The sequence below is a fragment of the Heloderma suspectum genome, chromosome 4 (assembly GCF_057233095.1).
Source record: "Heloderma suspectum isolate Gila_16-S chromosome 4, 16-S_ref, whole genome shotgun sequence".
Classification (NCBI taxonomy): domain Eukaryota; kingdom Metazoa; phylum Chordata; class Lepidosauria; order Squamata; family Helodermatidae; genus Heloderma; species Heloderma suspectum.
The window spans coordinates 95,724,698-95,796,786 of NC_139461.1; the positions used below are offsets into that span (position 1 = coordinate 95,724,698).

Consider the following 72,089-nt stretch of genomic DNA (forward strand, 5'->3'; position numbering starts at 1 on the left):
GAGTAACATAAAACACTATGATTTTAAAATAATGATAACAACAAAACAGCCCTGAAATTACAGAGCAAAATGGGAGTTAAGATCTCCCTTGTTGCCATCATTTCAAAGCGTTCATTCACACATACCATATAGCTTACCATTAGGACTGCATCACTGAGTTGGTTAACTGTTTAAAATGTTTTGATCAGTTAATAAAGTATTCCTGATAAATCAATCATTTTAAAAGGTTTATTACGTTTTATACCGGTACTCACAAAATCTATGTGCAACAGCCACCATCTTAGAAGAGGCATGCCAAAGAAAGAAGGCATCATACTCTAAACAGGCAAAGAACCCATATGCACGACTGCACAGAGACCATGAGCTTTTCCACATGAGGCATTTATTGTGCACTTGTGATTCTTTATTCACAGCTGTTTACAGGTGTCTTTAGACAATGACCTGATCCTTCAGTTTTGCGTCTGTTTTTTAAGAGCACTTTCCGAGGGGCGGGGGGGTGGGGTTAGAATGGGGAAAATGGGGTATTATTTCTTAAAGTGAAAGAAAAGGTATTTTCCCGCTTGTGTATTTGTGCTCTTTCGCTATAGTACACAGCCACCTAGAGGTTATGTAGCAGAAAAGCAGGAAAGGAAAGGTTTGTTGTGTATAGAGTTCAGATTTCAATTATGCAACAAAATCAAACATAGATATAATGATTACAGCCTCGTGTAGAAAAGCTCCACAAAAAAGAACATCGGGGAGAGCAATCCTATGGCTGCTACACACTGTCTAGAGGGCCATAGGATTTTTCAGTTTACTGGCTCCGAGCTTGTAGACAGCACTCAGAGCCAGGAAACCACGTTCCCTGCCCCCGCCCCCTCATAGCCTGCGTGGAGAGAACCATGGAGGCTGCCTCTCCATGCTCATAAAATGGAGCATGAAGAGGGCAAAAAGGTGGTGTTCCCGGGGCAGAGAGGGGAGGAGACCCAGAAGCCCTTTGCGCTGCTTTCTCTGGGTTCTCTAGGCCCATTCCAACCCCTCCCCGAAGCCCCGGCTAGACGCACAAAAGTGCAGGTCTCACCAAGAATGCAGGGCGGGCAGAGCATGGAGGAGAGGATCCCGTCCATGCTCTGCCCAAGCTGCATAGGATAGTCGGCAGCCTCCAACTTCGGAGGCTGGCAACTCTCTTGATAGGACTGTGCCCTTAGATGCAATGTATGCTTAAAAAATATAACACGGCAGACGCTACCATGTGCCATCCTACACATTTGAATCTACTCCACTTGTTGATGACAGTGAGGGAATAACATCTCCTTTCTGCAGCTATTTCTTCCCTTCCCAATCTCCAGCTCCTGGTGCTGAGTGAAAGCAGAACACCGAACACAGGGAAATCTTGATAAAAAGTTATTTAATCCTACTCTTGGAGCCTTCACACTGGCTGCCTTCCAAAAGCAGTATGTCAGACCAGCACTGTATAAGAGTGAAAAGTAATCTGAATAATGATGAATGAATGGGTGTCAGCAATAAGCTAGGCAAATTCATTTATAGCCTCATAAGTGGCAATAATTTGATTTTTTCCCTGGAAAATTAACATGTGGCAAATTGAATTTCTCCTCCTCAGCTGGGGAGCCACAACTCATAGTTAGAGCCACAAGCATTTTGGGTAAATTAGTATATAATTCAGTGGAAGTATCCATTTGCTTTACTGCTCAGAGTAGGCATTAAATTTCATCTTAGATATGAAGCTTTGATAGCGGAAAAGTCTTCACTCTAGTTAAAGATGTCATTACATGCACTGTAAAGTGAGAACAAAAGCCCATTTATTCCACCAGAAGAAATAGTTTCATTTACTAACCTTGAGAAAAATCTTTAGTAGGAATCAGCTTGCTAACTTGATACTATTGCCTGTACTCAATTTTGATTCCATTTTTCCCTTGGTTAAGTACATAGATTCTTCATAGTCATAAGGTTGTGTTTTTAATGTTATCTAAACTGCTATGGGTGGTTCAGTATTGAATCAGAAAGATAGCATATAATACTCTTAGACTGCAGTCCTATACCTTATTACCTGGGAGTAACTCCCATTAAACCCAATAAGACTTACTTCTGAGTAGACATATATAGGATTGCACTGTTAATAAGTAAATAAATAGGCATCAATATCACTATTACAGGGATAGGCAACCTTTTTGGTCCTGTGGGCACATGTGGCAATTTGAGAAAGAACAAAATGGCTGCCATGAGAGGCGTGGCTAGTCCCCGCCTAAAAGACTGAGTACAAGGCAGAGGTGGGGTCTAAGCCCCAACACACTAAACAATTCCTTTGAACCCACAGTTTTCAGCACCAACATAAATCAGTTTTGCAAAAGGCAAACTCTTTTTCTCTCCCAGCCCCCTCTCCACTAGCCAACTCATTCCACCCATCTCTTTCTCTCTCACACCCTGCCTCAGCACCCATAGGCAGTCTCCCTCTCTCTCCTTCCCAGACACAACAGAACTGCATGTATCCATTACACACATCACACATACATTCATGCGTACATCACGCATACATCCATGCATGCACCCTTCTCCACACTGCAAGCATATGAAAAACCTCAATCACTTTTTTTCAGGATCCTTCCAAAATTGTCATCACACACACACACACACACACACACTCCTTTCTTTTTCTTCTCTTTCTCACACACATGCAGGCCCATCCATTCCGACAGTCAAGCACACAACTCTCCCTAACCGCCCAGGTGGCTCCCAGAGCCCTGCTCGCTTTCTGCTACTCTCCCTACCCCACTCCCTGCTGGCTTCCCTGACCCCTGAGCAGGGTTAGAGCTGCTCTTCCTAGACCCTTGCTTCTCTCTTTCCCCCCACACCCCATCCCCCACTTACCAGACAGAAGTGTCAAGAGTCGTTTGCTTTCCCCGCTTTTCTTGGTGACTGAGCACACGGCAAAGGAAGGCATCAGCCTGTAGCCCCCGCCACCTTCATTTCCTAAGGATGACTCTGAGCCCCAGATGTGGCCTAGAGGCATTCATGGGAAATGAAAACAGCAGTGACTGGAGGCCCTCCCTTTCTTTGCTTTGAAGCAATCTCAGTTGCAGTTTAGAAATACCTGCACACATGCTCACAACTGGTGGGTTCAAGGGAGTGAATAGAGTCAGGGTAGGAGGAAGAGGGAATAGTGCTTAGCGCCCCTGCATACATCAAAGCACTGCAAACCTATGGGAGCGAAGCACTAGGGAAAAGTCACACCTTCAGTGCACTGAGTTTTGGTCTTTCCGACTAAATGGGTTTTCCCTGTTAAGAGAAAGAAACGGATGAAAAGGGAGAAAAAAACCTGGGCAGACGACTACAGGATGACAATGACAATGTCTGGCTGCCCTGTGAAATTGCCGTAATGAACTGAGCACAACACATATCAAGAGGTCAATCTGGAAGTAACCGATGAATGGAAAACCACCACGTAGTTGAATCCCATGGGTTGGTTTTGCACTGGTGCACATGCATTCTAAAACCCACCACTGAATTCCATCTTTTATCCCTTCAGTGATGCAGCTAGGGTTGGACATCCGGGCTGAATCCAAGGATCCCTCCCCCCCCCCTGCCCATAACCACCCAAAGTGGCAGTTGATGAGAACAGTGGCATCAGTATTTGGGCTGGTATAGGTTCACCTCAACATCCTCTCTTTCTTTTTATTTTAAAAATATTTTATAATCCAGGAGCAGCCATCTGGGCACATACATAGCTACAGGTGCTCATGTTATGGGGTTGTTGTTTTTTACTTTAATAGAGTGTCTCCATTTCTACAATGAAATGGTGCTTATTCTCAAGTAAATGTGTTTAGCATCAGAGTAGCTGAAGTAAACTTCCATTGTATTCCTGTGGTGGTCATGTGTCTTGGCCCCAACGACTGAAGACACTTTCAGGTACAACACACCTTTATCATGAAAGAGAAAATGCTGCAGCGGAAGGAGTTCACTCTCTGCGAAGTGAAATAAACTCTTTCCCACATGCTAGACACAGCTAGCTTTTTATTAGGAAATCAGTTACACAGCCTCTTGATCATACATAGAATGTTTGTTGGCTCAAAAGGAAATCCAGCTTAACCACAAGTTCCTAAACTGTTGGCTCGTCTGTCTGGAGAATGGTGACATACAGGCAGTTCCTTAACTGATTTGCTCATATATATAAACTTTTGCTGGTTAGGCAAACTGCTTCTCAAAACCTTGCAAATCTTACATTTTTCAGAGAGAGAGGGTAGGGGTGGTCATGTACCCATTCGAAAATTCCACATTGGAGACACTCAGGCCCAGATCTTCACTCGGCCCTAATATGCCCCACTCTGGTCTATTACAGTTGGCCAAAACACGTGATGGTGCTATAATTTTAGTACATTTAAAATATAAAACTGCACACGCGCAGGTTATTTCTTTGCCATCAGGACTGGCAAATTGTTTGTTTTGCTCTAATATAGCAGGAATGTGGAAGCAGTTGCAACTGATAGAACAGCAGCGGGCAGCAGCAGGGGGCGGGGAGGAGAAAATGGTTAGGGTTTCACAACTGAAGTAATAAACATGGGTGTCTTAACCCCCGCTGCCTCCTATAAGACCTTTAAGTCCGGGTCTAAGATGACATAGCTGTACCACTGAATCCCCTATCCAAGCTTCAAACAAAATACCAGGTTGCATAATATGTGGATGTCCTCCATCATAATTTCAGACTAATTCTAAGCAAAATGACAAGGGGTGGGGGATCAGATTGTTCTGATCACAGATTTGTGGAAAGTTATAGACACAGAAAGCTGTATGTTTGTGATATAGATATAGATATAGATATATAGATATATAGATAGAGAGAGAGAGATGATAGATATTCTACATTACTGATGCTATTCCTAAACCATAAGATGTTCCAGGGACCTTAATGGAATTGCTTATTTGCTTATGCATGCATTTGCTTGATCAGTATATTAGTCACAGTTGCTTTAGGGTTCATGCTCACAAGAGGATGCCAGAAAATCAATGTACCCTATTAAAATAAGCTAAAGGTACTTTTCCTCACAGAGCAATCATGTCAAATTTCACTCAATTAATGCTCCCTAAAACTGAATGTAACGAATTGCCAACCCCCTTGGTTAACTACCTCTCTAATGAAAGTCTCCATGGAAAAATGGCTTAAGTGCTCAAAAGTAATGAGAGAAGAGAATGGCCAATGTACAAGATATGCAATATTTCCTTTCCTGGCAAATCTCTGTTGAATAATTCAGCATGAGATTCATGCTCCCCCCACTATCTCACGCGTTCATAATTTACAGAATACAACCTGCATATATTTCAGCCTTGCAATACTTACTTATACATATGCATACATTTATCAGCTATATCAGGAATGTGGAGATGAGTATGACCCAGTAAAAGTACTCTATCACACCTGCACAATTATTCACTGGCATATAGTTAATTGATTGGTAAACATGTTTTACAAGCTTCCCTTCCCTGTTATCAGACTGGTCACTGCAGTGCCACTGTAGGATTTTATATATCTTCCAATGACAGAAGAAATCTTTCATGGACGCTTTCTTCAAAAACATTCTTATGCTTTCCCCATTTCTCAAGGTACTACACAGAATAAGAGGGTGGGAGGAGGGAAAACATGTAATTTATTTATTTATTTACAATATTTATATACCACTCCATATCTAGAACAGATTTCGGAGCGGTGAACACAAAAGATAAAAACAGTAAAAGCATCAAAAGATTAAAGCACCACATTAAAATTACATTTGTTTAAAAACACAATGCCAGTAAAAAAAGTAAGTGGTCAATTAAGGAATGCCTCCTGGAAGAGTGCTGTTTTCAGGAGGCACCGGAAACAACACAGTGTTGGTGCCTGCCTGACCTCCAGGGGCAGAGAATTCCAAAGAAAGGGGGCTGTCACACTGAAGGCTGTTATCCTGGTGGACTCCAATCAGGCCATAGGTCCATGTGGAACACCAGGAGCAAGCCCTCCAATGATCTCAGTGACCAGGCTGGTTAGCAAGGAGAAGGCGCTCTCTCAGGTATCCTGGTCCCGAGTTGTTTAGGGCTTTATACATGAGTCATTGTACATTCTAGATCTTTGAGCAGATCTCTCACTTTCTACTGTATTTCAACAAGATAAATTTTACATTCTGATTTTGAGTGATTCAAAAGAAAGAGGACACGTTTGCTGGGATTTTAGATATCCATATCTTGTTGTTCAGTCGTTCAGTCGTGTCCGACTCTTCGTGACCCCATGGACCATAGCACGCCAGGCCTTCCTGTCCTGCGCTCTCTCCCGGAGCGTGCTCAAGTCCATATTCATTGCAGAAAAGAAGTCATGAAAACAATCACCAAAAACAATCATCCCTGTAAAATACATACTTCAGAATCTAGACGTAAATGTTATCCAAAAGGAAGAAAATTATGTATTCCCTGCACAGATATTTCAGTGGGCTCTGCTTTAAACAAACACTGTCACTGAATTATTTTACCACTATGTCATATGAAGTATTAGAATAATACAGGCCAGGAATTTCCTGCCCTTCTGAACTTATCACAAATTTTACTAAGTAGCCTTAGGCAAGCTCCTATTTTCTCAGCTACATTTCCAACATTGGGATAATATTATTGGGAGAGCTGTTGCAGGATTATGTATGGAAATAGCTTTGAAGATTTGAAGAGTGCTATATTGATTATTCTTATCTGAGATAATCTCATATAGAAAAATTATTTACATACTATGGGCCGTCCTGCTTACCCTCAGGAAACAGTTGCAAGCAGGGTGCCAACATCAGGATAAAGTACTCCTGGGCAGCTGCCAGGGGCCCTGTATTCTTGGAGAGCCCACTGCCAATGCCTGCCCTGGGCCTCCTTTAGTTCTCCCCATCCCATACCCGTGCTACGGCTGTGGCTGCCACCCAGTGTTCCCATTCCCATCACAATGTGGCTGGGTCTAAAAAAATCACCATTTAAATTTCCCACACTGCACCAGAATGATCAGGGGCATTGTGGGAAAATTAAATGGCGGCTCCCAACTGCCCAGCACTGATCAGAGTGCTGTTGTCAATACTCATCGGTGGCACCAGGCAAGCCCACCAGAACTGACCTACATAGGAGGGGCCCCAGCTGAGGGGACTTTGAAAAGACCCCTCTCAAACCTGGAAATGCCCCTGAGTGTGTGTGTGTTGGGGGGGGGGGAGTTCATTTATACTGTATTAAGTGCTCCATGTATATCTCTGCCCAGTTATTAATATAACCATATGTCACAAGTGAGACTGCAGTTAGAATGCATTTCCTACAGATACTGAAAACTGCGGTTCTTCTGACTATTCAAAACTAGAAGAACTTTAGACTTGCATCTACTTATACCAACACACATCATTGAACTACAAGGGTATGCCATGTTGTAATTTGTATTTATAAAAGTGAAGCTACTCCGAACTCTTAAGACACGTCAAGCCTTATCCCTATGAGATCAAGCTTTTCCCAGGCTGGCGTTCTCTGTGGATTCGGGCGCCTTCACATTTTAAACACTGTGGGTTATTGGCAAGGCTCAGAGGTGTATTCTGAGTAGCACAAGTGAGGTATAGCCCTGTGTTTGGATGAGCGACTGCCTTCCTGCTATGAACTGAAGAATCACCATGATCATCATTACTCAAGATGCGAGGTGCCATTTCTCAAATGCACTTCATGTTGCACAGTAGGTATCATTAAAAGAGCGGAGTTTGCCACTGGCAGCAGGAAGCACGAGTATTTAATTCTTCTCAGGCTCCTACCAGGATGATCACTGAGAGCCTGCTGAGAATCTAAAAAGGAGGTCAAGATAGGTGATCTTTCTTCCTCCTGTCACCCTCAGAGCTCTTGCCTCTTCCCTGCCAGCGAAAGCCTCACGGTTTGCTGTTCATCAGCCTTATCGAAGAAGTCCTGGGGGAGCAACTGTAAACTTATAACATCCCAACTGCGACTGGACAGCACTGCTTGCAGCATTTAATTCTCTGGACAAGCTGTGACTTTGCCATGACACTGCAGTTACTCGGTTTCAGCACAGCCTGCTAAAACCCTGCTCGAGCGTTATTGCTTTATCATGAAATATTGCACTCGTTCTGGTGGGAGCTGCAGAGCTATCCCACCAACGAGATAAAATAAGCTGTACTGACAGTCAACGATACTTGGGGAATGAAAAATAGAGGGTCGACTCTGGGCCCCGACAGCGAGATAGCATCCTAAGCTTGTTTTAAGATGTAAGATTCCAAAGGTCACCTGGCATGTTCCAAAGAAACCACAAGAGGGGAAGCTCAAGTCACTTGGGCCCAAGCTACAGGTTAGGATGATCTGTGATCTCCTACCATTGACTTTTTACATGAAATGTGTGTGGATGTGGGTTGAAAAGAGGAGGCAGCAGTCTAATCATGACAAGCTAGAGACAAACTTCACACTTAGCTTAATTCAAGAAAGATGGGGTTATTGCGAGTGGAGAGGTCAGATGAACTAGATGGAGCTTTGCAGCCAGTTCTGGATGGGGTTGCACTCCTTCTGAAAGACCAAGTCTGTAGTTTGATGGTGCTCCTGGACAAGGTGCTATTTGTGGAAGCACAGGTGGCTGGAAGTGCCTTTTACCTACCTAGGCTGGGTTGTCAACTGCGACCCTATCTAGAGAAAGGAGACTTTGCCTCAGTTACACATGATCTGGTTACATCCAAAGTAAACTGCTGTAATGCTCTCTAGGTGGGGATGCTTGTCATAGCAGGTAGCTGAAGGTTCACTTTTTCTGTACTCTAGTCTAAGCACACACAACTCCAATTCAGATCAGGCCCACTGCACACTAGGAGGGGAGGATTAAACCTCCATCCCTCCATTTCTTCATTACCCTCCCCCATGGGGGGGGGGTTTAAAAAGAAAACAAGACTCCACTGGCGTCAATAGATGTCCCCCCCCCTTTTTAAGCCCAACCCACAGGGGTGGGATTTCAGAGGGAAAACAGAGGGGAAGGTTAAATCCTCCCCTTCTGGTGCATGGTAGACCTGATCCAAATCAGGACCATGCATCCATGCACAGAGTAAATAAAAAGCTAACCCTCAGGTACACACTGGTCATTTAGCATAACATGTAATCCGACTTGCCGAGCTTTTCTATATAAGGCTGTTAATCTGCTGTATCGACTTTCAGTGTCGTGGCAAAATTAAGCTCTGAGCACTACATGAAGAGCGTTTCCTTTCCTGCTTTTCCACTACATAACCTGTGGGTGGCACTGTGATATAGCGGAATAGCACTATTACACAAGTGGAAAAGTGTTTTCTTTAGCTTTCAGGAATAACACCATAGTTTTCCCTTCTCTAGAAAAACTCACCAAAAGTGCTGGTGAAACTGGAGGGTCACAATATCATCTAAAGAACCCGTAACCAACTGTGAGTAGGGTATGATGAGTGCACAAGGAAAGCCTCATGTAGAAAAGCTCTCAGCTGGTACAGAATGCACCTGCCTAAATTCTTGTGGTGGCCACGTTTTCAGACCATATTACACTTATATTGTACTGGCTGAAAACGTAAGTGCTGGTATTGACTTTAAAGCCCTAAATGGGTTGAGAACAGGTTCTTTGAATGACTCCCTACATCTGCATGAACTTGACCATGCCTTAAGATTGGCTCCCATTGCCCTGCTCACATCAAGCTCAATTAGACTGCCAGGCAACAAGAGACAGGTTCTGTTTCGGTGGCTCTCTCCCAAAGGATTTACAGGGGGCACCTTCTTTGCTGATTTTTAGAGAGACTGAAAACCGTTCTACTTCTAGTTAAAGATGCTGGACTGGATTTTTAAATTGTTTATACTTTTCCTGCCCATTTTAAATTTCTTTGTTTTGGTAGATATGCTGTGCTGGACCGGAAAGTGTTTTAGATTTCTGTTTTAGTTGTGTAATCATAAATTGGTTGTTTTGTAACTGCATTTTATGTTTTAATTTTGTGTGTCAGCCTCCATGGGAGTGCTTTTTGCTGTAAAAGGCATTGTAGAAATACTGGTAATAAATGAATAAATACGGTAGACATTTCTGCTAAGGCAGAAACAGCTGACAGAGGGGGCCAAGGAGTTCATTCAGTCACTGAACTCCAAGACAGGAATATGTAATATGTGGATGGCTTTAAGCAAAAGAAGAAGCCGCACACAAATGTAATGAGGCACTCTGCAAAGTCAGAGTCAATCCTTTGAACTGCAGGGAATCATAATCCATCAATCTGGCTTCCAAAAGATGGATCATCGTTTGTTTGGCGAACATCGAGGCGTCAGTTCCATGAGTGTTCTGGGAATTGCAGTTCAAATGACCTTTCAAGTTAGTCATAACAATACCTCAAAGTGACTTTCCCACTTCCAAATGGACTGTACTTTTCCCTCTTTTCTGTTGCAGAGAATACTGAAAATTACACAAAACCTGAACAGAGCACGAGACTGTAAATGTGTATGACATGTTGGAGGACTACAATGAATTGCAAGAGCAAGACAGCTGAGAACTACTGCCACTCTACACACCACAATAGCATGATACTGAGTCAGGGCCAGATGAGTAGCTTCCTGCTCACCAACACCTGCCGATCAGTAGTCTGGTGCTGTACTGCAATGGCTCTATAGCACTGACTGCCTAGGTTACAGGCAGGGGCAGCCCATCCGTAGAGACGAACTAGGCAGTTGCCTTGGGTGCCAAGCTAAGTGGGATGCCAAATTCAAGAGAAAAAGGCATGTTAAAAAAGATATGAAGATGTCATTATTTCAGTTCCGCTGAGCATACAGGGGGAAGATGACTGAGGCTGTGGAGGTGAGCAAGGGACCGAGCGGGGATGGTGGGGCTGAGTCAGGCCTCCCGCCCACCTATGGGACCCGGTCCTCCCTCAGGGGATGTGGGATATCCTCCTGCTCCACTGCTGGTCCCAGTTGGAGGCAGGAGTGGGAGCCCCCCCCCCCCCGAGCAGCTGCTTCCTTTGCCCTCGGAGGGCTGAGCCTAGGGGCTGGTGGCACCTTGCTAGCCATGTTGCCCCGAGCATGGAACCAGGACCCTTCTTCCAGGGACCCTCCTTCCAGGGCTGTGCTCGTCTCCTTTGTTGTTTTTATCAGAACCTCTGTGCTGATAAGAGCCTTGTGTGGCACAGAGTGATAGGTGGCAGTATTGCAGCCGAAACTCTCCCCACGACCTGAGTTCAATCGCAGCGGCAGCCAGGTCTCGGGTAGCCGGCTCAGGTTGACTCAACCTTCCACCCTTCTGAGGTCAGTAAAATGAGTACCCAGCTTGCTGGGGGAAAGGGAGTCACGACTGGGGAAGGCAATGGCAAACCACCCCGCTATAGTCTTTTATGAAAACACCAGCGAAAACAGCATCCCTCTAGGAGTCAGCAGTGACTCGGTGCTTGCACAGGAGGAACCTTTCCTTTCCTGTGCTGATACAGTTCTTAGTTTTAAAAAACCATTTGGGGCACATTTTCTTATAAATGACAATATTTTTGCTTCCAAAGATGTAGGGAGGGGGGAGGGTTGCCTCTTCTCTAAATAGAGAATAGGGGCAAATTCCCAGTTTACCAGAAACCTCAGCCTAGATCTGCCCTTGGAGTTTGAGGGTGGGGGCGCTAATTGCACGGTTCACCTAGGGCACCAGTTGCTGGCAGCTAGTCTAGGGCCACCCCTGGTTAGAGGCAAGCAGGAAGCAGATCATCTAGCCCCAAATTTGAGCAGTACAGTGTAAGGACAGGCTTATTTTTACTTCCTGTTTCCTGTGTCCTTTGCTATATGGAATAATGTGTTTGAGCAGGGTTTGCATTAGGGTCTGGGGATGCATACCTCATACACTATGGTGGGATGTGGGAGAGGGCCTTCTCTGCTGTGGCACCCCGGTTGTGAACTGCTCCCCCCAGAGGCCCAATTGGTGCAGACTTTGGTTTCATTTCAATGCCAAGTTAAAACATGGCTTTTCACCAAAGCCTTTGAGGGCTAACTGAATTCCCCAAAGTTGCACAGTTTTAACTGTTTTTTCATTTTAGATTTTCTAACTGGTATTAGCTTGTTTAATGATTTAATATGCTTTTAGCTGTTTAAATTATTTGTTGCTTTATACTGTTTACATTGATTTTATCTGTTTGCCGCTCTAAGATCTTAATTATATAGGGCGGGATACAAATGTTTTAAGTAAACAAATGCTACACTCCCAACTATATTTCCTTTTGAACTCTGCTTGTTGATAGTCTAGGGCAAAACTTGTATGACATGGCAATTATGAAGAATGCATGTGAGATCAGCGGTCCATCTTGTCCAACACTGTGTCTCCCACAGCTGCCAAATGCTCCCTAAGAAGCCCCAACCTAGGCTGGCTCTCTCACGAGGCAAGGTGGAACGCTTGCCTCAGGCAGCAGATTGGGGCCACGGGCTCTGCTGGGCTGCAGTAGCCACCTTTGGCTTGCAGTTGCATTGCTGGTGCCAGGCCCCCTGCTGCCTTCCCGTCCAGTTTACGTTGCTGCCCACTGTTGCCAAGAAGACTGTCTTTCCCACCTGCCGTGCAGCAGGGTAGCGTAGCAGGAAAGTGGCAGCCAGCAAGGCTCTCTGGAGTGCTCACCTCACGTCATGCCTCGCTGTAAGGAAATGGTCCCTCTCTGGAGTGAGGCATCATGTGTGAGGCAGCCTCTGAGACCACCTGCACCAGTACCACTTTTCTGCAATGGCAGCAAATACTGTTTGTAACTAATGCTGTTAAAGATTAAATACTTCAAACCTTTAAAATTTCGGGTTACAGTTCCTTGAAACTGGTTGCTGCCTTCATAGCAAAGCAGCAGGGGTAGAGGAAATCTCTTTGGCCACATCACCCACAATACCTTTCTCCGAAGGACATTTTCGCAGAGCAGGGTACTAAAGGGCAACGTCCTCTGCCAACCCTGCCCATAAGCAAGACATGAAAGCAGCAGTCTTTTGCTGCCACCTCCCAGCAACCAGTACTCAGTGGCATGTTGCCTATGAACCTGGAGGTTCAGTAAAGAAGTTGCAACTAGTAGTAGCCACTGATAGCTTTATCCACAATTGATTTGTTTAATCCCCTTTAAATCATCTAAGCTAGTGGTCTTCACTACATCTTGGGGCAACAAATTCCAGAAATCAATTATGTGCTGTATGAAGAACCACTTTCATCTGTCCTGTTGTCATATGGGTTAAAATGACAGCACTTCTCACCAAAATGAAAGCACAGACCCCTCCTTACCTTGGCACTGTTTCCATGCATTTTGTATAGAAAACTGGCAATTTAAATGCATGTGCACCATAACAACTACTGCAAGATATATGTAGTATAAACCAAGGCTGGTCCATAAAAAAAAAAAATAAACTTTTATGGGAGCAACAAAAAAGCGAATTCATTCACCTCCGTTTCTGACTCTCAAATCTGGATCAGTGTTCAGTGGCCATGAAAAATGAATGCACCTACATGCTTTTATTTGCATGTGTGAGAAATTTTATTTCTACTTTGAGTACAAACTTGTAATTTGGAGGATACAGGACTTTAAGGATGGCACTGCACAAAATATGGTCAAGCAGTATGGAAGGATGAGAACAACAAAGGCATCTATTATTTAGGGATCCATCATAGGCCCTTAAATGCTCATTCTCACCAGTCTGCTAGACAAGAACTGCGTCTTCCTGATAGTGTGTGTAAAGCCAGACAAGAGTAGTAAGGCATGGATTCTAAGTGGCTCCATCTTCTAAGTTTTCCCCTCTGACAGAGGAGAAAGCATAGCCAAAGTACTGTGCTCTTTCTGCAGCCAACAAAACTACACAGCACTATGGTGGCTGATGGAACTAGAAAGCAAGTATGCAGCACTGTGCAGACATATGCATTTGGCTGCTTAAAGAGCTATGCGCCCTAAGGGGAAGGCAGAAGAGAAGCCCAGACCAGGAAGCTCATAACATCTACACCTGAAGAGACTACAAATGGCCTGAAACATCTCTACCATGTTATTGTTTTGTCTTGCGCCATCTCTTTTTTAGTATTTGAAATTGCACACCACCTTGAATGTCTTAGCAACAAAACAAGCATTATTAAAGGCAAACAATAATAATTATTTGCCCTTCAGTTGTTCTCATGGAGGAAATGGCTACTTGCACCAAGTGACAACATATAAAGCTGATTCATGCAGCAGGTAGTATAAGGGCTTCGAGCTATCTGTGGGTCATTTTGCACCTGGCACCTCAGTATTTGTACCAAATTACAAGCTGTCAAGTACAAAAGGTATACCTCATGCCAATTCTGAATGGTCCATTGCCATGTTTCTTGGCAAAACACACAGAAATACACTTCTATGTATTTTGCTAAGGAAAGGGGCTAGTTGTAGCTGTTCAGAAGTGAGGAAAAGAAGAGTACAAACCTGCAAGAGCTGAGCTCTGGCAACACAGGCTTTGGGACTAAATAAATTCAAGTTAAGATCAAGTTAAGCCCCGACTGCTTTGCTATTCTGCAAAATTACAGCTGGAACATTTCCTCCTGTTGGGCTATCCAAGTTTGCAAAGGATATTGTTTAAAGTTTTTTGTCATTTTATGAAATATTCAGTTCCAGGCTTGAGAAAAAGATCAAACAGGATCAGAGGCATTCTGTGGGGTCTGTCCATTTCCCTCCTGCCAATAAATTGAAGGAAGAAAATGCATCAAGACACAGGAACAAATTCTGGCTGGTCCATCAAGTATTCTGCAAAGAAAAAGCTATTGATACTTAATTTCAATGCCTTCTTGAATTCAAATGTCCTCATCCCCTACTGAAACTAACCGAAGTACACATAACTGTGCATATTTTCCCACTTGCTCCATCGTCCTTACATCACCATTTTGTTTCTTCCTCTATCAAAATGTATATTGTAAGCTTATGGGGGCAAGGGACTGTCTTTTACTTATAGTGCTCTGTAAAATTCCAAACTAACTGATGGTACTAGATTATAAATGAAAAAGCAGGTAGCAAGACCAAAACAAATAGCACACACAGATAGCAAAGGCTAAACTTGAGGAGATGCATCGTTTTCCTGCCCTCATCCATAAACCTTCTGCAATTCCCTGTCACGTTGCCCCTGTCGTTGTGGCCGATGCTTCTATGGAAAGTAATGTAGAGGTGTGCTGAATAAGCAGACCTGCCCTTCTCTAAAAGTCCATCTGAAAGCAGCTATAATGTATAATCCGATCATTTGAAGTAGCATTTTTAGTTTCTGACTGAACACTGAAATCACAGGAATCACACTCCAGAAACAAAGATTATAACTTCACATAAAAAACAGAGTCTTTATTAAATATATATCATTCATTGGTATTCAATCACAGATTCTTACTTATACTGCAAGTATTCCTATCTAAACACATCTTTCAAAGCTTGAGTTTCCCAGTATACATTTGTTATTTCATTCGTCTCCATCACCGGCTAAGCATATGCACACACACTCTATTTAGCTCAGTTTGTTTACAAGAGTCTCGTGTTCTAATCAAACTAATCAAACCATGGTTTGCACTAACCAGTTTGTTAGTGCAAACTAACTATGGTGAACTATGTTTTGCCCAGGGGTAGGCAGCTTGTGGCCCCACCCTCCAGATGTTGTTGGACTACAACTCCCATCAGACCTAGCCAGAATAGCCACAGGTGACAGAATGATGGGAGCTACAGTCCAACAACATCTGGAAGGTCATATGTTTCCTATCCCTGGTTTAGGCAAACCATGTTTTAGAACATCATATCTACTCATCATTTCCTTCACAAGGTGCAGTGGCCTCAGGAGCTGGTTTGTCTACTTCATCACATGAAGCTCTGCTTTGTTAAACCACTTCCAACCATGGTTTCCTAATCTGGTTTGCCAGCTGATCACAATCCATGGTTTGACAGTTTAGACATCACACCTATCTATACTTGGGTTTTGTTAAGCAAGTTTTGGAGTGATGAGACACTGAGACACTAGCTCTGTTGACTAGGTGCGCCCTGTGCAGAAAGCATCCTGTCCCCATTCTGCTCCTCCTTCTAGGTATTTGAGTACAGAGAAATTCCCAGAGTGGTTCAGTGAAAGAGAAAATGCGATACATTTTACCTATCACAATACAGCTAATGGAAATACCCTTCTCACACCATTAGTTGAATTTTAACAAATGAGAAGTACCAACGTGTTAGACTCTAAATTACTGATTTGCTGACAAAACTATTCCACCTATTCAACTGTAAGGCAGTTTTATTGGAGATTAATATGTATGGAACAATGTTTGGCATTTAAAATGTTTTTTTCATATTTTTTGCCTCTAAATCATTCTACAAAAGCAGCATTTAACGACCTGCAACACATTATAATTTAAACTTTTCCTATTAGAAAAACATTTCATGACTTGTGAATAGACTAGAGTAGAATGGATTGATTTAAACCAAGGTGATTTAAATCAATGATTCAAATCAGCAAGGAAAAAAGGCCAATTTAAATCATTGATTTAAATCCTGTTTTGATTTAGTATCAAGTAGTATTGATACTACTTCATATATTTCTTAAACAGTGGCACAAATCATTTCTCTAAAGCATGTTAATTACAACTAGTTATTATTTATACCATTTCATTCTTACAACCATGCCTTGTATTTCTGTCACACTATGTATGATATGCATGATTTCTTTATACCTCTAGAGGAAACGTCTTCAAAATGCTCCCATACAGAGCAGCACCCATGACAGTTTGTAAAGTCAGTTATGGGAATAGGAACCTGTACCCTCAACAATTTTGTCTTTCTAGTATTGCTGCTTCCTACTTCACTCTGTCTTGGCCCACCCTACCCTCATAAAAGCAAAGCAGCAAACAAAAATGAAACGTTCATGACTACATCAGTAGAAGTTCAGTTACTGGGCAGGCTAGACCCAGTAAATATTCATATTTGAGATATGATCAAATGGGTTCAACATTTACATAGTAAACCCTCCTTTAACTCAATGGCCATGTTTGCATGGATCCTGGAGAATCCTGGCTTATTGTGAATGAGCTGTATGCTGGGGCACACAGCCCTTTTGCTCCCACCTTGCTCCTCCCCACAGCATAACTGCTAAACAAACCAGGAACTAGGGATCTTCACTTGTTGCTTTCAAACAAACCAAGATTACCAGTTCACGTTTATTTGGTGGTTGTGCTAGCGAGGAGGATGAAATCAAGAACAAGCCGTGTCCTGTCCTAGCTCCGCATACAGCTCCCAGGGAAGAACAAGTTGCAGCAGTGGTACTACCTGGAAAAATTGGATCATGTCTGGCACAAGATCTCGTCCAGTAAGGCAAGGTCAAGTTAGGCAACGCAGGTGCCCAATAGATAAGGTAATGTAGGTCAAGAATGTTAGGACCCCAGACAGATCACTGTCTGAAACACACCTATGAAGAGCCGTTTTCTCAGCAACATGCAGATGCCTTCCAAAACCTTATGAAGGCTGGCGAGTCTGTTCCTGCTGTTAATCCCGCCCCCTCTGAAAAGCTGTCTACTTCTTAAAAGACCACTGCCCAGTTCTGCAGCCACTGGCAGCAAGGACTGCATCGGGGGGGGGGGGGGCTCCAAGTCCATGGTGTCTGATAAAGCCATATCCTCTGGCCTGGAAGATCTCAGAGTAGCAGATGAGTTTACTGGATGAAGCCTCCTCCCCCTCCAAGTCTTCCTCTGAGCCAGAGGGTGGGGATCAAGGCCAGAGAATATGGCAAACTCAGGCAGTGTAAAGCTTGGGACAGCCCTGGTGAGGCTAAGGGCAGGGACTGTCAGATTGTTGATTGTTTTATGCCACTCTAGGAGTCTTTTGACTGAAGAGTGATATAAATACTTTAAATAATAAAATATAATTTCCTTCAAAGCCCCCTCTGGCCCCTTTCCTCAGAGGAGGGAGACCATCCCTTCCCTCCCCAACCTCAAATTTCTCCATCTCCCCATCACCTTAATTCCGTCCCACCTTCTTCCCCCTCCCCACAGGCAGGTGTACACACACACACTGTCCAGTTACTGGTGCCAATGCCAGACAGTTCTTCTGAGGCAGAAGAAATGGCAGTCACTATGGCCAGAAGGTGTTGTAGCAGCAGCAGCCTCCAGTGTTTCTCCTTTATCTCTGTCTCAGTCCGTCTGTCCTTTTCAGCTCCCTTCTTCCCATTCTTTGTTTTCCTTCCCTCAGTCTTGTCTGGCTGTGTGTTTCCTCTCTTTCCCTTCCTTCCCTCCAATTTGCATGATACAGCCTTGCTCTTTACCCAGCTCCTGTTCCCTTGTTTGCCTATGCACTGTGCATGCAGGGAGCTGCTACTGGGAGTGGACCTATCCAAAAGGCTGCGAGGAAAGCAGGGTGGGCAGGGCAGGCATGCCAGGCAGTGCTGTGCAGGCTGCAGTGCTGAGGCCCACAGAAAGTGAGCTGAAGACCACTGGTGATCCCTAGCCTACTGTTCAAGAAACACCGGCGAACACCTGAATATGGCAAATTTATTGTTTTTAGAATGGACATTTTGTGTTAATCCTTACACAGTGGGTGGGATCTAGATTCAGTCATACTTTGATTTCAGTAGGTCTACTCAAAGTATGACTACATCAGGATTCAGCCCATTGTATACAAAAGAGCTCTAACTGCATGGAAAGTTTGATTATTCATGAACAGTGCCTCAAATAACTGCCAGAGGTTGATGAGCAAAATATTTCAACACCAAATAACTATGATGATGATTATATTTTGGTGAAGCAATGAGAGAATCCTACTCAAAGACAAATCCTGTATTTCTAAAATAATTTCATAGCAAAACTTCATTTTAATATACACTTATTTTTTGAAGCAAACAAAGCTCATTACACTCACAATATTAAGCATGTAACAAACACAAGCATGTAACAAACACAAAATATAACTACTGTTTCATGCCCCTGTTCCTGGTAAATTTCACTTTAGAAAAACAGTATGCTTCTTCAACACAGAACTATAGCTTTTCTGGTATTCTCTTTATGTAGTTAGGTTATCTTTAAACTGTTTAAATTACCTGCACAATGCCTAAATACCACTAAGACCTAGCTGCTAGTTGGTTCTAAAAAAAACCTAGACTTCCAGTCCTCTTTCCTCTACTCCCCTCTTCTATACCCTGCCACATCTACTCCGAAGGGTTCGCCAACTCACTGGAGCAGATATGGGGACTGAACCAGGGACCTGCAGGGAGGAGAGGTTATCCGTTTTCCCCAGAAATATTCACTCCGCTGGTAGACACAGTTGGATACAACCCAATGGGCAATATCCAATAGGGCACAGCACCCCCACTGATTCTGTTGCACCCTTGCCGATTCTGTTCTGCAAGCAAGACCCACCATTTGTGCAATGGAGATTTAGTGCTTCTGGGAGCAACTAGAAACAAGTGGAAATGCTAGTTTCTGGAGGGGAAAGTCAGCAGAGCTTGCATAAGGGAGCTCCACTGACCTGTCCCAATCCAGAAACAAATGTTTCTGTTCATTTGGGGTCTTCCTATAGGAAGCGTTTAATCTCCACCACTGTGCAATGGAATCAGTGGGAAGGGACCACTTACGCAAGCCCTGTTGGATACTGCCCTATATTAGCTTGCCCTCAAAATTTCATCAAAATTTATTAAACAGTATGGCTCTAGTATTGCCATTAAGGAGTTGGCATCAGCCATTTTTGGTTTTAGGATCAATGCTAAAGTGACTTGCATAGATACTGACAGGTTTGGATTCAAATTTGGTTGTCAAAGAATAACAAACATTCAAGCAATAGTGTTAGACTATTCCCCTCCAATAATCTCAAAATTTGGAAAACCTTCCTGGCTAATAAGGATATTGCTCCTGTTTTACTACTGAATTTCTGTAGTAACATACACAGACCAAAGACAGAAAATAATTTATTTTACATTTTTACAGTACCAAAATAAAAAGCTTTCCCCAGCCCCACAAATAAACTCTTTTCCTTTTAGTTCACAGAAGAATTTTTGTACAAGTTTTTGTACATATTTTTAGTGACAGATAAAAATACAAAAGAATTGTCTTTAAAACAAACCAATATTATTCAAGAAACTAAATTCAGTAATTTGTGCCAAACCAACTATTAACTTTTTGGGTGCTTAAATAAAGGACCAGATTGACTATATAGTATTCATTTGTTTCTTCCATCCACACCAGTTCCATATATACTTTCCCAGTTGAATCCACATGATTCAGATAATAGCTGGGTCCCAAATACTGATATAGGCTGGATGGTTTTGCAGACAGTATCATGTTAACCAGAGCACTAACACACCAAAATGGCTTTTGTGAATCATCCAGAAGGGTTACATCCAGAAAGAAGCAGTTCTACAACACACAACAGAAGGGGAGAAGAAAAAAGGGAAAGAGAAAGAAAAATCAGTTTCTATAGTGTGTTCTTTGGACAATTACCACAATGGTTATAATCTACAAAAGCCTTTCAAGTTGCCTTTAGGAGCTCATATAGAATAATCAAAGATTTTCATGCCTTATCAATAGTTCCAATATAAAGTGGGGCCTCCCTTGATTATACAACAGAGAAGGTAAAAATTTGAGTCTTATATTTTTACAAGAACAAAAGACGACATTCTGACAAAGCAATATTTTAAAAAACCACCACAACAACAAGGTGTAGCTATGGTGGTCATGTCATTTTCCCCTTGTGTTTGTCTATATAGCTATTACCAAAACAGCACAGAAGATATTTACATCTTCCATCTAAATGGTATTTAGGGATGTTGGAGAATTTCGCCACGGATTCCAGGGAGGCTGAATGCCAGCGCATTCGGCCCCCCCAGAATCCATGGCGGAACAAAGCCACCCGCCCCACCACTCCACAAAATGGGCCTGCAACGGACCCTACCTTTGTCGGCCATTCCGGTGCTCCTCGAATGGCGGCCACGTCTGTGACCGCCATTCACCTCCTTTCGAATGGCCGTGATAGGCTACGTAACCATTTACGTAGCCTATCACGGCTAACAGAGGGACGCCATTTGCGTCCCTGCGGAGGCCGTGATCGACTACGTAAATATATACGTAGCCTATCATGGCAACAGGCAGGAACGCAAATGGTGGCAGCCATAGCCGCCGCCATTTGCGTTCCTGCCTATTGCTGTGATAGGCGACATATAAATTTACGTAGCCTATCACGGCAAAAGACAGGGATGCAAATGGCAGCGGCTACGTTGGCCACCATTTGTGTCCCTGCGCAGCCCAGCGGCCGGATGTCCAGCTGCAGGCAGCCCCAGCCAGCAGCTCAGCGGAGTCGCCACAGAGCAGAGCTGGCCGGGGAGAATTTCGGGGGGGAGGAATGGAGCGCCTCCCCCCCACCGCAAATTACCCCGGACGAAACGTTGAGTCAATTTCATACATCCCTAATGGTATTCTAAATCAAGGGCAGTAAACTCAACAGGGTCAAATTCCCCATCTAGCAGATGTTCAGAGGACACAAAAAGTTTTCACCAAAACCAGAAACAAACTCTACCAGTGTTATTGAAGACAGTGGCAGGACTTCTGATTGGTTTCTGAAAATATCCCTCATTATTCAGTCCTGATGCCATCCATCTATCTATATCCAAGTTCAAGATGCTAGCAAATTCCTTGACCCACTTTCCCCTCTCAGGCCTCAGCACCCACTATTGCTGCAAACTCCACATCACCCAAGCCTGGGACATTGGACTGATTATCCCCAACAAAGTTCTCCATGCAGAACAGCTCTATGCCACTGCCCATCCTGGCACCCTAAACATACTATCCAAGCCTCCTTTTCTAATGGCCACCACCACACATGCCACATCTTCCCTCTTTGGTGTGAGCTGCAACTTCCACACCCCACTGTGCTCTACAGTGTATAGTGCTCTACTGCCCTTTTCTCTCCACTTTCCTTGATATACATCTGACAACACTGAACACCTGTTGCAGGGAACTTCCTCTGCCTCTCAAGACAGGCTAACCAGAGCTTAAACAGCAAAATATATGTTCAGCTGGGTGGCAGGGGTGCACACACAAAATTCTCATGTGCAGAAACTCTATCAAAACCTAAGAACATACATTTCCAGGAAAATCATAAAAATATTAAATATTTCCATATATATGAAGAAAACTACATGTGTTACTCTGCAAGCATCTTACATTTGTCAGATAAAACAAAGTTCCATTAGAATTAAAAGGCATGGAACTTTGATGACTCATATAACAAATTCAAAATGCTAGTAAATATTAGGACTATTTTAAATGAGAATGCACTCATTTAAAGGCTTTTATTTTTAATATTGTTAATGTACTGAATGGTACATTTTACATGGTTAGAATAATTTACTTTTAAAATATTTTATAAGAAACATCAACTTTTTTCAACCAAACAGATTTATTGCAATTTACCTGAACACTGCCTTCAAATGCATCTACTCTCCATGACAACCCAACGTTCCCAACAAGAGGTAGATGTTGGGCATTATTTTTGTAACTTATCACTGAAAGCCTCAAGTATCCATTTCTAATGTAATCTGTAACAATCAATAAGACATAAAATCACATCACATCAGAGACAATAAAGTCAACAATCTTTTGAACATTCCTCTTTCTCTTCTTTAAATAAGATGCCATCAATGAATCTAACTGGATACAGGAATGATCCATCGGTCTGTATTCTCAATGCGACATGGAATAAACAATTCTTAGGGCATTGTGGCTGCTAAACTGATTCATATCAAAGGATAATACGCCATCTTGGTCATTTGCTATCCCTTTCCTAACAATCTTTACGCTACTGGCCTTTTTGACAGCCACAGCTCATTGAGATAGAGCTCCTAGGTAGTACATTCCACAAGAAACTCCACTAATCACTCCTCTTCACTCCAAAAACTGACCATTATATCTACTTCTGTTTCTGTTAATTAACCTTACTAGTTAATTAACTGATGGTCAAAAAGGCATTCTTTTTATGCTATGGCTACTTAAAAATTTAGGAGCTTTTGATGATGGATCTTGTCAAAAGCCTTCAAAAGTCAAGCCACATGATAATGGGTCAATGCATCTTTATTAAAAAATATTTTAATATAAATATCAGTATTAATTCTGCAATTTTAAAAATACATTAACCTATAATCTTACCTTTTAAACTGTTACCCACTTTGAAATTATGTGAACAAGTGGGACCTACAACAAATTGTTGCAGAGGGGACTGCTCCTGTTCAGTGTTACAACCAGCCATGCCTTTTTTCAGGATGCTCCATTCCCCTTCTCACCCTGTTTCCCAACCCCAACAGTCAGCCAGCATGCCATGGCCACTGAGCATGCTCAGTCCTCATTGGGATGTTTTGGGGTTTCCACTCCTTACGGTTTTGCTTAAGACTTTTCTGTACTTCTGCAAACCCTGGGATTTCCCAGGCCTGCCAATATCTCCCTCTTATGTGTGCATGGTGCCATTTTGGCTACGTAAGGATCCACACTGAGAAATGAATTTCCTATTAGCATATGATAATGCTGTTGTTCACTGTGTCCCCTGACTACTCCCATTTCATTCAATCTAGCCCCATTTCACTGGTCACCATTTTCTCATACCTGTGCAACTTCAAGTTGAACAGAGCAATATTTTGCCTGAAGAGGGATGATGTGAAGAGAGAACCCAATCTCTAAAATAATGCTGTCATGTCAGACATGTGCAGCTGATTTACTGTGCAGCTGATCTCTACACCCTGATTACTTATTGGGAGTTTTGCCTGGTCTTGAAGAAGGTGCTCTTGACCATTATAGATAAACACTTTAAAAATTTGTTTAATTTATGCATAGATCAAATAGGTTTGAAGAGAAGGTCAAATATTCTTTGGAGAAATTATTTTCTAGAACTACTGAAATGCAGAATCTACCCATGAAAATGACATCTTTTATTTACTACTTTTGTACAGTATTAAGATTTGTATTAATTATGATTCATGTTTAGTCATCTAGAAATGAAAGATTAAAAATAGACCTGGAACAATCATTGTAAGTAGATATGCAATCCAAGTACTACCTTTTTTACAAAACAAACTACGAAATGTGCTGCACATGTAAGTATTTCCTCTGCTGTGTATGTCAATGTGCAGCTGATATCCATGCATGCCATATTCTGGGTCAATATCATCCAACATAGCCTTATGTGGGGCCGCTGCATGCCTCCTGAAATAAGAATTGGAAAAAGACCCGGATATACAAAAGTTTGTTGCGCAAATAAAATGCTATTAAGAACTTCAGGGGATTTGGGGAGAGACAGGATTTTCAGTTCTATTTTTCCAAGCTGCTTTCAATGCTCCAAACTTTCAGCTCAAACTGTGTTGTCATCCAAGTGGCTTTTAGAAATGAGTATGTTTCAACCACCTTGGTTTAATTATTAGATATGAAAGAAATTCACAGGCGATTTTCAGTCACATTTGAATGAGATAGTGAAATCACAGTTAGATTTGTAAACCTTTATCCCTTGAGAAAGCTACCATCAAAACACATCAGATATAAAGATGCAATCTTTTCCTACAGGGTGTTGTCTTGTTTTTTCTTTGATAAGTGTTACAGTTGTTTGATAATTCTTTCTAGTAAATTCTAAATTGTAGTAACTATCTCAGGCAACAGGGCGAGAAAATTCTCCATCCAAGGGGGAAAATGCTTCTAGAAAATGGGAGAGCTGTGTATTAAAAAAACTCAACTCTAATTTTGCAGTTACATTTAAAGGTTTCAGACAAAGGTTTACTAATGCTTCATTAATGATTAACAGAGTAATCCTGAGTGGGTCTGGTGGGGAATTATGACAAGGATCTATCACTTCATTCCCAACCCTGCTAGCTTGCGCTGACCATGCCAACCCGGGATAGGAGTGCTTGTGCTCTTCAGCCTGGACAAACTGTGTATTTACAATGGGTTGTGTCCCTTAGCTTCCACTAGTGCAAGCTTCTATTACTCACAGAAACACTTTTCATCCTGACATGTGTCAAATTCAATACCTTGATTACAATCCACAAGCCATTCCACAAGCCATTATGACTTCATTGGGTGATGTGTTGCACTAGTTGTGCTAGTTGTTCCGCTAACAGTGGTGTAAGCTCTAGGGGAATACCACCACATCTTATATGATTTCCATTACTGCAGAGGTAGACAACCTTCTGTGGGGTGAAGTGCCACATTGGAAGCTGCAGAACCCTCTGGGGGCATTGGTGGGCAGAGCTAACAGCGGGTGGAACAAGGACACCCACACCCACCCCACACCCACACTTGCCTGCAGGGACTGCTCGAGGGTGCAAGGTTAAAGCCTTCCCTCCCCCCTCCCCCCAGTGATCCCTGCAGGCAAGATCACTAGCGAGGGGGGAGGGGGGGCGCAGAACCTTTATCCATGCCCACCCACAGCAGTTCCAATACAGGAAAGATCATTGCTTCAATTGGGAAACAGCTATCTGGGTAGCTGGGCAGCATGAAATGTACACAAGTCCACGGGCCACATGGAGAGAGACCAAGCGCTACAGGTTGCCCACCTGTGTGCTAGCATACAAACCAATTCCCCACTCACACATCCCACTGACAGCAATGGGAGAGGAAATTAGCTATGCCAACTCCAGGGCTGGTGTAGCTGACAGGCCCAGACTGTGCCCATGTAGCAGAACAGAGTGACTTTGGATATAGTAGATCCAAAGCCAGCACCTTCCCATTCACAGAAAGCCCTGTTTTGGAGCTTTCTGCCTGCTACCACGAACAGTAGCTTTCCACCTGCCCAGACACAGAATGGCCTCCACCATGTTGAACGTCCCCACCACCCCACATTACCAGCAGTGCTCCTCTCTAACAGCAAACGCTGATGGAGAGGCACCAACAGGCCAGCCCGAGACCCTCCAGCCATCAACGTGAGGGAATCAGGATGGTGCCCAAAGTAATATAAGCAAAGGCATTGTAACATGGTGCCCAACATCATTCACACTCGTTTAAAAGGAACCACAATTCTTAGTTCTCCTGAAACATAGCTTCCCTTTTTTTTAAGTTCCAAGGTAGGAGCTACATTGAGAATTCAAGACTAAAATCAGGACTTACATTGTCGCAGAACCAAGGGTGCTTCTTTCAATGAGCTGATGGTAATGAAGACTTGCCATGACAAAAGCAATGTCACTTTTCTAAAAAATTCATTATAAAGAACATATTTTTAAGCACAAAGTATTTAATCCAAGTACTGAGTAACCAAATCCATTTGAGCCCACAGAAAGGCTCAAATAGATTTCTGCTCCAGGCTTACAACAATGCATCACTGACATTTTGATATACTATTTTTATAAGTTAAAAGCAAGCAGACTACAATTCATGAACAATAGTGCCCCCAAAACAAACAAACGTTGGCATTTTCACAGTAGTAGTGCCACAGATTGATAAAAGAAATCTATGAAGGAGAAACGAGTATCAATTTTATGTCATTAACTAGTGTCCTTAGAAAGGAAAATTAGAATTAAAAACAAAATACTATTTATTTGTGTTAAATAAGTTGGAAACCCACTGTCCAAAACCCACTGTCTTAAAATTATACAAAATAAATGAAATCCTAGTTAACCAAGCCCCTTCATGGATTACTGCTGTGTTGTGGCGAAGGGGCTTGCATAACTCAGTGAAGCCATAAGCTATGCCGTGCACGGTCACCCAAGACGGACAGGTCATGGCGGAGAGTTCTGACAAAATGTGGTCCACTGGAGAAGGAAATGGCAACCTACTCCAGTATTCTTGCCAAGAAAACCCCATGGAACGTATCACAAGGCTAAAAGATATGACGCCGGAAGATGAGCCCCTCAGGTCGGAAGGTGTCCAATATACTACTGGGGAAGAGCAGAGGGTATTTCCAAGTAGCGCCAGAAAGAGTGATGCGGCTGGGCCAAAGCCGAAAGGACACTCAGCTGTGGATGTGTCTGGTGGTGAAAAGAAAATCCAATGCTGTAAAGAACAATATTGTTTAGGAACCTGGAATGTAAGATCAATGAATCAAGGTAAGCTGGAGGTGGTCAAACATGAGATGGCAAGACTGAACATCGACATCTTGGGAATCAGCGAACTAAAATGGACAAGCATGGGCGAATTTTATTCAGGTGACCATCATATCTACTACTGTGGGCAAGAATCCCTTAGAAGAAATGGGGTAGCACTCATAGTCAACAAAAGGGTGGGAAAAGCAGTACTGGGGTACAATCTTAAAAACGATAGAATGATCTCAGTACGAATCCAAGGCAAACAATTCAACATCACAGTAATTCAAGTCTATGCCCCAACCACTGATGCCGAAGAAGCTGAGGTTGATCGGTTCTATGAAGACCTACAACACCTTCTAGAACTAACACCAAAAAAAGATGTCCTCTTCATCATAGGGGATTGGAATGCTAAAGTAGGAAGTCAAGAAATCACCGGGATAACAGGCAGGCATGGCCTTGGTGTACAAAATGAAGCAGGACAAAGGCTAATAGAGTTTTGCCAAGAGAACACGCTGATCATAGCAAACACTCTTTTCCAACAGCACAAGAGGCGACTCTACACATGGACATCACCAGATGGTCAATATCGAAATCAGATTGATTATGTCCTTTGCAGCCAAAGATGAAGAAGCTACATACAGTCAGTAAAAACAAGACCTGAAGCTGACTGTGGCTCAGATCATGAGCTTCTTGTTGCAAAATTTTGGCTTAAATTGAAGAACGTAGGGAAAACCACTAAACCGTTCAAGTATGACCTAAATCATATCCCTTATGAATATACAGTGGAGGTGAGGAATAGATTTCAGGGATTAGACCTGATAGACAGAGTGCCTGAGGAACTATGGACGGAGGTCCGTAACATTGTTCAGGAGGCAGCAACTCAATCCATCCCCAAGAAAAAGAAATGCAAGAAAGCCAAGTGGCTGTCTGATGAGGCTTTACAAGTAGCTGAGGAAAGAAGGGAAGCGAAAAGCAAGGGAGAAAGGGGAAGATATATCCAACTGAATGCAGAGTTCCAGAGAATAGCAAGGAGAGACAAGAAGGCCTTCTTAAATGAACAATGCAAAGAAATTGAGGAAAACAACAGAATGGGAAAGACTAGAGATCTCTTCAAGAAAATCGGAGATCTCAAGGGAACGTTTTGTGCAGAGACGGGCATGATAAAGGACAAAAAAGGCAGGGACCTAACAGAAGCAGATGAGATTAAGAAGAGGTGGAAAGAATACACAGAAGAACTATAAACGAAAGATCTTTATGTCCCTGACAGCCATGATAGTGCGGTCACTGAACTTGAGCCAGACATCCTAGAGGGTGAAGTCAAGTGGGCCTTAGGAAGCATGACTAACAACAAAGCTAGCGGAGATGACAGTATTCCAGCTGAGCTATTTAAGATCCTAAAAGACGATGCTGTTAAAGTGCTGCACTCAATATGCCAACGAATTTGGAACACTCAACAGTGGCCACAAGACTGGAAAAGGTCAGTTTACATTCCAATTCCAAAGAAGGGCAATGCCAAAGAGTGTACAAACTACCGTACAATTGCACTCATTTCACATGCCAGCAAGGTGATGCTCAAAATCCTACAAGCTAGGCTTCAGCAGTATGCGAACCGAGAACTAGCGGAAGTACAAGCTGGGTTTCGAAGACGCAAAGGAACTAGAGATCAAATCGCCAACATTCGCTGGATCATGGAGAAAGCGAGAGAAGTCCAGAAAAACGTCTATTTCTGCTTCATTGACTACACTAAAGCCTTTGATTGTGTGGATCACAACAAACTCTGGCAAATTCTGAAAGAGATGGGGGTACCAGACCACCTTACCTGTCTCCTGAGAAACCTGTACGAGGGTCAAGAAGCAACAGTAAGAACCAGACATGGAACAACAGATTGGTTCAATATTGGGAAAGGAGTACGACAAGGCTGCATATTGTCGCCCTGCTTATTTAACTTATATGCAGAGTACATCATGAGAAACGCCGGGTTGGATGAATCACAGGTCGGAATTAAGATTGCCGGGAGAATTATCAACAACCTCAGACATGCAGATGATACCACCCTAATGGCAGAAAGCGAAGAGGATCTAAAGAGTCTCTTGTTGAGGGTGAAAGAGGAGAGTGCAAAAGCTGGTTTGAAACTCATTAAAAAAATGAATATCATGGCATCTGGCCCCATCACTTCCTGGCATATGGAAGGGGAAGAAATGGAAGCAGTGACAGATTTTATTTTCTTGGGCTCCAAGATCACCGCAGACGGTGACTGTAGCCATGAAATTAAAAGACGCTTGCTCCTGGGGAGGAAAGCTATGGCAAACCTAGACAGCATAGTCAGAAGCAGAGACATCACCTTGCCGACAAAGGTCCGTCTAATCAAAGCTATGGTTTTCCCAGTAGTAACATATGGCTGTGAGAGCTGGACTATAAGGAAGGTTGAGCGCCGAAGAATCGATGCTTTCCAACTGTGGTGCTGGAGAAGACTGTTACGAGTCCCCTGGACTGCAAGGAGGTCAAATCAGTCCATCCTAAAGGAAATCAACCCTGACTGCTCATTGGAAGGACAGATACTGAAACTGAAGCTCAAATATTTTGGCCACCTAATGCGAAGAGAAAACTCTCTGGAAAAGACCCTGATGCTGGGAAAGACTGAGGGCAAAAGGAGAAGGGGACGGCAGAGGATGAGATGGCTAGATAGCATCACTGATGCAATGAATATGGACTTGAGCACGCTCCGGGAGAGAGTGCAGGACAGGAAGGCCTGGCGTGCTATGGTCCATGAGGTCACGAAGAGTTGGACACGACTGAACAACAACAAGTTAACCAAGTGAAAATATACCTATTCAGCATTATCCCACAGTGGCAAAGCAACAACAGGAAGGGTAAATAGTTTTGTTCATCCCACACATAGAAACACAGTTAAGATTGCCCCTGAATTCCAAGTGCTCATCCCCAAGCAATCCCAGGTACAAAAAGCTTTATACAAGTGCACGATGGTACAACGCCACATATCAATATATCAACAGGTATACATCTATGTATTAACAAATTAGCCAAGTCGATATTCCTTTGTTAACTCAGAATAGCTAATCTTTAGAGAATTACAGAACTGCCTCAAGATCAGAATATCTGCGTGCATTAGTACTTATTTGTACAAGGATTTCATCCCCCTCGCTATGAGAAAGATTAAAGATTCAAAAAAGGAGACAGAAGTATTAGATCAAGATGTAATACTTTCCAGAGCTGAAGTTAACTTGAGAGACTAATAAGAGTTTAAGCACATCTCTATGAAATCATGTGAATCCCTGTGTTTTTGTACATCCACCAGAGATGTTAATCCCAACATCTCTCTTTCATTCAAGTTTTGAGTCCTATGGGAAAAATACTTTCCACCTTGTTTGCCAGTTTTTAAGGTACAAAACACTACATTAGCTAGCTGTTAATCTGCCATATGAAGGAAAACATTAATGTAACTATTTTAATTGTTATGAATATCCAAGATGCTTCTTTTTGTAAGAGAAAGATGGCATTTAAGTTTAGCTCAAAAAGTTATTTTACCTTCCAAAGTCCCACCAGAAGTCCTTGGCCAAAACGGTAGAGTTCAACAAGTGCATCACAACCAATCATCTTTGCATTTGCAGTCAAGTTAGCCAGCTCATATTCAGAAATTAAGGAACGTCGCCTAGGCCTTTCAAGAGACATCAAGTTACTTAAGCAAATAATGGATATTGTTAACATGGATGTTCAATAACTTTTAAGTTTCTGTTATATATTCCCCAGAGGACTTGCTGCTGTATGTCTTCATTCACACAGACACACAACTTGCATGTATACATATGTAATGACCAACATGGGTCTAAGGGGGCCTTTAACTAGAAGTGTGGTATGCACACAACAGATATATGCACTATACTCTTACTAAAATGGGGGGATGGCTACTTCTAAAATGAAGGCAATCGGCTCAAATACACAAAGTACAAATACATGAACTTTTATTTTTACATATTTTTGTTCTAAAACACACACATTCATGACAGAGGAGAAAAATGGCTTGATTAGTATACCCATCCGTAGCACATGAGCCAGGATAGTAGTTCTAATAGGCCTAACTAGAAAAGATATTGAAAAGACAAAGATTGGGGAAATTGTTGTTGTTCAGTCGTTCAGTCGTGTCCGACTCTTCGTGACCCCATGAACCATAGCACGCCAGGCCTTCCTGTCCTGCGCTCTCTCCCGGAGCGTGCTCAAGTTCATATTCATTGCATCCGTGATGCTATCTAGCCATCTCATCCTCTGCCGTCCCCTTCTCCTTTTGCCTTCAGTCTTTCCCAGCATCAGGGTCTTTTCCAGAGAGTTTTCTCTTCGCATTAGGTGGCCAAAATATTGGAGCTTCAGCTTCAGTATCTGTCCTTCCAATGAGCACTCAGGGTTGATTTCCTTTAGGATGGACTGATTTGACCTCCTTGCAGTCCAGGGGACTCGTAAGAGTCTTCTCCAGCACCACAGTTCGAAAGCATCAATTCTTCGGCGCTCAGCCTTCCTTATAGTCCAGCTCTCACAGCCATACATTACTACTGGGAAAACCATAGCTTTGATTAGACGGACCTTTGTCGGCAAGGTGATGTCTCTGCTTCTTACTATGCTGTCTAGGTTGGCCATAGTTTTCCTCCCCAGGAGCAAGCGTCTTTTAATTTCATGGCTACAGTCACCGTCTGCGGTGATCTTGGAGCCCAAGAAAGTAAAATCTGTCACTGCTTCCATTTCTTCCCCTTCTATATGCCAGGAAGTGATGGGGCCAGATGCCATGATCTTAGTTTTTTTAATGTTGAGTTTCAAACCAGCTTTTGCACTCTCCTCTTTCACCCTCAACAAGAGGCTCTTGAGATCCTCTTCGCTTTCTGCCATTAGGGTGGTATCGTCTGCATATCGGAGGTTGTTGATAATTCTCCCAGCAATCTTAATTCCGACCTCTGATTCATCCAACCCGGCATTTCTCATGATGTACTCTGCATTTAAGTTAAATAAGCAGGGTGACAATATGCAGCCTTGTCGTACTCCTTTCCCAATTTTGAACCAATCGGTTCTTCCATGTCTGGTTCTTACTGTTGCTTCTTGACCCTCGTACAGGTTTCTCAGGAGACAGGTAAGGTGGTCTGGTACTCCCATCACTTTAAGAATTTGCCACAGTTTGTTGTGATCCACACAATCAAAGGCTTTAGCGTAGTCAATGAAGCAGAAATAGACGTTTTTCTGGAATTCTCTTGCTTTCTCCATGATCCAGCGAATGTTGGCAATTTGATCTCTAGTTCCTCTGCCTCTTCTAAACCCAGCTTGTACTTCCGGTAGTTCTCGGTTCGCATACTGCTGAAGCCTAGCTTGTAGGATTTTGAGCATCACCTTGCTGGCATGTGAAATGAGCGCAATTGTGCGGTAGTTTGAACACTCTTTGGCGTTGCCCTTCTTTGGAATTGGAATGTAAACTGACCTTTTCCAGTCTTGTGGCCACTGTTGAGTGTTCCAGATTTGTTGACATATTGAATGCAGCACTTTAACAGCATCATCTTTTAGGATTTTAAATAGTTCGGCTGGAATACTGTCATCTCCGCTAGCTTTGTTGTTAGTCATGCTTCCTAAGGCCCACTTGACTTCACTCTCTAGGATGTCCGGCTCAAGTTCAGTGACCGCACTATCATGGCTATCAGGGACGGGGAATTGAAAATTATACGACCAAAGAAGTTTGGGTACTGGTGAAAAGGATGGTCCGCAGGGGCAGAAATGGACAGATTTAGGAGAAAAGGAAAAGGAATAGAGCAGGAGCTCCTACAATTATCTTTGTAAACTGCCCAGAGAGTTTTAGCTATTGGGCAGTACGGAAATGTAATAAATGAATGAGGATACGGAACCCAAGGAATGTCTGGAAACTCCTGGTTTGTTGCCAAAACCAGGAGAAAAAAACTGTGTGCACAGACTACCCCCGGATTTCAAAGCTTTAGTTCCAAATTCAAAAAGATGGAGCAATAGCCTCCCCTGTTCTTGTTAAGAGCCTGCACCACAATGCCCACAGACATCCAAAAGAAAGGTGCCTGAGTGGGCAATGATGGGGAGACCAAATGGAGGCCAAGCCATTATTAGGGACCCCAGAGCCAATACTATTTTGGTTAGAAACAGATTTACATGGAGGATGTCGCCAATGGGGCTTCTCCTTTAGTGATTCCAATTAGATTCAGAAATTGTGCATTCAGCTTGAGACCTTTTAGTAACCGCTTCCCAGTGCTCCATGCTCCCTACAGGACCAGTTCCAGACAACTCACTTGGAGGTCACAGTCCCCTGGCAGGAAAGTGGAGGTACGTGGTGCTAGGAAAGAGTAATGAGGAACAATATTATAATTTAATCAGACTTATTCTGAAAGATGAGAGATACCAGCATGAGGGATACCCAAGCAGAAAGAATGAACATAAACTGCCCAAATGCCAAAGCAGTTAGAGAGTTCGAAACAAAAAAAACAAAGAACTCGATAGCTCAGAGGCTGGACTCAGGATGGATCAAAACAAAGGGAATAATATTTTAGTTCTGCGAAATTAATAGAAGGCTCAAGGAGGTTCCCTGCCCCCTGGAATAATTTTTTTATCTAGCTGACTATACAGAGTGGTATAGCAAAATATTTAAAACAAAACGTGTCATCAGTGGTACTCAGGTAGCGCTTGACTTGTCTGAAAGGTGGGGACATTTAGTGATTGGACCATTTTCTCCACCAGGACTGTTGCTCAGCAAATTCAAATGTGCCTTTGTAGGTTAGTCAGCTGGGTGGTAGTATGGCAATCAGGCAGGCATTTGCATGTTTTTCCTGGGCAAGGGAACAACCTTATTTAATTTAATCAAGGAGGAAGCAGAGATAGTCTAGGGCTCCTTTGCCTCTGTGGCAGTTCCAGCACCTTAACAGCATCCCTGGCAGCTTTCAGGATGTACCTTCCAAAACAAAATGGATTTTTGAGCCAAGGTGTCAGGGTAATGCCAGTTAAATCCACAGCACACAATACATGTCAGACAGACAGCACATCTGAAGCTCTTCTGTATGGTGAGCGGGCAGTATAAAAGTGTTGAAAACAATGATCACTACCCTTGGTGCCTTTTTAGCAGATATGGTGTTATATAAATGCGAAGAATAAATTAATTAAACGCAAATGAGGGATAAGATGCACACTGGCATCAATTGCCAATGCCATGGTGGCAATCACCATGCTGCTGCTACAGGCAGTCATATGCGCACATCTTTGCCTTCCTTCTGCCTTACAAATATGGTAACTTGTAATACAAAAGGGGACAGGAGCCTGACATGACATGGCACTGCACTGTATTACTATTTGGTCACCACAGCACAATTTATTAACTGCCACTAATGAGAAACTGATCTGAAAACCACAATGCTGCAGAAAATGTCCTTTTATAAAGTACATAGAAGTCACATTATTACAGGCAATGGAAAACAAGAATTCTGAAAAAACAGTGTCAACTGTTTGTTGACACTGTTTTCTCAGAATTCTTGTTTTCATCGTCATCATGTATTGGATGGCCACAGACCCCTTATGTCAATAAATAATTAATCAGTGAACTTAGAGCAAGTTGTTAATCTCGTATTAAAAACATTAAACAATGTTGCTAACAAAAGATCGAAGATAGCTAATTTAATCTATAATGGTGAAATGATCTGAATGAGGGTTTTGGGGAGACTTACAAGACCCCCTCTCCAGCAAAGGAGATTGATACCTTGTCGTGGTGCTGGAGCTTGAGCACCTCAGTGACACCATGAGCTAAACCGTGAAGGGACACCCAAGATGGGAAGGTCATGGCAGAGAGGTCAGTAAGGTAATGCTCAAGATCTTGCAAGGTAGACTCCAGCAATTCATGGAACGAGAATTGCCAGATGTACAAGCTGGGTTTAGAAAAGGCAGAGGAACTAGAGACCAAATTGCCAATATCTGCTGGATAATGGAGAAAGCCAGGGAGTTTCAGAAAAACATCTATTTCTGTTTTATTGACAATTCTAAAGCCTTTGACTGTGTGGATCATAACAAATTGTGGCAAGTTCTTGGTGGTATGGGGATATCAAGCCATCTTGTCTGCCTCCTGAAGAATCTGTATAACGACCAAGTAGCAATGGTAAGAACAGACCACGGAACAACAGACTGTTTTAAGATTGGGAAAGGAGTACGGCCGAGTTGTATACTCTCACCCTACCTATTCAACCTGTACGCAGAACACATCATGCAACGTGCTGGGCTTGATGAAGCCAAGGCTGGAGTTAAAATCGCTGGAAGAAACATTAACAATCTCAGATATGCAGATGACAACACTTTGATGGCTGAAAGCGAGGAGGAGCTGAGGAACCTTATGACGAAGGTGAAAGTAGAAAGTGCAAAAGCTGGGTTGCAGTTAAACCTCAAAAAAAACAAGATTATGGCAACCAACTTGATTGATCACTGGCAAATAGAGGGAGAAAACATGGAGGCAGTGACAGACTTTGTCTTTCTAGGCGCAAAGATTACTGCAGACGCTGACTGCAGCCAGGAAATCAGAAGATGTTTACTCCTTGGGAGGAGAGCAATGACAAATCTTGACAAAATAGTTAAGAGCAGAGACATCACACTGACAACAAAGGTCCGCATAGTTCAAGCAATGGTGTTCCCCGTAGTAACCTATGGCTGCGAAGGTTGGACCATAAGGAAGGCTGAGCGAAGGAAGATAGATGTGTTTGAACTGTGGTGTTGGAGGAAAATTCTGAGAGTGCCTTGGACTGCAAGAAGATCCAACCAGTCCATACTCCAGGAAATAAAGCCAGACTGCTCACTTGAGGGAATGATATTAAAGGCAAAACTGAAGTACTTTGGCCACATAATGAGAAGACAGGATACCCTGGAGAAGATGCTGATGCTAGGGAAGTGGAAGGCAAAAGGAAGAGGGGCCAACCAAGGGAAAGATGGATGGATGATATTCTGGAGGTGATGGACTCGACCTTGGGGGAGCTGGGGGTTGCGACAGCCAACAGGAAGCTCTGGCGTGGGCTGGTCCATGAAGTCACGAAGGGTCGGAAGCGACTGAGTGAATAAACAACAAAAACAAGACCTCCTAAAAGACCCCGACTCATACTTAAGATCTCATATTTCAGACCCTTGACCCATGGGCATGAAGACTTTGAAGTTTTGATTTTATGCTAATTGATGTTGTGGCATTATAATACCTCTAACTATAATACTTCTAGCAGGATTGGCTTTGAAGAAGAGGGGAAAAATGCAACTGCCTTTACAAGCAGCTTTGCCAAAGCAAGCTCAAGGTCACAAAGGCAGACAAGCCAATGTGAGTATATGAGCGAAATGAGAAGAACTGAGCATGCTCAGACGTCAGCTAGGAGCAAACCTACTGTTCCACATCTCGTGGTGTACACCTGCAGATAAGAGAATGTCCTTATTTGATGCTAGTTGGGCAGGGGAAGCCGTAGTACTGAGCTTGAGTGACAACTAGGAAGAAGTGTTTGGGTGGATATGACCAAATATGACCAACAATGAACATGACTTCAAAGAAGATGTAACAGGGAGAAATATGGCAATCAAGATAACATGCCCAGATGGCAGTCTTTTAGCTATGTTTTAGTAAACTTTAAATTAACCCATTAATGGTAATGCCAGAGATGTTCCCAAAACATGCGGGCATAAAAAGTGAGATTGTTGGGGATAGAGACACACCTCACTTCTGACTGGTGAATGGATAGTCTAATCACTCATGCACCCCATTTCCTCATCACTCGTTAGGGCCCCCACCTTTGTCCAGAACAAGAAGCCAAGAACAAAACTTTAAAAACCAACTTTAAACTAACTTACCCATTCTTAAGATGAACTTTACCTTCACCCAGAAGCACTGGTGTCACTCCAAATAACTGCAAACTTGACAAGGTGTCTAAAGGAGGCCACCTTACACCACTCCAAAATATTGTAACAGATGTCTCATTAAGAGAGATGTCTGCCTGATCCATTACATATTCCTTTCCATTTCTGTCCTTTAGTATGATTATCCATCTCAAACCAGAGATCCTGTTATTGGGAAAGCAAAAGTAGGATGGAGGTTTCAGGCTGTCACTTTTCTAAGTACAGGTATGGCATATGGAAATTTGCAACTGTAGACATCAATGTGTCTGGAATAACCTAGGAAAAAGCATAATTCCCTCCTCCTTTTTTAAGATGGATAAGCTAATCAACTTACATATAGCCATCCAATTTGACATTTTTCCTCATTTGCTCATAAATAAAAATTGTCAAGTCATTGTATGACATATTTTAGATGTGTCACTTTTAGCACTGGTTTTAGTGGTAAGGTGGGATATTAATTTTATTTATTAAATTCCTATACCACCCAATAACTGAAGCTGTAAGTGTTTCACAATGATTTAATAAATAAGTAATAAAATAAATATAACATTGCTTACTTGATAACTTCTTTGGTTTTAACTGGAAGGCCAGTATAGGTATTTATTGGCTTTAGAAGCTGAATTATATCAGCTTTGCCAGCAGCAATTTTTTTCACAATGTACTCTTTCTTCCAGTATCCTGACTCCTTATCTTCCAACTCCAGAAGGTTCAGAGAGTTGGATGTTTCCTGGATAGATTCAGTCCTCCATTTTTTTCTTTTACGGAGAAAAGACTTAGAGTATATTTTGAACCAGATTGTACTGTAGGGAAAATTCAAATACACACACGCACACCATAGGAGAAAGAGAGAGTATAAGGATAGCTGAAAACTTTAAAGAACTTTTTAAAAAAAGTATTAGTGCAAACCAATTTCTAGGGTGAAAGCATTAAAAAGCATGCAATTCTAATGTTCAACTCATACCTGAATACCATGATTTGGGGCAGGGGGGGCGGAGGTGTATGATGGGTTTAAGAATCCATCTTCTACTGAAGCCAATGGCAGTGCTTCACTGATATTAATGAAGCTAGATTCCTACAAGTTCTGTTAATCAGCACTCACCATCCAGCTTTATGTAATTTTCTGTTAGCGCTGATGCATTCATCCTCCAGCAATCAAATTAAATGTAGCACATTATTTATCCACTCTCTCAAGTTTTGTCCCACCATCCTTCAAAAAAGCCTCAGTGCAGCTAACATCAATACAATAACATCAGTTAAAAATTAAAAACATAAATAACTACAAATCCATAATAAGCAGGACCCAATAAGACATTACTTATAGAATACAATATACCTTTCTCCAGGACAATAACAACTTAAATGTCCAGCTAAAAAACAAGCAATACTAAGAATTGAGCTGGTCTACAGAACCTCCAAGAGAATGTTTCATAATGACCCTGTCCCTTCTGCCAGCCAAACTAACATCAAACAACACTGAGTCTCGGGGCAGGCCCCATATGACAGTGTCATTGCACAGGGAGGTTTATACTTGAATTGTGCCCAGTACTGCTCGATCAGTGAGTTCCTAATGGCACATACATAAATCCCCTAACTTTCCTCCACCCCCTGCAGCCAAGAATTGCTTAGACTTATTTCAGTGCAGGGGGGAGGAAATAAATGCCTAGAAAGCAGCTAGTTGATATTTGCAAACCTAACAAAGGATACCGATATGCATGTGTTATTTACTGTTCTTCTTTTATTATTGTTAATCCTTTTTCAAGCCACATTTCCAATGCTAGCAAGAATGCCTAAACTGTAATGGGAATAATGAAGTATACAGAACCTATAGGACTTTATATACATACAGATGTGTAGCATTTATTTACAATAGCTGTATAACATTTTTCAGCCATAATGGTTCTCAAATCAGTAAGTGAAGTAGACCACCACCAAAGTAATTCACACCTGCTCTGCTCCTCATACAGAAAGATTACATTAAGATGGATGCAGTATGTCTCTATTCAACCAAATTCTTTCATACAAACTGCAATAACATAAAAAATAAGATGCATCTATTCCCTTTCCCCCCAACAATGAAACATTAAAAAGGTTCATGCAAGTTACATTTTAATGACTGCTGTCATGTTAAAAAGCATTGCTTATGTGTCCCCGTCCCTTACTTGTCATTGGATAGATGATAAAAACGTTTATTTACACAGCCAGTACACAGCAGAGACTCAACATCCAGGTAGGAGAATATCTTCAGTATTATCTCTGAAGGCACACTGGAGAATGAAGATGAGAAAGAGAAGCATTTATTTGATCAGAAACAAGCAGCAGTGTGTGTTAAAAGGAAGTTAATGCCATCCAAAGATAAAAACTAAGGATCACATTACAACTTCATAAATCCAGAATTTTAAAAAGCTGTCTTTGTAAGAAAAAGAAGAACCCCCAGAAGCCCATTGCCACATGCAAAACTAACCTGATGAAGGAAAAACATAATTTAGGACACAATTCACTGGGAAATTTTCCTATGTACATTGTATGAAAATGCACAACAGCACAGCTGTAAAGCACTGTACTTTGAAGACACTTTGGAAACGTCAGCTAATGTAGAATGCAGCCACCCCAGTGTTGGAAGAACAAGGTGGTCAAATAATATGATACCTATACTGCCTCAACTGCTCTAGTAACCAGTGCATTTCAGGGCCCAATTTAAAGTGCCAATTTTAACCTTTAAAGTCTTGAACGATTTGGGATGAAGTTACTTGAAGGACCACCTTCACCTGTAACAGCCTGCCCGCCCTTTCAGATCAGCATTGGAAGCCTTCTCACTTGCCCACCTTTGAGGTTAGTTAAGCAGGCGAATACAAGAGGGCCTCTTCTGCAGTGCCCCAATGCCTCTGGAATGGGTTGCCATCTGTGGCCCATCAGGCCCCATCATTGCAAGCTTTTAGGAAAGCCCTGAAGATGTTAACTGTTTTCTTTGGCCCTACCCAGAGAATGTTTTATTGGACTGTTCTTGATTTTTAGCTGCAATTGTGTTTTAGATTTTAGTATTATTTAGGTAAGATGTTTTTATTGTTGGTGTTTGTTGATTAATAATTTTTGCTGATTTATTATTGTATGGGATTTTATTATGTCAGCTGCCTTTGAAGGACTTTTGCCGTTAAAGGCGGCCTAAAAATATTATAAATAAATGAATAATTAATATGAAGGGGCTTAAGCAGAACTCACTCTGTTCTAGTGAATTGTGCCTTAGAAGTCTTTGTTCAGAGCTATTGGTGGCAACATGCACGACAACTACAAGAAGTTAGGTGCATGTTCATGGTAACTGTGCTGTCACACTATTCTTACAACCACTCTCTCCAAAAGTGATTATTTAAAGGAAAATACCTATACAAAAGGGCCTGCTAACCCAATTTCACTATAGATACATGGTAACAATTGTTCATGCTTCATTACTACAACATATCATCAAAAATAAACCAGCTGAAGTAGGAAAAGCTGTTTAAAATGGTTGGGATCCAAAGATCCCACTACATCAGTGGAATGCCACAAGCAGAAGTACTTTCTGCAGGATCTTTGGATTCAAGATGAAATGGATGTGCTTTCAACACATTAATATGAAGTACAGTAAATTAAGGGTGCATTCAGGTCAGTTTCCAAAAGTGCACATGGAGTCCATTCACCAGAACACACACACACTTCCTATGGCAGGGCCCCCAACCTTTTTGGACACACGGGCACATTTGGGAATTGAGAACCTGCTGTGGGCACCACCACAAAATGCCTAATCAGTGGATCACCGCTTTGGCATCTATCTGTCTATGGATCTTAGCCTGCATCTTATTCAGCAAAAAAATTTGTTTTGTGTCTATTGGACACTGTAACCTCTCTTTAATAAGGAATTGTCTAACCCAGCTAATTGCTGGTGGGGCAATACAGCTAATGTTTCTTTAAACATATGTTCAGTAGTTGCTTCTTTTTGTGGGGAGATTATTACACAGATAAATTTTGTACTGGAACAGTCTTTAATATTCACTGATGTATATGCTCTTTTAAATTATTTACCCGCTTCATGGAAATTAACAAATGGTCAGTGTAAACCCAGTCTCTGCACCCTTTTGACAGCTAAAAGATGGACATTACAACATTGGAAGGATAACACTCATCTCTTATAATGCAATGGACTGAGGACCTTACAATGCTTTCAATATTTGAATGGGTGGCGTATAGATGCCACCTTCAAATGGATACTTATTTGGATATTGGTCCACTGTTGTTGAAGTCTACGTATAATTGCTAGAAAGTTGTATGCATTCCATACAAATCCATGTATGTATATTTTAAAAATGGGGGAAATTTTACAAAAAATTCAGGTGCCTGCAGGCACCATATTGGAGACCCTTTGTGGGGTGCCGTTGGAGGTGCCTGCGGGTGCCACATTGGGGACTCCTGTTCTATGGTACAGTTCTCATGAGACAGCAAACCCACGTCTGGGCAAGTGGTGACTCACATGACTGAATATTCCTCCATACAAAACAATTCCTTGTATAAAGAAAACCATCATGTTATATACATAAGAGTTCTAGCCTAGCCTTCTCCTTCATATGTCTGTTTTCAATGCATAAGAATGTGTTTTTTATGTGAATTCCACCTCCCATTTGAGCCATACACATAAGCCAGCAAATTCTTGAAATCATAAAAGGGCTGCTAAGTATCAGAGGGAGCAATCCTATGCAGACAGGCAGCCACCTCCAAACTCGGAGGCGATCGCTTATCCAGTGCTCGGCAGGGGGCGATCGTCTCCTCCATGCTCCAGCCACGCTGCGTTCACAGCTAGATGGCCGGTTTCAGCTGTCTAGCCACAGGACACTGGACTGCCGGGTGGGGAGGCTGGACGACATAGGACACTTACGAACTCCCCGCCCCCAGGAATGCCATTTCCCCTGCTCCATGCTGCCCTTACAAGTGCAGGGATAATCCACACTGCCTATGAGGTGGCGGGGGAGGGGTGGGGAGGCGGTTCCAGGGAACCGACCAGTCCTATGGCCATCTAGCCTCTGTCTAGCAGTCATAGGGCTGTGTTCAAAAAGATATATGCTCTTTTAAGACCAGTACTTCAACATAACTTTAAGACTATGACCCAAAGCATGCTTGCTAGAGAAAAGTACCATTGAGCTCAATGGACTTGCAGATCAGAGTAACCATGCTTCAGATTTTATTGTAAAGTAACAGGTTATACTTTACCTGTCAAAACTGATTGTAGAATTGGACTTGATAGTAGACTTCCTACACTGCCTGAGAGCATGCATCTCTTTGATTTTAGAGAGCTGCACAGCTATAATAGCTGAGTATTTTGATGTATCACTAGAAAATAAACCATTATATCATGAACTCAAGATATCTATAAAGACAATTAACAGAAATTTGAAGATCTGCATAACTACAGTTTGTTCAACTGTTTTCATCAGACTTCCCAATATTACCTTATTTGGATACCATATTTATTTTACAAATTTTACTTTGGTACCTTTAACAGCAATCAAGTGAAGCTTTCCCCTCCAGAATGCTATGTGGTGGACAAAGCTTCAACTGCTAGTTCTACATGTCTTGCTGCTATTAAAGGCAATACAGCAAGGTTAAAAAAGGTGATCGCCCTCACCTGGAGGTGACTGTTGCTCATCATAAGGACACAAGGCAAGCGACTTTTCCAAGGTATATAAATCATAATACTATGTGGATAAGTATCAGATGGGGCTCTCAGGGTTAGCCTTATATTTGTTTTTACTAATAAATGTTTTCATATATTCAATTGCAAAGTCCTTCATATGGACTGTGCTTCATTTATTTATTTATTTATTTTTAAAAGCAAATGGCTCAAAAAATGCAAGCCAGGAAACGTTCAGAGCTAGGATCAATAGTAAAGCATAATACAACAACAATGCACACAACACTTTTCAAAATCAAATGTAACATCTAAGAAGCCTCCCTGTGTAAGACGTTGCGAAGAAATATAGTATTTTTACGCCCTGAATTGGCAACTCCCAATTGGATATATGCGGCTACTAGTTCAATCCATGGAAATTGGAAAAAGGCTTTCTTAAGAGTGAAAGATGTATGCTGGACCTCTTTGAATGACTGTTCTTTGTGACAGGGAAGATTCTCAATTGTGACCTATAATTGGACTTCTGTCATCACATACAACCAGCTGATGAAGACCCGTTATTGAAAAATATTCCTCTGATGGACTGATTTTATCTTCTAATAATTTTATGTTAGCCGGTTCAACAGGACTTCAATAGCATATGAGATCTGGTGTGTTGCAATTTGTATTGCTTTCCAAAAGTATTGAGGAAACTACTGTGGTATGATTTAGAGGTCCTAGGTCTTCATGATGAACCACTTTCATGTCCTTTTAACTATGTTTGAGTTTTCCCTATATCCATACAACTAGTTAACAGTATTGCAGCAGATATTAGGGGGGGAAAGGTTCAGTTGTTGCTGTTTAAGATTTTTACCACCATGCCCTGAAAAGGCTTTTTACTTGTCAAAGTATTAGAGACAAAAAGGTACAGACCAAAAACACAGTGCAGACTTTACAATACAGCCTGTTCCCACCCTAGAGAAGTTCATTCCCACAGACTTCTCTAAAAAAATCTCTTTCCAAGACTACACTTCTAAGCACATTAACTAAATTTAGTAATTAAATTTTACTAAACTCAATTGTACTTCCCACTGGTTTATGATCAGCTTCTAAATGTCCACCACTGGTTTTTCATATTTTCCTCTTCTGCGAGTGGCTTACAGCTCTATCCTATAGACAGAAGTAAATTCCACTGGGTTCAATGGGGCTTACTCCCAGGTAACTGCATAGGTTTAAAACCAAAGGCTGTAATCCTATGTACACTTGCAAAGGATTGTGCCAGCTTATTTCTCAGTAAACACACATAATATTGTATCCATACACCTAGTAGGCAAGTCCATATGCATTTCAGAAGATTAGAAATTCAGAAGATTAGAAATGTAATCATTTTAAAAATATAAATATTTACACCTACCAAAGGCATTTCATTTTCACCTCTTGAAAATAAATGGTTCTGTCCAGGAACTATCAAATCTAACCTCTATCTCTCAGTCATTGGCCATTTGTTTTTTGTTTGCTTCTTTGCTTTTCTGGACCAAGGGGAAGTGAAGCAGAAAGAAGCAACACTAGTAAGAACACAAATGTGTCTAGTGCACACGTTCCTATTTTCACAAGAAAGACCTATACTGGAATATTTTAGAGACATTCCCTATATAGGTTAAAAAATGTATACAACCAAAAGTCTGGTTATAAGAATGACACAATATAAATAATACAATATAAGCAGTGCAGTCCTATACATGTATACTCAGAATTAAACTTCACTGAGTTCAATGGGACTTACTCCCAGGTAAGTGTGTGTATGATTACAGCCTTAGGGCATGTAGGACTTTTTTTCTGTCTAAACATGCATAAGATTGAGCCCTTAGTGTACAATCTTATACCCAATTCCTTGGGAGTAAGCCCCATTGAATTTAATGGGTCTTATGTCTGAGTAGGCAAGTACAGTCTTGCACTATTAGTTGTAAAATTAAGGACGCAATCCTATGGACATTTAGACAGAAAAAAAAGTTCTACAACTCCCAGCATGGGAGCTATAGGGCTTTTTTTCCCCGTCCAAACATGCATAGGATTGCACCCTAGCATGACCTAGGAGAAAGATTTGAACCTTTGTTTAGGAAATATAACTACTATCAATGGGAAGCTTGACTTAATCACTAACTGCTTTAAACCAATCTACCCTGGTTTTGCTGGCAGCAATTCTACCTTCTTAAATTGGCTTTTCATTTTTTTTAAAATGAAAGATTTTTTACCATACCTTTCCACCAAATTTTAAGTTCAAAGTAGCTTAAAATTTCAAAAACAAATAGCACTAGAAAACCAAGAACAAAACCAAACAATAACAATTATCATCATCATCCACACAGCTTAACACTAACAGAAATCGTTACATAACAAGTAGAAACGTAGCAGGTGAAGTTCTCCCCACACACACATGAAGCTTAAGGCTGCAATCCTATACCTACTTACATGGGAGTACGCCTCACTTGATACAGTTGGACGTACTTCCAAGTAAATGTGCATGGGATTGCGCTGTTACTCAGGATGGGGAAGTTTCGCCTCCTCCATTTGTACATGAAGGCATGAGAATAGTGGGGGGGGGGGCTGCTACCCTAGAGCAGCGGTGAGCATAAGGTAGATCTCCAGATATTTAGGATTTCAGCTCCCAGAAGTGCCTGCCAGCACGGTCAATAGTCAACAGTGAAGCCCAAAACACCTGGAGGTTTACTTTCTGCCCACCCCTCCTGCCATAGAAGCAATTGAGAAGACTCATGAGCACCGGGGCCCCTCCGACATCAGTCAGGACGAATGAGGAGACGCCACGATCCCCCAGCAGAGCGAGCGTTTGTTACCTGTCCCGAGCGGGAGGGCCGGCCACGTTCGGGCTCCCTCCGGAGGGAAGAGTAACTAGGGGCGGCGGCAGACCGACCGCAGAGGGAGCTGCAGTCAACGGGGGGCGCAAGAACCCTAAACTGTGCTGCCTCAGAATCCAGCCGCGTCCCGTTGCCATAGCGACCGCCTGCACGAGGCCGCTTCGCGACCGTCGAGTCGAAGTTCTGAGCCGGACCGCCCAAGGAGAAGCAAAACTAGTCCCGCGCTGAAACCTTCCGCCGGCACCTGCAGATTAAACCGCTTTCTTCCCGCGCCCAGGCCAGGGCCGGATAGGCGAACTCTGTCCAAAAAAAGGGGTGGGGGGCTTTGAGAGCAAGTGGCTTTCCCATTGGTTATCCCTGTAACGAGATGCGGGAAGCGTTCGATCCTATGCATGTTTGCTCAGAATTAAGTCCCACAGGATTCAGTGCAACTCTGTAATCTTGACAGCACAAGCCTAGGAATGTTTTCTCCGAGGTAAAGGCCCGCCGGGTTTAAACGGGCCTCACTCCCAAGAAAGTATGTAGTTACTTCTGAGCAAACATGCATAGGATTGCAGCCTTACAATGCAGTTCCTAGGCATGTCTACTCAGAAGGAGGCCCCACTGAGCTCAGTGGGACTTACTCTCAGGAAAGTGTTTTTAGGCCTGCAGCCTATATCCACTTACTTGGGAGCAAGTGCGCTATCCGAGACACCTTCAGAGGAAGGTTTATTGTGCTTATGTCACAATAAATCTGTCAATCTTTAAAATGGTTTTTGCAATTTTAAATAGTTACTTTTTCATTAGCACTTTGCCATCATGAACCAGAAAAGAGGGGCCGTTCCAGCATAAAAACCAGAACAGCCCCTTTTATTTTTTTTAAAAAGTGCCAAATACTATGGCATGTGTTAGAGACACCTGAAAACAATATTTTAGGGCAGAAACCCTTGAAAATGTATATTATTAATCCCTTAATGCCCAGAACATATCCAGAACAGAATGGAGTAGCCCAGAATAGTTGTTTCCAAATGAGCCAAATCAACTAAATTCACCAGTCACACATTAGATGGGACTGATACAATAAGCTAGAAAACTTCCACAGAAACCACATTCAGATACCCATTCCAGGCAATTGTCCATATTCTAGAAAATGGCCTGAAACAGCAATTTTCAAGTGAGCCAAATCAACCAAATTCACCAGTCACACATACTTACATGGGATGGATGCAATAAGCCACAAAATGTCCAGAGAAACTACTAAATCCAGGCCACCTGGGGTCCCAATTCAGCCCTCCAGGGTTCTCCAGCTAACCACAGCCATTTCCCCTGGCCCTACCCTCTTTTTCCCAACCGCCAATTGGTGGTTTCCCAGATTTTGCATAGTTTTCTTCCCATCCTGAAAGGTTAAAATGTCTCTACTAAAACTTAATTACTGGCCGTGGGAACTGTAAACTAAAATATGCTGGGAGGCTTGGCCCCACCCTGTTTGCCCACCACTGGAATATGGCCCCTGAAAGCTTCTCAGAAACTGAATTCAGCCCTTGAGCTGAAAGAGCTTCGACACCACTGGTATAGGATATGGTGTAACCCAGTGGAAGCACACACTCATCAATATATAAATCACACACAGGGGGACTATGAGTCAGATGACAGGATGTGCTGCATGAGCCTATCTCTCTCTGGCCACATGTCCTGCCCACTTAGAACTCACAAGGGGATGCAAGGTTGCAGGTGGGATCTCACATGACTGAATTTGTTGTTCAGTCGTGTCCGACTCTTCATGACCCTGTGAACCATAGCACACCAGGCCTTCCTGTCCTGCGCTCTCTCCCGGAGTGTGCTCAAGTCATATTCATTGCATCGGTGATGCTATCTCGCCATCTCATCCTCTCCCCAAAGAAAATCACCATGGATAGAACAGGGTAAAACTTCTCCCTAACATCTAGTTTTCTTTGTGGAGAAACTGTGTGGAGAGAAGCATTCAGACTTGTTAATCCCATGTTCCCTCCTCCTGCCCCTTCCCCAGGGGGAAGTAATACAGTCCAGTCACAGGTTTAAGGTCAGTATAATTAGGTGGATGTTTGCTCCTTTAGGAAGCGTTGGGCCCCAAACAGCAAATTCACGTTTGAAGCTGCCCATAAGAGCTCTACTAAATCAGAGGCTCTTTTTTCCAGAATTTGTGTTAATTGGCTGGTGGGGCAAAGGCAAACAACACTAATATGTCATATTGGTGACTGTCTAGGATCCTACTTCATGGGGAAAAGATGGTATACAGAGATGTGTTGTTTAATCGCATTGAGCACTATTAATCAAGGCAACTTCTATTTTTGGAGGCTTGTGGTGCAATCCTATGCATGTTTAGACAGAGAAAAGGCCTACAACTCCCAGCATTCCCCAGCCGGAATGCTGGGAGTTGTAGGCCTTTTCTCTGTCTAAACATGCATAGGATTGCACCCTTATACACTTACCCATAGCAACCAGATAAATATTGTAAATATTTCAAGGGCTAGTTTCTCATAAGTTATTGGCTTAAGGATAATTTAAGGAAATAACTTTTTGTTTTTAGCTGTTTTATATTCTGTATGTTTTAATAATTATATTGTGAGTTGCTGGGTCTTTTTAAAGAGACAGGTGACTAAGAAATTCAATAAAAAAGAAAGAAGTCCAGCTATATCAATATGCCCAGATGGTTGGCTATTACAAGCACTACCTATTTGAAGGTATTCTAAGGGCGCAGGCCTTTGCATGTTTAGACAGAAAAGAAGCCCGACGGCTTTTTGTAGGACTTTTTTTTCTGTCTAAACATGCATAGCATTGCGCCTTTAGCTCTACAAAGCCTACCTGAAGTGCAAATAACTAACTCGAATAACGCATGCAACACAAGCCTAAGATTTCCTTCTGAAAAATAATGCGTCCTCTTGTTTAAATCGAAGCGATCGCCCTTCCGCTGTAGCAGGAGAGCTCGCTACTGATGCCCACCTCCCAGGCGAGTGAACCGAAAGGCAGGAGTGGAAACACGAGTCTCCGCCAAAGTACTTCGAGCTCCACCGCGAGATATGACGCTTTGCATTGTGGTAGCGGTAGTACTTTTCCCCCTCGGTTAGTCGCGAGCGGATCAGGTTTCCTGCAAACTACAGTTCCCAGAAATGCTTGCAAACGTAATGGCGGAGCCAATGCCAAACAACCGCGAGTGAAGGGGTCGTGCCCTCTTCGATCTGTTAAAAGTGCATCAACAAGTATAAAGAAAAGATCTAGTAAGATTTTTCTTTCTAGGGCTGTGCATGACTTGCATCGAGAGTAAGCTACTACGGGACGATGCATCTGATTCTTTGCATGGGACGAAAGAAGGTTTTACTGTGATATCTGACTCGGTCTTGCAGTTGGGCTCCGGCGCGCGGGGTCGCGTCATGATGCTCTCTTCTTTTGTGCGAGGACTCCACTGCGGCGACAAGCTGCTGAGACCCCCGGTGAAGTGGTCGCTTGCACATCCTCGGAAAGCGCTTGTAAGGACTTGGGCGTGCTTCAGGCTCGGGCAAGGGTTGAGCCGCCGTGGGTCTGCCTTGCGCCCTGGAAGCGCCTTTGGGTTCCAGGGGGTAAAGCGAAACCTCTGGACTCCAGAGCGGGCCCTGAGAGCGGGGAAATCGGAAAACAGCACGCAGGTGTCCGTGCGAAGGAGCCCGAAAGGAGGCGCATCCCTGTCAGCTGCTCAGAAAGGTAAGTAGCGGGAGGCTGGTGCGACAGCTGCGTAAAGGTTACTAGTAACGTTAAACTGGCATTAATACGACGGCAGTTCTTCCTCTTTCTGGCCATATCTCTGTTGTTCCGTGTGCGGTTAATCGACATATAAACGTCTTTCTGTCGTGTCTGTGCACTGCTTTCCCAGGCTATAGAGCCTTACCCAGCCCAGGGCCCTCCAGATGTGCTTGGATGACAACTCCCAGCATTCCTGACCATTGGCCATGCAGGCTGGGATTGTGACTGGTCACTTCAAGGGCCTCTTCACTGACAGGATTTGAACCCCAATCTCATAGGAGCATAGGAAAGCTGCTTCAGACTGAGTCAAACCATTGGTACATCTAGCCCAGTATTGTCGACTCTGACTGGCAGCAGCTCTCCAGGATTTCAGGCAGGATGCTTTCCTAGCCCTGCCTGGAGATTCTTTCCTAGCCCTACCTGGGGATTGAACCTGGGACCTTCTGCCTGCAAAGCATGTGCTCTACCACTGAAGTATGACCCCTCATGTCTCCCTGGTTCTAGTCTGACACTCTTCTGTCTATGCCAGCCTTCCCAACCCGGGGCCCTCCAGATGTTTTGGACTGCAACTCCCAACTTCCTGACCGACTGGCCATCCGGACTGGGGAATGCTACTCCAGGCCAGGCTCCTCCAGCCTGGTGCCCTCCAGATGTGTCAGTGACCATGCTGGCTAGGAATGATGGAATTGCAGTCCACATCTGGAGGGTACCAGGTTGGAGACAGCTGCTCTAGGCAGTGACCTTTAGTGCTGCTGACTGTTTGTGTTTTTGTTTTGGCACTGTCTGTGGTTAAAGTGGGTAACCAGTGGGGAAATATTTGCTATGCTGCCAGGTTTGCCTTTGGTGCTGGAGAACTGTGTGTCAAGCTACCCTTACATACACTGCCTTCCTAACAAATGACCCCATAATTAAAATTTTAAAAGACACATTTCCATTGACACAGTAAGTGTTCCTGTTAACAATATTTGACTGTAACTGAATAATAGGTAGCCAATCAACAATATTTAACTGGTCAATTGCTCAGTATGCTAGAGCTGGTTTCCGCTAGTGCAACATCCTTAGTGCTAGCGCTGTGACAGCATTGGATACTGCCCAATGACATCAGCAATATCCAACAATCAAGACTAAGCAGTCACAGAAAGACTTTTGTCAAACTTTAGCCTAAAAAGAAGAACTTGCTGCCCTTGTGAAAAGAAAGCAGAGGTACCTGCCCGCCTAAACTCTATCTTGACAGCAAACCTGCACTAAAATTCCTCTCGGAATTTCTCTCACACAGCTCCAGGAGGTCCTAATACAAAATCATTTTAACGGTTTTCTTCTGTTATTCTTAAGACAAAAACTGCTGTTTTTATCTTCAGTTTTAGAGGAAGCCATTAAGAACCATTGGATGTGTGTACAGGAGATGACGTTGTGAGTTTTGTTACCTGATATTGTGTAATTGCTGTTTTATTCCATTTTTTTCTCTTTCAGTGAAAGAAGCTGGAAGAGACTTCACCTACTTAATAGTGGTGGTGGTTGGAATCGGTGTCACAGGTTGTTGAAACAGGAACATTTTTCCCTAACTTACAAGTGCTTCACGATTCACCGCTTCAGTAGACAGATTCTTGCTTCATTTGCATTTTCTTTTCCTGTTTCAGGTGGCTTATTCTATGTGATTTTTAAGGAGTTGTTCTCATCCTCCAGTCCTAGTAAGATCTATGGAGATGCCTTAGAAAAATGCAGAGCTCATCCTGAGGTTTGTTTCATGTTTGAGTGAAAGAGTTTCTCGCTGAGAACTGCCCTTTCTTTTATCAGAAAGGAAACCTTATCTTCTCTAGCTCCTCTTAACCACTGCCACTTTCTGTTGTTTATTCTAAAAGATAGTTTTTATCTTGAATAGAGGACCAATTCACAGTACTAAAAGTGGATTTAAATTGGAATTGGCTGGTCTTTGTTGTGTGGAAACAAACGTCCCATTGCAAGGTCATAGTTAGCTGTAAACACAGTTAGATGGGTTGAAATGATAACTCTTTTCCTTGGCAAATTAGTAAAATTTCATCTCTCTTGGAGTGTGCCACAGGAAGTGTGAGGGTAGTGTTTGCACAGACTAGCTCCAGGAGAGTCTTCTATGGTCATAGGTAACTGCATAAGAGACCATTGCAGTATCCTTGCTAAATTCCTGCATGGCAGTTGACCAGACAGCAACGAACATGAGTCAATCTGTGAAAGTTACATCAATAGCGAAGACCAGGCAACATACAGTCAGGGCCAGAAAGGACATTTATCCTTGTTCCAATATTTCTAGCCCTGACTGTAAATCACTTAGTGCAATGGGTTTTCAAAACTTTTCAGGGGGAACCCTTCCCATATCAACTAGGCTACCAAGATATCCTCCAGGCTCCCTGCACATTGTAGAGGATTCTGGCGTATGTTACGTGGGGGGGGGGGCGCGTGTTAGCCTGGGATCTGGGCACTTGTTAGCCCGCGTGGACCTCGCTGTTGCTCTGCACAAAGTGGGAGTGCATCCTAGAACGTGTCTAGCATTCTCTCCGGATGCTCATTTCAGAGAAGACAAGTAATTGTAGGCAAGCTGTCAGGGAAGCCTCGACAGCATTATTCAGGAAGTCACTCAACTACTGCTTGATAAAAGATGGACCACTAAGCATCCTCTCCTGTCCTTACTGCTTAGGTAATAGGAGTTTTCGGTGAACCCATAAAAGGTTATGGTGAAGCAACTCGCCGTGGGAGAAGACAACTGGTCAGGTAGCTATTAATGCATCTCTTACAAAAGCAGCAGTTTTCTTCTATTAACATTGTCTATGAACTTGTTGCTTACATCATTCATCCTACCTGGCATTTGTTGTAATCGCTTTTCTCACTGTCACCTAAAGCAGAAGGTGGTAAAGAAGAAAAGACCTTGAGGCCTAGGCTAGCAGCCTGAATCTAAGCTTAAAGTACAACTCTGTCCCTTGCAAATAGACCTGCTTTCCAAGAAAGTGTCCAGTAATTTCCTTAGTATTATTTATTGCAAACATACATTTATGCTGGATCCCAAGGATGCTGAAAGGAACCCTGCTCCATCTCCTTCTGGACAGAACTGTATACATGAATGTGGCACAGTGACGCTTAGAACACTGGCAACAGCCATTGTAATGGAGGTGGCCTGGAGTCTTACACAAGTGTAAGATAACTGGTATTCTCATGCACGTACCGAGACCTTTCCACTGCAGAATGGCTGCTCATAGAAACAGACAAGAGACAGTGTTCATCTAACATGATGTAGACATGAATGTTCATTTTTTAAAACAAGTGTAATAGCAAATCCTAAGTAACTTATCCTGCTATTGTTAGAATCTTGCATATAGACTTTCAGTAAACCATTTGGGAACTTTGGGAAGGATTCAGTAGGGTGCTATCGCTATTCATGTTTCAGCAGAAACCAATGCTTGCACAACTTCAGTAGCACTTGCTAACGTGCAGGGTTTCCCAGGCAACCCAACATGCTAGCAAGCACTACTGATGTTGCACAAGCATTGGTTTCCACTAGCACAACATCAATAGCGGTAACACGCTACTGGATCCTCCCCTAGGAAAAGTGTTTCTTTATTCCAAGCATATACATCTTTTTCTTCCTCTTTCTTATGCTTAAACATATTTTTCTTAAGAATGCCTTTTTGCCTTAAGGAATTCATTAAAATATAAGCGACATTCTTTTGGTGTATAAGAGCCTTCCTCAACCTGGTGCCCTCCAGATGTTTTAGATTTCGACTCCCATCAGCCCTAGCCAGCATAGCTAATGGTCAGGAATCCTGGGAGTTATAGTCCAAGCATATCTGGAGGGCACCAGGTTGGGAAAGGCTGGTTTATAACAAGGGGAATGAGGAATGTTTTCTAGATAGCATTATTCTGGAAGTTGCTTCACACTTGAGATTAATCTCTTTGTTTGTGGGGAGGGGCAAAAGGGGGCAGTATAAACATGTCAAGTTTTAAGGGTAGGGTGAGTGTTGCTGTCAATGAAAATACACAGAAGGCTGCCACAACAGGGCCCATTTGTCAGTTTTCCTATCCTTGTATCCATTGCAAAAAGATGTTATACCCATTCAAACCTAGAAAATGTGCACCTTTTGCAGTACAGACGTTAATCTCCATGTCAGAAAAGTATTGTGTGAAGCAGCCCTTACAAGCTATGTATATATGTGCCAATATTATATAAGGAGCTAAGGACGCAGTCCTATGCATGTTGAGACAAAAAGTCCTGTAACTCCCAGCATGCTGAGTTATAGGACTTTTGCTGCCTAAACATGCATAAGATTGCGCCCTAAAGCAATGATTCTAAAATGGTGAATGGGCCCCCTTTGGGAGGCACAAGACACCTGGAAATCAGGCAGGACACTTCAGGTACAGGGAAGACCCTTCAGCAGGAAGAACCACAGGTACTTTCCTCCCAGAAGCTATGTTTCAGCGTTGTCACCACCTGCTCTGCTATGCTAATCATTGAAGCTGAAGAGGCAGGGAACATGTGGGAGTTTCTGACCACAGTAGCTCTTTCCCAAATTATCTGTTTTTTAGAGGGAGTCTGAGGTTAGTGTTCTAGTTAACACCTATGCTGGATCAGACCAAGGGTCCATCCAGTCCAGCATTATGTTCACACAGTGGCCAAAAAGCTGCCCACAGGCACCCACAAGCAGGGCACAAGTGCAACAGCATCCTCCAGTTTCAGAGGCAGTATGCCTACGTGCACCAGTAGCTGGCGAACATGGGCAGGAGGGTGCTGTTGCACTTGTGTCCTGCTTGTGGGTTCCTGGTCAACAGCTGGTTGTCCACTGTGTGAACAGAAAGCTGGACTAGATGTACCCTTGATCTGATCCAGCATAGCTCTTCTTATGTTATGTTCCCCCAGCCATGTTCCCCAGCAACTGGTGTACCTAGGCATGATACTGGAGTTGATATATAGCCATCAGGACTAGAAGCCATTGATAGTCTTTTCTCCCATGAATTTGTCTAACCCCCTTTTAAAGCCATCCAGACTGGTGGCCATGACTACATATTCTGGAAGTGAATTCCATAGTTTAACTATCTGTCCTGAATCTCCCAGCAATCAGCTTGATGTGATGACCCCGGATTCTTGTATTATGAGCGAGGGAGAAAAATGTCTCCCTTTCCACTTTCTCCACACCATCCATAATTTTGTACAGTTCTATCATGTCTCCCCTTACTCACCTAGTTCTGTTCTTATGTCAGTGGTGGATTAGTGCTCCACTCCACAGATCCTTCAGTGCTGCATAAATGCATTTGTGCACAGTGATCCTGCCTGTCAGAGTGATAACCGCTGATAGGCTAGGGGCTCAAAAGGTCAAGTAAGTTTAGACGGAGCTGAAGTTCAAAAAACAAAGCTCTGAGACACACTGAGTTATAGCGGGGTCTTTGTTTATGGCTGCAATCCTATGCCGCTTCGTTGGGCATAACTTCCACCAAATTAATTAAGTGGGACTCACTATTGAGTAAATATGTGTAGGATGAGATGTAAATCAACTTAGACTCAAATACTCTGGCTTAACTTATTTGTGAATAGGGCATCCGAAGCCTTCAGACTGTGAAAGCCTAGATATAAACATGACTAAATGGATGTAACTAAGCTCCCAAAATAGGACAAAATTTCCTACTGCGAGGTCATGTAAAGTTCATATAAAAACTTGGATCTATATTCAGTAGAATGTAGGAGATGGACACTGTTCACCAAACTACAGTCTTTCCAGTTCTGAGAAGTATTTCCTGTCTGCTTATTCTACCCTTCCTATATCACAGAACATAGTCACACCACATGACATCTTCTACATTCATAATAATTTAAGGCAGCCTTTCCCAACATAGTGCCCTCCAGGTGTCTTGGACTTTAACTCCAATAGCCCTAGCCAGCATTGCCAATGGTCAGGAATGCTGGGAGTTGTAGTACAAAACATCTGGAGGCCACGAGGTTGGAGAAGGCTGATCTAGGCACTGACTGCACCATAATTTGGATCTCTGAAATGGTAATTAGCTGAGCAAAGGTTATACATGTAGAGTTTGTGCCTTAGGACTATATCATCATTGTTATTGTTGTTATTCTTATTCTTGTTATTACTATTATTTGCCTGTAACATTCAGAACTTGCAAAACCTTTCCTTGTGCTGTTTTTCTTTAGCCATATTGAGTATGTAAAAGATGGACTGAAATACATGCGCCTAAAATTCTACATTGAGGGCTCAGAAAAAGGAAAACAAGGGACTGTACATCTCGAAGTGAAAGAGGTACAACAGCTTCTATGAACTATGTGGGTCTAACGCTTAAATTCTTGTGTGGAAGAAAATTGATCCCCCCATTATTATTTTTTTTCAGAATCCTGAAAGTGGAAAATACGAATATCGCTATATATTTGTGGATATTGATGTCTACCCTAGACGAACTATAATAGTTGAAGACAATAGATAGGGAAACAACTGAATGAACCTTTTCTTGCTGTGATACTTGTTCATGGTACAGGAGTTTACAAAAATGGGATACATGCAGCAAAAGTTGACTGAAAGGTCATTTTGCATCTTCACAAAATGTCCCTGTAATGCTAGTGGAACCAATGGGCTTACATATAATTCTTCTGGATAAACACTGGAAGTAGAGAATCATGGTTTTAATAGAAAATACAAATGGTATTGACGCACGTAATATGAATTGGCAGCAAGCTGTGAGCAGCAAAGGTGTCATGCATCAAAGATCGTTAACAATGAATCAGTTTTCTACACAGCTTTCTAGAATTTCATGATGAATTTCTCTGAATTTGGATTTCATACCAGTGCTACAATAAAGAAGACATACAAAATTTACAGGATATCTTTGTTGTCCTTTCATGCACTGACTTTATGTAAATATTAAGATATACAGCTTCTCTTTCTATACTGCTCACTGTGACAAGAATATTAAGCCAGAATATCACTGAGGTGACAAATTGCTTTATAGTAGGGTCTAACGCTTCACTGAATGTTCTCCCACTTTGATTTTTTGGATTGAAAGTGGTGTTTTCAGGGATCTGGAACATTTCCTGGAAAATCTCTCAATTGTGAGAATGTTCATCTTCTATTCAAGCACATTCACTGCCATTGCTGCACTGGTGCCATTTTTTTCATTGCTGTATCCTCTTCCTCAATTAGTCATATAAATGATCCTATGCAGTGGATATCATGTAGTGGCAGAAGTTTGTCTAGCTAACTATATTTGCCTATGAGACATCACTAAAGGCAAACAAAGTCAACTGAAGGTGAGGGCAGTGTCTCTTGGATCAGCCATGTTGGTGATCCCAGTCAGTCGGTGAACACATAATGAGCAGGATGCCATCGCAGCATTATACAGGAAGTCAAACTTGGCTACATGCTAATGTCATTGAGAGCAAACAAATTCATGAAGCATTCCCCTCACCCTAAATAGACAACACTTTCGCCTCCTCTTACAGTCACCAAATTCCCAAATCATGGGATGCTTTTCTACACCACTGAAAATGTTACCAAACCATATTATAACCTTCAGTTCAGCTGTGGTATAATCCCTGCTGTTCTATCTTCATTTGAATACTGTGGGACACTTTGCAATATCCAACAAATATTTGGTATATTGACTAAAGGTAAATAATATTGCCATCTTGTGGGCTTTATGGCAAATTGCATCGCTTAATTCCTTCTGACTTGGCCTGCTCCACTGTTGTTGTTTTTAACATAACATCTTGTGTGGTATTACAGTACTGCTTGAATCTTGATTTTCACATTTATTGAACTTAGAGAAAATGAGATATAACATTTACTATCATTTACTAACAACTATTCTTTATATGAGCATGCCTTCAAATTACATATTGCAATATATGAGTGGAGTTCCAGTCAAAGGATGCCCTGCTGGAGGAAACAGAGGAAGGCTATTCTTGCCAGTTTCTTCTTCCCCCTGTTCCAAAGGATTCCCGGACCCTCCAAAACAGCTTTTAAAAGGGCACTGGGGGAAGGGGGGGATCAGTGAAAATCCCCCCACCCCCATCCTCTAGCAGGAACCTCTGGAACCAAGTCCTTCCACAAATGGAGGGAGAATATGCAATACTTAGTCCTGTGGTACCTTAAAGGCTAACAAATGTACTATGGCATAAGCTTCTGTGGGTTAGATCCCCCCTTTTTTAGCTGCATGAAATAGTCTCCAAAGTCAGTCTGTATAACTACTGCATAAGTACAGTTAAAATAAGTCAGCAAAATGTGACCTTGCTCAGAAGACTCAGGTTCCATACACCCTCCAGAGCTATAGTATAAAATACCAAAACTTTCAATCTGGTACAACTGTTCTTATGTTCTTAGGATGGGAGACTGCCCAGGGCCCCCGTGTAAACTGCTTTTTCTTTGGGGGAAGCTCTGAGGTGTTCACATGGGCTTCCAGTCTCCAATCCAAACACTTAACAAGTCTCAGACTTGCTAAGCCTTAATAATGCACTATTTTCACCTGCTTTACTGGTTATTTCACATTGGTCAGTCCAGTTACTGTCGGAAAATAAAATGAGTTTGAACCATGACTGACACCTTGTGCAATGCTCCAGGCTCATGGAGTACCTGCAAACATGGCATGCAGGAAAAACAAAACATTTAAGAAGGAAAGTTTTATGAATTCTTAGGCTACAATCCAAATAAGTGCAGAGCCACCACTGCTTTTCCTGGCCCTTTGCAATTAAGAACAAGTGTCTCTATGGGGGTCTTCAAAAGCTTGGATATGTTGAATCTTTTCTAGTATTTTTTTTAAATCACTGAATTCCACTATTTAAAAAACTAAGTAGTCCAATAAGGGTGTGATCCTATGTGCGTTTAGACAAAAAAAAACTCCAACTCCCAGCATGCCTCAGCCAGCATGGGGCATGCTGGGAGCCAGACTTTTTACTGTCTAAACATGCATAGGATTTGTGCCCTAAAAGTCATAACCTTTCCTTGCTCTGTAGTCTTCATTAGTTAGGGACCAACATGGTAGGTGAGGCTCTAGGTGTGCGTTGATGAGGTTTATATCACCGCATCACCTGCCTCATTCACAGAACTTTACGAGAGCTCCAGGTCACATCGTCGTCCACTTGTAACCCTCTTGTGTTTTCTCACCATTTCCATCTTTTTGTTATAACAGAAAATCCATTAGAGAAAAAAAAGATGAAACTGCTGCACAATGCCTTTTGAGTAGTAGCGCTAGGAGCCCTCCATCTAGAAGGACCCCGATCTCTCTTCATTATAGTGATAAATGACCAGTTCTCCAACTGATAGAAATTATCTGTTCAAAACTTGCTGAGAGTCTGGTTTAAATAAAGTATAATTATACACCTGTGAGATTCATTTGCGACACCACCTAGAAAAGTTTGTTGTCTCAGGGAGCAATCCCATGCATGGTTAGATGGGGGGAAAAGTCCTATAACTCCCAGCATCCCTCTAGCTGGCCATGCTGGCTGGGGCATGCTGGGAATTGTAGGGCTTTTTTCTGTCTAAACATGCATGGGATTGTGCCCTAAGTCTATAATGTATATTTTATATATACAGTGTGATAACTGCCATGTCCCTTTAAATAGGAAAGTGAGTTAGAAATCACAGCAGCTGTAATTCTTTTCTGATCTGTTTGCCATCTCCTTCTTTCTGCAATATGCCTGTGGTGGGGCATTCAGAAACATGTGCTTTTTTCCTCTGCTAGCTGCAGAATCAATTTATCTGAATAAAGCACAGGAAGCTGGCTTCAGCAGAGAGCCCAGCAATTGATTTTTAGGCTGGATTAAGCTTTCCCCTTCAATGCCTATTGACTTGACATCCGGCAATAAATTAAATGATCCCACGTGCTTGGAATCCCTCATATGCACAATTCGGAATGCACAATGACTTGCTAATTTGCAGACAATCTATGGCAATATAAATGGAACTGAAGTGCACTTTAAAAAGAAATCCGTTTCCTAAGTGTAAAACACCATGCCAGTGTAGAATGTAAGTTTTGCTGGTGTGGGCAAGGACCTGCCACTTAAACTAGAGAACCCAAAATGGTGGACTGGGATCCTCAAGTTGAGTGCAAGATACTTTAAGGTGGATTGCCACCACTGACTGTTGTGGAAAGTGTAGCACATAGATTTAGTAAAACCTTCTCCATTAATGGGCAGAACTGACAAACAGGTTTTGAGGGAGGAATATAAGATTCTATTTGCAAGTGTTTGGGGGTGACCCTTTTTAAGATAAATTATGACAGCAGAGAGCCCTCTATCAATCTTTCCTATCACCCTCCCATTATGAAGCTTTTGTGTGAATGTACCTTTCTTCCCTCCCGTTTTTAGACTTACATTTAACCACTTTGTGGGGCATGACTTAAAAAAAAAAAAAAAAGCTTTCTCAGAATGTAATAAACACAAGTGGGCACCTGCCAAAAAATGTTGCACTCCCATTCAGAGCTTACAACAATGCTGTGAGGTAAGTTAGGCTGAGAGTCAGTGACTGGCCCAAAGTCACCCAGTGAGCTTAATGGGTGAGTGGGGACTAGAACCTGAATCTCCTGAGTCTCATTCCAACACTCTAACCATTACACTACACTGGCTCTCATTCCACTAAAGGGCTCAGGTTAAGGATTGCTGTCTAAAACCTCCTTGCATAGATCAGGGAGAGGGTGTTGTTGTTTTTAAGCTTCCCAGCAGGCATCTACCTAACCCTAACACCTACATCCAGCATCTTTCTCTAAACCACCACTGCTGCATTTTCCTTTCCCTCCTCAGTTTCTCACATGTTACAGGTACCCAGCTGGCAACCAATACCATCCACATAGAATGATAAGAGTTGGAAGGGACCTTGAAGGTCATTCCCTACTCAGTACAGGATAGCCACAGATAAAGTGTTCCTTCTTTCTCCTCCTTTCCATTCCCCACAGTGGGTTTTGATTGGTTTTGTAACCCTGAAACAAAAATCCCATACAGTAGGTTAATATTTCCCCATAGTGCAGAATGAGTAAAAGAGCTGAGAGAAAGAGACTGACTTATAAATACTCTAAGTACTTTTTGAGTGTATGGCACAGGAAGAATTCAAGTTTAGGATTTCATAGGTTACTGAATTGCATCATAGCTATGTGCAAACATGGCCAGTTGGGTACTTGTAACATGGAATGGTAGAGAGAAGCCCATCCTAGTCTGATAATATAACAATGAACTATTTGGACTGCTGGACCACTGGGTGGATAATAGAGTGACCCCACATAATCCAGTAAGCCATCCCATACATTTTAAGGGATGGAGAGTGACCACTTTGCAGAAGATAAAGCCCACCGCGCAGGACACAAATCTGTCATGCACTGCAGCTGTCCAAATCCTCTTATCATGCAAACAGATCAATTCTCAATATGTGAAACTTGATCTGGCTATGAAATGAGAACAGCCAGGTAACCATATGGCCAGCTGTGATGGCTGCAGGATTTTTCATAGACTCTGTCCCCCTTCAGATGCAGCCACAGTGGTGTAATGACCCTGTATCCTTGGTGCACTAAGCCACAAGCTACACATGAATGACATAATCAAGTCATGTGAGTCAGGCTGATTTTGTTGGTCTTTCCACTGGAACAAGACCCATACCGCTGGCCCCATCACATCAGCTCTGAGGCCCACCATTCACACACAGCCTGCCCTTGTGGGGAATTGCTCATCAGGTGGTGGCTCCCATAATGCAGCAACTACATGTGAAGTGGGCCTCAGAGCTGATATGGACTGGATTGTTCAAACAGACCCTTTATCTCAATACCCCTATTTTCACCCTACACTAGATTCTATAAAATTGGCAGTGTTTGAGATTTGCTTGAAGGAAGCAAATCATCCTTCCTCATGTACATCTGTGAAGCCAGATGGATGCCATTTTGGAGTGAAGCTCTGCTGTAACGCCAGGCTGCAACAATTGAACTCAGTTCCAAGAGACTGGTTCCAATGTGGCTTTATCCATTCATAAACTGAGAAATTCTGCCATCTTCCCAATCCCAGCATGTTTTACTAACCCTACTAATATATGATCTGATATAATAATTATAATATACGATTTTATTGCCAAACCAGCTGCCAGGAAACCCATCACAATATGCCTCTCTAGCATAAGAGTTAACTAGTTCCATTTTGTTGGCATCTGTTTCACATATATACTTTATGTGTATGAATTTAAAATGACAGTGTTTTGTTGTAACAGAATAGATGCAATCCACAAAATTATGGTTGGGTCTGTAACAGATGGCACCAGTTCCGATTGTCAATTTAGCAAGACGGCTGCATCTATGTCCATCATGCAGCATTTTTTAAAGTCTCAGAAGATGACAACAATAATACAATTTACCTAACCTACTAACATCAAAATTTGGAGGTCCTCATATTCCTTTTTGTCACTGGGATTATCTGAGAATGACTAGAATCATATAACATTGAACAATGCTTTGCAGTGGTCAGTCTAGCAAATAACACGCAGAAGATAATATGTACCTGCTGTAGAACTGTGAATAAATTCACTTTATAGCTAAAGGTTTGGATCCTCGGTTTTTGCTCTGTGAATGGAAGGAAATTCTGTTTGGAGGAGAAGAGTTCTCCTGAGAACAGAAGCTCCTTCCTCTCACACAGCAAAAACTGAGGAGCTGAGCCAATATATTTGTGCAAATACTGTGTACCATTTTCTCTTTCACTTAAATATAATTCCCAGACACTGGAAATGCTGAAAAATGCAGGACATTACCTAAACCTATAGCATACTAATTGTATCTCATGGTATAAGCATGGATAACATACATCATCCACTCTGCTATTCCTCCATCAACCTATCAGTAAGCTGCTCCTACATTTAGGCATATTCTGAAATATGCCTTTCTGGGATAAGGGGAGACAATCTCTTTTTCTCATCTTTGTCCTATCCTTTCTTTTGCAGGGCATAGGTCATGCTTCCCGCCCCTTGATTTTGCAAAATACCACCTGCTCATTTGCCTCCATAGCCTCAAACTATCATAACCTGAAGAGCTGGCATCATTTTACCAAATGCAGGATCTCTACTAAGAGCATTTCTTTGTTATTGTTGTTCAGTCATTCAGTCATGTCCGACTCTTCATGACCCCATGGACCATAGTACGCCAGGCCTTCCTGTCCTGCGTTCTCTCCCGGAGTGTGCTCAAGTTCATATTCATTGCATCGGTGATACTATCTATCCATCTCATCCTCTGCCGTCCCCTTCTCCTTTTGCCTTCAGTCTTTCCCAGCATCAGGGTCTTTTCCAGAGAGTTTTCTCTTCGCATTAGGTGACCAAAATATTTCAGCTTCAGCTTCAGTATCTGTCCTTCCAATGAGCAGTCAGGGTTGATTTCCTTTAGGATTGACTGATTTGACCTCCTTGCAGTCCAGGGGACTCGTAACAGTCTTCTCCAGCACCACAGTTCGAAAGCATCGATTCTTCGGCGCTCAGCCTTCCTTATAGTCCAGCTCTCACAGCCATACATTACTACTGGGAAAACCATAGCTTTGATTAGACGGACCTTTGTCGGCAAGGTGATGTCTCTGCTTCTTACTATGCTGTCTAGGTTTGCCATAGCTTTCCTCCCAAGGAGCAAGCATCTTTTTATTTCATGGCTACAGTCACCATCTGCAGTGATCTTGGAGCCCAAGAAAGTAAAATCTGTCACTGCTTCCATTTCTTCCCCTTCTATATGCCAGGAAGTGATGGGGCCAGATGCCATGATCTTCGTTTTTTTAATGTTGAGTTTCAAACCAGCTTTTGCACTCTCCTCTTTCACCCTCAACAAGAGGCTCTTTAGATCCTCTTCACTTTCTGCCATTAGGGTGGTATCGTCTGCATATCGGAGGTTGTTGATAATTCTCCCAGCAATCTTAATTCCGACCTGTGATTCATCCAACCCGGCGTTTTTCATGATGTACTGCATGATACCTGGTGTTTTTCATGATGTCCTCTGTTAAATAAGCAGGGTGACAATATGCAGCCTTGTCGTACTCCTTTCCCAATTTTGAACCACTCGGTTGTTCCATGTCTGGTTCTTACTGTTGCTTCTTCACCCTCGTACAGGTACCCTCTTCATCATAGGGGATTGGAATGCTAAAGTAGGAAGTCAAGAAATCACCAGGATAACAGGCAGGCATGGCCTTGGTGTACAAAACGAAGCAGGACAAAAGCTAATAGAGTTTTGCCAAGAGAACACGCTGATCATAGCAAACACTCTTTTCCAACAGCACAAGAGACGACTCTACACATGGACATCACCAGATGGTCAATATTGAAATAAGATTGATTATGTTCTTTGCAGCCAAAGATGGAGAAGCTCCATACAGTCAGTAAAAACAAGAGCTGGAGCTGACTGTGGCTCAGATCATGAGCTTCTTGTTGCAAAATTTCGGCTTAAATTGAAGAACGTAGGGAAAACCACTAAACCATTCAGGTATGACCTAAATCATATCCCTTATGAATATACAGTGGAGGTAAGGAATAGATTTAAGGGATTAGACCTGATAGACAGAGTGCCTGAGGAACTATGGACGGAGGTCCGTAACATTGTTCAGGAGGCAGCAACAAAATCCATCCCAAAGAAAAAGAAGTGCAAGAAAGCCAAGTGGCTGTCTGATGAAGCTTTACAAGTAGCTGAGGAAAGAAGGGAAGCGAAAAGCAAGGGAGAAAGGGGAAGATCTATCCAACTGAATGCAGAGTTCCAGAGAATAGCAAGGAGAGACAAGAAGGCCTTCTTAAATGAACAATGCAAAGAAATCGAGGAAAACAACAGAATGGGAAAGACTAGAGATCTCTTCAAGAAAATTGGAGATCTCAAGGGAATGTTTTGTGCAAAGACGGGCATGATAAAGGACAAAGAAGGCAGGGACCTAACAGAAGCAGATGAGATTAAGAAGAGGTGGCAAGAATACACAGAAGAACTATACAGGAAAGATCTGAATGTCCCTGATAGCCATGATAGTGCGCTCACTGAACTTGAGCCGGACATCCTAGAGAGTGAAGTCAAGTGGGCCTTAGGAAGCATTAGTAACAACAAAGCTAGCAGAGATGACAGTATTCCAGCTGAGCTATTTAAAATCCTAAAAGATGATGCTGTTAAAGTGCTGCATTCAATATACCAACAAATTTGGAACGCTCAACAATGGCCGCAAGACTGGAAAAGGTCAGTTTACATTCCAATTCCAAAGAAGGGCAACGCCAAAGAGTGTTCAAACTACCGCACAATTGCACTCATTTCACATGCCAGCAAGGTGATGCTCAAAATCCTACAAGCTAGGCTTCAGCAGTATGCGAACTGAGAACTACCGGAAGTACAAGCGGGGTTTCGAAGAGGCAGAGGAACTAGAGATCAAATCGCCAACTTTCGCTGGATCATGGAGAAAGCAAGAGAATTCCAGAAAAACATCTATTTCTGCTTCATTGACTACGCTAAAGCCTTTGATTGTGTGGATCAAAACAAACTGTGGCAAATTCTTAAAGTGATGGGAGTACCAGAGCACCTTACCTGTCTCCTGAGAAACCTGTACGAGGGTCAAGAAGCAACAGTAAGGGCATTTCTACACAAGTCTTTTATTGCAAACTCATGATTAGTCATGAGTCACAGAAGTTTGCAGGTCCTTTACACAATGTTGTCAACCTCCAGGGCATGTCTTGTGCTTTCTGACATTTAACTCGGGTTTCAAAAGATCTGAGATAACCTAATAAAGAACCTTAATCCTCTATATTGGAAGTGTGTAAGTGTAATTACACAGTTCCACTATACAACAGTGCCATCTAGTGGCTGTATAATGAAACATATAGAACTTGCAGACAAAGTCCCCAATTCAAAGCATGTGTCTGCCCGTGTAAAGGAGCCAAGCTTAATCCTGCAAAGAATCCGGAAGCAAAAGCCCCAGTAAACTGCAGGATGAAAAGCCTGGTGTGGAGAAGTCCTAAGTGAGCAACCTGAGAGAGGAGTTAGTAGGTGGGCAGACCTGGAGTACTCCCAGATGGATAGGGTCCTAGCACTAACAATGAGAAGGCATTGTGCAGCTATTCCACCTTTTCATCCTTAATGGATTTTTCGCGGTAAGAAAAACATGGAAAGAAAAAAGGTGGGAAAATACAAGAGGGTTATGAGTGGAAGATGATGTTGTTTGGACCCCATAAAACTCCATGAATTAAGTAGGATAATGACATGATGAAGGCCTCATCTGGAAGCACTCTTGAAGGTAGACTTGAGACATTCCTGCCCACCACAAGTCTTGATTATCACATCTTGGGTATGTGTAAGTGATTCCATCCTCAGTGCTGTTTTCCTAGGATTACAGTGATTATCCAGGGGGATGTCTCCACCAGCGATTTACTCCAAGCTGGCTGCGTGTTGAGGTCATTAGGGATACATGACATTGTGGCCATCCAGCAGCCACCTCGGAGCTTATCAGGGAAAAAGGGATTTCCTGAGACTGCTTAAAGTCTGATTCTTTTCCTTAAGTCAGGTTCTCCCTGGTATAGTTGCTGTGTGCCCCAACCCCTACATTGTCCTCAGGTATGCTAGCCCTGCCCAGGGGTGTGCCTTTCACCATGACTCGCGTCAAGGGGTGTTTCCTGTGTGTTTCCCATCCCTGCACAAACCAATTAGTTTCTACTCAGAAATAACTCCCATTGTGCTCAATGTTGCTTGTCCCCTGGATGCCCACATCAGAATTTACAGAGATCCCCCTCAATTGAAATGGCACAGTTTAAAGCACATTCCCTACATGCTTGAAAGTGCAATCTCGAGGCTCCGGTTCTCCATTGTTTGGTTTAGTGCCTTAGGAACTAATTACTTCACAGCTTCATTATAGAGATCCTGTGCAGTATTGGTTTGGTTAGAAAGGGGGCTGGTTTCCCATCCCTGTGTCTCCCCCCCTCCATCTTTCCCAGCACAAGCATATGTGTGTCTACTCAGAAGTAACTCCCATTGTGGTCTACGAGACTTGCTCCTGAAATGCAGGTGCATCTGGACCTTCAGGGGAAAGGAGAAAGGGGGAGGGGGGAGAGGGGAGAAGCCTCTCTTATTGGTTGAGCAGCCCCTGCCAGGCAGATAATGTTCACTCCAACCCCCACCTCCATCAGGAAGTATGTTCTGTGAAGTGATTTTTACTGGTGCAGAGCACTCTCTCATAGAACCCTGCATGGACCAAATCGCAGCAAAGCTGACTTCTTTAAAAGAAATCCGGTACTTCTCCATTTGCTTCTCCTTCTGTTGTCGTGGAGACACGGTCTAGGGTAATCTAGTTTTGTTAGCAACTCACCTAGAAGAAGTGTAAGTCCAATCACAAATCCTGTACCCATGTTAGCTACTGTGCTTGGGGTATCCTTTGCACCAGTGTGACAATCACTGCTTCAGCAAGGCTTTGCGTGCAAACCTTTTCTTTCATTTAAAATTAATGCATGATGGGCATCCAAGCCAAACCATTCAGCTAAGTAACTAGGCTCCTGTAGCACCCTAGGATGCTTTGCACCTTGGATAGCTCCTTTAGAGTTCTGACTGGTTCCGACTGAAACCTGGAGCGGATTCATTGCCCCACCGACATTGGAGCCACCAACCTCCATTGCCTAGGATACGCTTCACAGTCCATCCTATAAGCTATTATCTAGACTTGGCTAAACGTCCAGTAACTCTCATCCCAAATCTTTATTTTAGAACATATAGCGAGCCTTTCTTTCCAACAAGAAATTCAAGGTGGTTAAGCAATTTCTAACAGAGAGCTTCAGTGAGAATAAAGAGCAAGGTTTTGCTTCTGTGTGCTTTCATTGGTCATCAGTTGTAAATGTGGATTACTGCTGCACTTGAACCGCATCCAAAACTGCAGCTCTCTTCACCATCCACACCCCCTGCTGCCACATTCTCACTCTCAGCAGCATCCTTTCATTTTATTCTCCTTGTCATCTTGGGCCAATCCTTACAACCTCTATCAAGATTCATGATGGCTGCCAGCATGCTGGGGAAAAGAAGAAAATAAATCTTAACCAGTAACAAAAAGCGATACGCTAGCCACCTTCCCTCCCACTGCCTCCGCCCCATTTGATTGATAGGAGTCATTTAGGCAAGGAAACATATTTCACTGTTTCTACCACAGAGTTTATGGCACCTTTCTTTTACCAGAAGGGCAATACTGATGGACTGTCAGAACTCCTGCTAAGGAAAGTCCATCATGTATCTCAGATGTCCCATCTAGGGTGAATTTCAGCAGTTCCTTCTGGAGTCTCTTCCACAAGAGGATTAATCATAGCAAATCCTTTCGGTGTGCCCTAGTTAATTTTATTTCCCATTCAGACCATCATGTTGTGAGGAAACCTCTTTTGATAGCATCATTAATCTCTGAAGTTAGGACACAAATTCTTCATGTTCCCATGGTTCTGTACTTCAACTGATCCTTTTAAACAAAGCTCTTCCTCTTTATTTTTACAGAACTGCTGGGTTTCATCTCTCTCTCTCTCTTGATTTATTTTATTTATATCCATCAAAAATGGTGCTTAAATCAGCTAATAATAATAAAATACAGATTTAAAAAAATCAATTGAAACATAACATAAAAACAGACCATTTAAAACAAAATTAAAACACAACAATTAAAGCGCAATCCTATGCATGTTTAGACAGAAAAAAGTCCTACAACTTTCAACATTCTCCAGCCAGCCATGTTGGCTGGGGAATGCTGGGAGTTCTAGAACTTTTTCCTGTGTAAACATACATAGGATTGCTCCCTTAAACGAATAGACAGCACCCAACCAATTAAAAACCCCTTCAGCAACAGACCAGTTTACATGCCAAATACCTGCCTAAATACAAACATCTTTACCTGCCAGGAGAAGAACAACAGAGAGCCAATCTTGCCTCCCTTGGCAGGGAGTTCCACAGCCTGGGAGCAGCCACCAAGATGGCCCTCTCGCGTGTCACCACAAGATGTGCCTCTGAAGGTGGTGGTACCAAGAGAAAGACTTCCCCTGAAGAGCTTAAAACCCCACCAGGCTCATATGGGAGAAGGTGGTCTTTTGGGTAGCTTGGTTCGAAATCATACAGGGTTTTATAACAAGCACTTTGAATTGTGTCTGGAAACAGACCAGTTGTACTATGCAAGGCAAGGGAACATGTTTGCTCCAAATATAAAAATTAAAGTTGACTCTTAATAGGACTTTGTGAACCCTGCTTCATTTCACAGCAACTTCATAAGCATTTTGTGGCAAATTCCTGGCATCATTGACCTATAAGCATTCCACCATAAAGCTTACAGTCAGGGCCAGAAATATTAGAAAGACAGCCAGTGGCATACACACACCCCCATTGTTGGTGGCTCATAACTAATGGAACAAACCAACATCATTTCAAACTTAAGGATCGCCTTTAATACCTGGATGAAAATCCTTTGCAGTCAATGACTGCCTGAAGTCTGGAACACATGGACATGACCAAATTCTGAGCTTCCTCCCTCGAGATGCTTTGCCAGGCCTTTACTGCAGCTGCCTTCAGCTGCTGCTTGTTTGTGTGTCTTTCTGCCTTCAGTCTTGCCACACACCACCATTACCGCTACATCAACCGTATAAAAAACCAGAAACTCTCCATAATACTTCACGCATCTGATGAAGTGAGTTATAGTCCACAAAAGCTTATGCCAGGATATATGTGTTATTCTTTAAGGTGCCACAAGACTCTTTGTTATTTTTGCTGCAATAGATTAACACAGCTACCCTCTGGAAATTAAGATAGGTGTATCAGTCAACTAAGGGCACAATCTTATGGATGTTTAGACAGAAAAAAAGTCCTACAACTCCCAGCATTCCCCAGCCAGTGTGGGGAGTTGTAGGACTTAATTCTGTCTAAACATGCATAGGATTGCACTCTAAGTTGTTTATATATATATATATACACACACACACACACACACCACTTTTGAAACAGAGGGGTATTTCAGTAACTGAAAAGCATGCTCTATTGGGTGGACTGACTTGGCCATTGAAGAACATCCCACTTTGCCTGGAGAAACTCTTGGGTAGCTTTTGCTGTATGTTTTAGGTCATTATCGATCTGCGATATGAAGCGGCGTCCTATCAGTTTGGCAGCATTCGGCTGAATCTGAGCAGAAAGTATAGCCCTATACACTTCAGAATTCATCCTGCTGCTTTTATCAGCAGCCATTGGCAACCATACATGCCCACGCCATAACACTGCCTCCACCATGTTTGACTGATGATGTGGTATGCTTTGGATCATAAGCTGTCCCTTTCCTGCTCCATACTTTTCTCTTCCCATCATTCTGGTACAAGTTAATCTTGGTTTCATCAGTTCAAAGAATCTTATTCCAGAACTGGGCAGGCCTTTTTAGGTGTTTGCTGGCAAAGGCTAATCTGGTCTGTCTGTCCTTGAGCGTTAACAGTGGTTTGCACTTTGTTGTGAAGCCTCTGTATTTACATTCATAAAGCTGTCTCTTGACTGTAGATGTTGACAATGACATGCCTACCTCCTCAAGAGTGTTCTTGACCTGGCTAGATGTTGTGAAAGGGTTCCTCTTCACCATGAGCAGAATTCTGCAGTCATCCACTTTAATTGTCTTCCGTGGTCTTCCAGGCCTTTTGCTGTTGCTGAGCTTGCCAGTTAAGTCCTTCTTTTTCAGGATGTTCCAAACTGTTGTATTGGCCACTTGCACTGTTTTTACGATCTCTCTGATGGGTTTATTTTGTTTCCTCAGCCTAATGATGGCCTCCTTCCCTCGCATGGACACCTCTTTGGACTTCATGTTGGGAGTTCCAGTGAACAGCTACCAAATGCAAGTGCAACACTCAGAACCACCTCCAGGCCTTTTATCTGCTTGATTGGTCATGGGGTACCCAGGAAACAGGCCTGCTTGTCAGCCATTCGTTCCATTACTTATGAGCCACCAACGTTGGGTGTGTGCGTATGCCACTGGCTGTCCTTCCTGAATGGTTAGCGCCCCACTTTTGTCAAACCCCTTGAATTACTGCTGAAAGTCCTGACTTCGCTCCCATCTGGGTGTGTTTCCTTTCAACTTCAACGTGGTGGCGTACAGAGGCCAACTGCCAAAACAGTTATCTTTGTTCCGATATTTCTGGCCCTGACTATAAGTGTTAATCTGGAAATCTGCTTTAGGAAAGGCTGTCTATACTTACTGAAGCCTTAAATTTGGAGTTGTGTTCAAGTCTTTGGTATTGATATCAATGGACGTTAAAAATGTTTAACTTTGGCTGTATTGTGCCGTTCTTTATTTTCTTAGGCTGCTGCTGTCAACTACAACCAGTTGTCACATTTAATTTCATGTTCATCACTCAACGTCTGAAACAAATTGGTGTCTTTTCCAAACTAATATTTGAACTGTATGCTTGAATACAATTGTGTCCTTGAATACTCTTCCTTGAATTGTATTTTCAATTATTTTAAAGAAAAAAATACTGAAGAACCGGTTGTGGTGTAGTGGTTAGACTGTTGGATTGGGACTCAGGAGATCTGGGTTCTAGTCCCCCCCTTGACCATGAAGGTCACTCGTGGACTTTGGGCTAGTCACTGACTCTTAGCCTAACCAACCTTACAGGGCTGTTGTGAGGATGAAAATGGAGAAGACAAGGACCATGTAAGCTGCCTTGGGTTCCTTGCCAGAGGAAGAAAGGCGGGTATGAATGTAATAATAAAATAAAGACATATTCTTTCCAACATGATGCAATGTGCCAAAAAAGGTAGGAGCAAGAGGACATTAAGTAAAAGGACATTAGTAGGAGGGCACAGCTCATGAAATTGCAATGTTTGGGAACCATGAAGTTGCCATGTTTTGACCTTCTGCTACCAAAGCAAAATTCCTAGGTGAATCAATGCATTTATAGATATAATGACACAAAATAAGGTGTTATTTTTTAAAAGTTACTGGAGTGTATCAGGAAGAACATAACATTGGCCAGGAAAGGACAATGGAGAACTTTGTGGGAGGTAGAGCTCACACCATGATTGAACATAGGATGCATTATGAAACACACTGCTTTATTTTGACACAATGGATGTAGTCTGACATAACATTTAGGTGTATTTTACCTAGCCCACTGAAATCAAAGCTGGATTGTACCAAGGTGTGTAAGACAGGTAGTACTTGGATCAGAATAACAGAATTTGAGGGGCTGTTATCAGAATAATTGATTTTTATAACACTACATGTGTTATTTGGCTCACTTAGTGCCAGATGTTTGTTACCAGCAACAGGTGCACTGTAAATGACCACTGTTAATAATGTGATTGTGACCATCAGTTCTTTCTGCACTGAATTTCCTTCTGAGCTCACTGTTTACAATTCTTCCCCCCACCACACACCACCATTACCACTACATCAACCGTATAAAAAACCAGAAACTCTCCATAATACTTCACGCATCTGATGAAGTGAGTTATAGTCCACAAAAGCTTATGCCAGGATATATGTGTTATTCTTTAAGGTGCCACAAGACTCTTTGTTATTTTTGCTGCAATAGATTAACACAGCTACCCTCTGGAAATTAAGATAGGTGTATCAGTCAACTAAGGGCACAATCTTATGGATGTTTAGACAGAAAAAAAGTCCTACAACTCCCAGCATTCCCCAGCCAGTGTGGGGAGTTGTAGGACTTAATTCTGTCTAAACATGCATAGGATTGCACTCTAAGTTGTTATATATATATACACACACACACATACATACACATACACACACACACACACACACACACACACCACTTTTGAAACAGAGAGGTATTTCAGAGGAAGGATGCCATGTATACACAAACATACTTACATAACATACTTACATAGATATACATACATAGCACATTGCAAACTGCCTGTGAAACATGTACTGTGTGTGTATACGTGTGACCGCATGTATGTATGTATACAATATACACAGACTCTCTCCTATACATAGCCCATTGCATCTTGCCTTTTAAATACCCCTGACATTAAATAACCTACAGCATGGTAGATAAAATCACCGCTGCACATGCGGATCTAGGAAT

At 42.6% G+C, this 72,089-nt stretch overlaps 2 protein-coding genes across 5 annotated transcripts; one reads left to right on the forward strand and one right to left on the reverse strand.

Annotated features, from left to right (window-relative positions):
- Positions 1–18,435: 18,435 nt before the first annotated feature.
- On the reverse strand, positions 18,436–46,898 carry FBXO15 (F-box protein 15). Of its 3 annotated transcripts, none has more exons than XM_084849973.1 (11): positions 46,543–46,898; positions 45,328–45,647; positions 42,079–42,198; positions 39,006–39,110; positions 37,404–37,646; positions 36,802–37,011; positions 30,487–30,616; positions 26,027–26,106; positions 23,991–24,136; positions 22,358–22,482; positions 18,436–20,305 (listed from the first exon to the last, which is right to left on the reverse strand). In XM_084849973.1, exons 2-11 carry the CDS (start codon positions 45,483–45,485, stop codon positions 20,036–20,038), a joined length of 1,587 nt encoding a protein of 528 aa, XP_084706099.1. In that variant the 5' UTR covers positions 45,486–45,647; positions 46,543–46,898; the 3' UTR covers positions 18,436–20,035. The 3 variants fall into 3 exon arrangements, with proteins under 3 accessions (XP_084706099.1, XP_084706098.1, XP_084706100.1); XM_084849972.1 differs by having other exon boundaries at positions 45,328–45,705; positions 46,543–46,642; XM_084849974.1 differs by lacking the exon at positions 45,328–45,647 and having other exon boundaries at positions 46,543–46,895.
- A 1,635-nt stretch (positions 46,899–48,533) lies between these two features.
- TIMM21 (translocase of inner mitochondrial membrane 21) lies at positions 48,534–55,920 on the forward strand. 2 transcript variants are annotated; one of them, XM_084849975.1, is made up of 6 exons: positions 48,534–49,041; positions 50,551–50,613; positions 50,718–50,815; positions 51,749–51,822; positions 55,241–55,346; positions 55,435–55,920. In XM_084849975.1, exons 1-6 carry the CDS (start codon positions 48,609–48,611, stop codon positions 55,525–55,527), a joined length of 867 nt encoding a protein of 288 aa, XP_084706101.1. In that variant the 5' UTR covers positions 48,534–48,608; the 3' UTR covers positions 55,528–55,920. The 2 variants fall into 2 exon arrangements, with proteins under 2 accessions (XP_084706101.1, XP_084706102.1); XM_084849976.1 differs by lacking the exon at positions 50,551–50,613.
- Positions 55,921–72,089: the final 16,169 nt, after the last annotated feature.

What these genes read in the sequence shown, in the direction of transcription:
- FBXO15 (XM_084849973.1), bottom strand. Translation starts at nt 45,485, where the DNA reads ATGGCAACGGGACGCGGCTGGATTCTGAGGCAGCACAGTTTAGGGTTC. An exon ending in AAAGTTCATCTTAAGAATGG is followed by an intron (nt 30,617 to 36,801) that starts GTAAGTTAGTTT and finishes GTCTCTTGAAAG; the next exon opens with GCCTAGGCGACGTTCCTTAA. An exon ending in TAGTTTGTTTTGTAAAAAAG is followed by an intron (nt 22,483 to 23,990) that starts GTAGTACTTGGA and finishes TGATTGTTACAG; the next exon opens with ATTACATTAGAAATGGATAC.
- TIMM21 (XM_084849975.1), top strand. Translation starts at nt 48,609, where the DNA reads ATGACTTGCATCGAGAGTAAGCTACTACGGGACGATGCATCTGATTCT. An exon ending in AATGCAGAGCTCATCCTGAG is followed by an intron (nt 50,816 to 51,748) that starts GTTTGTTTCATG and finishes CTTACTGCTTAG; the next exon opens with GTAATAGGAGTTTTCGGTGA. An exon ending in GGGAGAAGACAACTGGTCAG is followed by an intron (nt 51,823 to 55,240) that starts GTAGCTATTAAT and finishes GTTTTTCTTTAG; the next exon opens with CCATATTGAGTATGTAAAAG.